Raw genomic sequence first — 72,089 nt, 5'->3', positions numbered from 1 at the left:
AGTATACCCCACAAAATTAAAAGGTGGAGGGCAAGGGGAGTTAGAAGTAGGGGCATTTACTACTGTTATTGAAGAGTCAATAGATACTAGCTAAATAAATAGAAGATTAAGTACAGCCTATAAAATTAGTTTTACAAAGGCAAACATTAAAAACAAAATGACACTATACACCTTCAAAATAATCAGAGACCCCAAATAAAACAAAGCAGAGAAATCAAAGTGTTTTAAAAAATTGTAACACTCATACTACACATATCTACCCTATCAATACACAGGAAAAGAGACACTCATATTCAGTGACAAAGAAAAACCCAATTAAGTACTGACTGTAATATACTTATCTAGAATGAAATGACTCAGAAAAAATTGAAAGCAAATGAGTAGGCAAAAGCATATTAGAAAAATGGAAATAAGAAGAAAGCAGACAGATGAAAATTAATATCAGACAAGGCTGAATTCAAGGAAAAGTGAAACAAAGAAGGGCAGGGTACAACACATAATGAAGGTCTAACAGCAGTGAGTATCTATGAGCCAAGTAAAATATCAAAATTTATAAAGCAAATCCAGGCATGGTGCCTTTCATCTATAATCCCAGCTACTCAGGAGGCTGAGGTGGGAGGATTGCTTGAGGCCAGGAGCTGAAGACCACTCTGAGCATCATAGCATGACTCCATCACTAAAAATAAAAGTAAGAAAAAAATTAGCAGAGTATGGTGGTGGACACTTGTAGTCCCATCTACTTGAGAAGCTGAGGCAGAAGGATTGCTTGAGTCCAGGAGTTCAAGGCTACAGTGAGCTATGATCATGCCACTGCACTCTGGCCTGGGCAACACAGCAAGATCCTGTATCTAAGAAAGAAAACAATTATAAAGCAAAATGTAGAGAATACAGAGAGAACTAGAAATACATATACAGTAGTTCTTTATTTAGCTACATCTTTCCACGACAAATAGTCAAAAAGTAAGTAGTTGTGGAGGACTTAACCAAATTAATAAGGTAATTTAAACATCTATTTTATTAATATCTAATCAATAAGTTAAATCAATTACATATTCTTAAATCAGCGAATACATGTTCTTTTTAAGCACCCATGGAATAATCATAAGAAATATTTAGAGCACCAAGAAATTACTTAAGCCTTAAAAAGGGTGCTAAATTTTCTGTTGTCAACTTGGTATTATCCCCACCCCTTCGGAGAAAATACGGACTACATTTCCCAGAATTACCTGCCATGTAAGTCTTCTGGGTTAGACTTAAACAAATAAGAGGAAATCTTAAGAGATTTAGGAGACAGAAGAAAAGCAGAGGCCATTTGTCTTTGGGCATAGTGCAATGAGACATATGAGCCATCTTGGTGATGGCTTGAGTACCACCACTTTATTGCCACAGAATGGGAGATTTCTCAGAGGTTCTTGAGAATTCTAGATGTTTCCCAGTAAGTATTGAAGGATCCTGACTTCTATGCTTCATGCTTAAGTCTTTAGTGTCTGCTTCACTAACCTTCCAGATGTAACTTTCCTGGTCTCCTGCAGTGACTCTGCTGGCCTGTTTCATCAGCTTTCCCAAAATTCAAATAAGCCCTCATTTCTATATTAAACCTTCCACTCCTGGTATACTTAAGTGGCTTCGTTTTCCTGAGTGAACACAGGTTGATAAACACAAAAGAAAATTAAAGACAACTTCTCATGTGAGTATAGATATAAAAATGCTAAAGGAAATATTAGCAAATAGATTTATTAATATTTACAGATGTTATACCTGGAAAAACTAAAAGAAATACTGTAAACTATTAAGTAACAAAAACAGTAAGGTAGCTGGGTAAAAAATTAATGTACAAGCATCAATAGCTTTCTTTATCTTTGAATAACAACTAGATCAAAAATATGAAGCAGAGGTTGGCAAACTTTTTTTGTAAATGGCCAGATAGTAAATATATTTGGCTTTCCAGGCCATATGGTCTCTGTTATGACCACTTCATTCTGCCATTTCAGTCTGAAAGCAGCCATACTCAACATGTAAACAAATGGGTGTGACTCATTTAAACTTTATTACAAAACTTTATTTACAAAAACAGGCCATAGTTTGCTAATCTTTGATAAAGAGCAAAGGGAGAAAAGATATATTTAAGACATCCAAAATGGAGATTAGAAAAATAAACTTAATAAGAAATATGCAATATTTATATGAAGGAAACTGTTGAGGGAGATAAAAGAAGATTTGAATATATGGAAAGACATAGCCTAATTTGGGATAAAATGACTTAAATTACAATGATGTCAATTTGCCCCACAATAGCATAGAAATTCAATGCAACTCTTGATGCACAAAATAAACTTAAATATACAATAAATTTAATATGTAATATTGTTTTGGGAAAAAGTAGACACAAGCAAAAAGTAATCTGAAAAACACAGGCTTCTGCCAAAAAACAAAACCAAAAATATAAAAGCAGAAAAAAAAATACAAGTTGGCTAAACACCAGCTGCCACGAGCAAGATAAAATGGAGCGGCAGCATCTAGCTCTTCATAAGGTCATAGAAATACCATCAAAGAAAGACTGCTCAGGCATGTAAAGGATCATCTAATATGTTAAGCCATACCCCAAATTAAAATGACATAATAGAAGGAGCTGGAGCCATTTGCTTACTATGGTCCCAGAAGAGGTGACACTGTGAATCCAGTCCAAGGGAGATAATAATACTCATAACTCAATAGCACTTATTCAGATCTTGTGGCCAGCCCTCAGCAGTTTACATAATTTCCTCATTTAACTCCTCATAAGAACTCTATGAAGTGACTAATATTATTACACATTGGGTGGAAAGTGGTGGGAGTAAGAAAAAGGGTTAAAGGAAAGAGGTAAATATATTTTGTATATATAGGTAAAGTTCACCTTGAGGACTTGAGAACTTCTTGGGTACTGTTGATTTGTTGCTTCTCCCTCTGACTTGAGTCTAGGTGATGTAAATAATAAATTGTGAAGTTGCCCATTTGTATTTCCATATGAAGGAAGTATGGGGTGGAGAAAGGCAGAGACTTAGTCCTCTGAACACTCCTGTGACAGGTAGGCATAGGGTAATTTTGGAAGCCTTCAATATAGCTGCATGTCCTGTTTAGAAGAGAAGATGTTATTGATAGCCAACAGCTGGGCTCTTGGAGTGGCTGAGGTCTCATTCCTGCCCAAATCCGTCACTATGGTGGGGAGAGCAGGTGCTACGTGTTGTAATGTTTGGCTGGAGTTATAAAAAGTGATTAGAAGAAAACTGTAGATATGGAAGACAGGCAATGTTTGGCTGGAGTTATTTCCAGCAAGCTTTAGTCTCCCAGGCCCTGCACAGTGTGAGGGGAGAGGGCTGGATCCCAAATGAAAATTCAGGCCTATTACTAGATAAAGCAAAAATTAATTATAGGTAGGCCAACAATAGCTAGCTATTAATTATGCAAAGAATTTATCAATTTAACCAAGTACATATTAAGGTTTACATAGAAAAATATTATAAGCAAAGTGTAGAAATAGAAATGACAAATGGGGAACAACAAATTCCAAAATATATGACTGATGAAGAAGTAATTTCCTAAATATAGAAAGAGCTCCTACAAATAAGCCAAATTGTTCCTTATCTGCTGAAGCTCCTTCAAATCCCTCCTTATCTCACTGAGAGTCAAAGCCAAAGTCTTTCCAGTAGCCCACAAGGCCCTACTGAGCTGTAGTCTCCCTCACTCATTCCCTACCACTCCCTTCCACTTGCTCACTCTGTTCCAGCCACACTGGCCTCCTTGAAATTCCTCCAACAGCTCTTGCTTTGGGGGCCTTGCTTTTCCTCACTCTCTAATGCTTGTCTCCCAGATGTCTGTGTGACTCACATTTTCACCTCCTTTAAGTCTTTACTCAAATGTCACCTTCTTGGTAAAACTGTCCATGTCCACCCTATTAAAATTGTAACCCTTCAATCCCACACTCCACATCTTTCTTACCCTGTTTTATTTCTCCCCATGGCACTTATCACGATCAAATTTTGTGTGTAGCTACTTGTGTTCATCAGAGGTCTCCAGAGAGACAGAACCAATAAGAGATATATAGCTATATAGAAAGAGATTTAGTATGAGGGATTATCTCACACTATCATGTAGTCTGAGAAGCATCATGATCTGCCGTCTACAAGCTGGAGACCCAGGAGAGCCAGTGGTGTGGTTCCAGTCCAAACCAGAAGCCCTGAGAACCAGGTGAGCCAATGGTGTAAGTCCTAATCTGAGTTCAAAGGCCTGAGAACCAGGAACACCGAAGTCCCAGGACAGGAGAAGACAGATCTCCCAGATCAAGAAAAAAGAGAGAATTTTGCCTTCTTTGACCTTTTTGTTCCATTTGAGCCCTCAATGGATTAGATGATGGCCACTCACATTGGTCAGGTTGGATATTCTTTACTCAGTCTACTGACTCAAATGCTAATTTCTTCTGGAAACGCCCTCACAGACACATCTGGAAATAGTATTTTAGCAGCTATCTGAGCATCCCTTAGCTCAGCCAAGTTGACACATACAATTAACCATCACACTAATTATTTGTTTATTGTCTGCTTTCTCCCACTAGATATCACTGCTGTATCCTCAGTGCCTAGAAGAGTGCCTGCACACAAGCACATCTAAATGAATATTTATTGGATGAAAAGATGTGAACATTTGGTTAACAGGAAAATATATAAAAATTAATTTTATTTCAATTTAAAATGTTATGTCTACTTAACAGGGCATAAAGATTGTTCAAAATAAGTATGTATAGAGCTATTACATTCTTTTTAATGGTGCCGTGGATTTCCACTGGATAAATATGCTGGAATTTATTTAACTGGTCCCCATTGATGAACATTTACATTGTTTACAATAGTGTGCTATTGCAAATACCACTGCATTTGTGGAGAAAGAATCAACTCAAATGCCCATCAGTGACAGATTTGATGAAGAAAATGTGGCACATGCACACCATGGAATACTATGCAGCTGTAACAAGGAATGAGAACATTTCCTTTGCAGGGACATGGATGGAGCTGGAAGAATAATCTTTTCAATAAACGATGCTGGAACAATTGAGTATTCAAATGCAAAAAAAAGAACCTTGACCACTACCTCACCATAATCAGAAATTAATTTGAAATAGATCACAGACCTAAATGTAAAACCTAAAACTGTAAAACTTTCAGAAGAAAATCTGTGACTTTGGGTTAGGCAAAGATTTCTTAGCTATGACTCCAAAAGCACAATCCATAAAAGAGCCAAATGATAAACTGGACAAAATAAAAAAATTCATCTCCTTTACAGGACACTGATAAAATAATAAAAAGACAAGGCACAGAAAATATTTGCAAAGCAAATACCTGACAAAGACTTATATTTAGATTTATACAGAGGACTTTCAAAAGTGAATCATAAGGAAAAAAACAGCCCTCTCTAGGCAGCCCAGTACCTTAAGGGGCTGCAGCTTGTGCTCTCCCAAAGATGTGTTGCAGTTATGTCATTCATTCATGCAACAAATATTTGTTGAGTATCTACTCTGAGCCAGACATTATTTAGGCACTAATGCTGCAACTGTGCATAAAATTATCATGAAGCATCCATTCTTTTTCTTTCTTTCTTTCTTTCTTTCTTTCTTTCTTTCTTTCTTTTTTTTTTTTTTTTGAGAAGCCAGGATCCCAAGGCACCAAGTGAAAGACTGGTTGGCAAAAATCCATTTGAACTGTGATGTGAGTGAAAAACATATGCTTGTTGAATTAAGTAATAATCTGTCCTATGCTCTGTTTTTACTCATAGCAGCTTCTGTTGTGCCTTTTATTAATACTTCTGGGTTGTTTCTTTTTGATCTCAGGGCTAAAATATCCCATTTGAAAAGCTACCCATTTTTTTTTCCAGACTTCTGCTTTGTCAAGTTATAGCATAGCAAGTTTTATTCTTTTTTTTTATTATTATGCTTTAAGTTCTGGGGTACATGTGCAGAACGTGCAGTTTTCTTATGTAGGAATACATGTGCCATGGTGGTTTGCTGCACCCATCAACCCAGGAGGAGATGGACCAAAACAAATGCACAGATTGATATATAATAGTAATCTACATAGGCTAAGTCTTCTAGATAATTCCATCTTAAATTACCATTTTCTCTGGTCACTAAGAAGGGACAGGAACCTCAATAGCATGATATATCCTTTCAAGTTGGTAGACATCCACGGGCATATGAAGGCAATCTTTCCTCTGTCCTCCTTTATGGGAACTATTTGATAATGCCCACATCTTGAGTCTAGTCCTTAGAACCAGTGGCTGCCAAGCAAAGCAAAGTTCAAGCTTCTTGAACTTGGTGTATAACACATTAGTGTACTTTAGTGTATTTAAAAATTTGTGTAAAATGGCCCATGCACATCCATATTCTTCTACATACTACAATCAAGGATGCATAGGGGACCAGAGGACTTGGGGTTTAAATTCTTAATTTGGAATTCTTCAATGTAACCTCAGTTATCCCTGATGTTAGACAATGCCATCTTCTGGACCACTCTCAAACCATTCAGTTCTAGCCTCTTATTCACCTTGAGCCCAACCCATGTCTCATTCATGGAAGCAGAAACATAACTTTTGACTTGCATTTCCTTTTTACGTGTCCTGCCACTCATCAGAAGTCAGGGAATCCCCAAATTAAAGCTCTTGAGCTTTCCTTTGGGGAGTCAAGTTGGTGCTAGCCCAAGGGAAAAAGTAGGTGGTAATGGCCTCTGTCTTTTTTGTAGGCATGAGCACATGGTACTTGACTAGGAAAGCTATTTGGATGTATAAAATATGTAGTTCCAGTAGCACCAAGGTAGCACTTTAAAAATGCAACATTTATTTCAACTGCTACTAACACTGCATGCATGCCTCATGAGTCTGGGTATCCAAGAGTAGGAATATTCTCCTTCCTGCTGACTTCTACTATGTCTATGCTGCACATGGAACTACCTGAAGTTAAAATACCATTTCCTCTCAACACTTCTGTTCCTGTATTCTCATTTATGTTTTATAATACTTCTCACCAGCTGACATATTGTTTGGTTTGTTCATTTGTTTACTTATGGTTCTCTCCCCTCACTAGAATCCTAGCTGCTTAGGAGAAGGAACTTTTATTTGTTCACTATTGTTCCTCCACTACTTAGCATAGTATCTGGCACATAGTAGATGCTCAAAAAATATTCTGGAAGAGAGAAAGGATGGGATAAAAGGAATGAGAAAGGGAAGGAGGAAGGGAGAGAGAGGAATATAAAGGAAGGAAGAAAGAAGACATTCTGTTAACTGAGAGGGCTCTCTTACCTTTTCACTTGTGACTGATCAGATTTGGTAGACCAAAGGCCAGAATTTGGTCCACAGAGTTGCCAAATTCCTGCTTGAACCAACTGCATTCCATTTGTCTTTCCCCAGGGGCACTGAAGCCTACTCTCTCTGAAGCTCCTCCTCTTGATGCCAGACTGTTGCAAGGTATTTCTGCTCCATTGTGCAGATGAGAAAAACAGATGTTATATCATAAAAGAAGACCTCACTCCTTCTTGAAGTTTCTGTGAGTGACTCCCCAGTGACTGTGAAGGCAAGAATGCCCATCTTTCTGGAAAACTCTTTCTATTCCTGCATTTTCTTTTCCCTTATTAACTCTCCAATGCTCTGAGTTAGGGCTACCCCCACTGAGAGCTCTCAGAAGATGTTGACTGACTAACTAAATTATGCTATTGATGAGGCTTAATTAATACTAATGACTTATCATGAGAATTACAGATATGTACCCATGTCTAGGAAATGTCAGTGACAAGAGAATTAAGGTGTCAGTTCTCATAAAACATGAGCAAAAATCTCCTCAGGGTAGTTGGAGACAGTTACCTCCTCTCCCGGTAAAAATGCCCTTGAATTATATCAGAACCTGCTTGTGAATAATGTATCTGTAGTCTTCTTAGGTTTGGAATGAGTGTGGTAATATTTAAATTACACATTCCACATCAACCATGCAGTTCTCAGTAAGATGATAACAAGAAGAATGGGGATGCAGGTGGTAAGAGTACATTGAACAGTGTTGTGCAACGGCTGGCAGCACAACCGGGCATCCATGGGTAACATATCCAGGCAGATGAATATATAGATTAGTATCCTGGGGATAATTTCACTTTGCAGATAATTAACATGTCCTTATTTTGGAAATAAATGCCTCTGCAGTTAAAATAAATGTATTTAATTAGTAGAGGCATTTAGTTCTGAGGTGGAAAGTAAATGTGCTAATGGAATAAATGGTTGTACACACCTTTTATATTTCAAACCTAAGTTAAATGCATCTTCTTCAAGCCATACATATAGGAGGTGGATTTTAGATTGTGAGAACCTGTTGCTGGGAGGCAGCATGGCATGTGCCTTGTGCCAAGTTGCAGGCCAAGATTGTCGAATTTGTCTGAGCCTGTGTTCTGGATCAGTGACATAGTACTGGCCTGGCTTGTGGGTTGAGTCATCTCATGCTGTCAAATTCAGGTTGCTTTTTCCAGTGCTGACCTCTCTTCCCAACTGCCTGCTGGGCATTTACACTAGGCTCACTGCTGAGACCTCCAGTTTAACTGGTCAAGACAGGCCTCTGCACTCCTGTTGTCCCCAAAGCCCTCCAACCACAGCAACACTCTGCTGAGGACCTTTTTTTATCTTTTCTGTTCCTGGCTCTTTGTAAAGCTTGAGTCACCTCTGACTCAACTCTTGCCTCCTTCCTTTAAACTTTCCTTCAACTCCAGTCCATCTTCCACGATTTCCCATCATCTCTTTGAAATCTAGTCCTGCTCTACATTCCCTTGCCACTGTCCTGGTTCTGTTAAGTCTATCCTTTAAGCAACTCTTGATGATCCACTTTTCCCATGTCCCCTCCATATATATGGTGCCAGTGAAACCTCCACAGTCTCTTCTTTGTTCCTCTGTACCTAAATCTTGCTTCCATCCAGTCTGTTCTCCACATTGCCACCAAAGTGACTGCAGATCGAAAGCTGATTATGTCACTTCCCTGCCTAAACTCTTTCATGGATTACACCCCCTACTCCTCAAACTGCCTTCAGGATAAAGCCCAAACCTTTTAAAAAGACATTCAAGGAACACCACGGTCTGGGACCTACCATCCAGTTCAGCCTGTTCTTTTTTTTTATTTTTATTTTTTATTATACTTTAAGTTCTAGGGTACATGTGCACAACATGCAGGTTTGTTACATATGCATACATGTGCCATGTTGGTGTGCTGCACCCATTAACTCGTCAATTACATTAGGTATATCTCCTAATGCTATCCCTCCCCCCTTCCCCCACCCCACAACAGGCCGCACTATCGCAAGAACAGAAAACCAAACACCGCATGTTCTCACTCACAGGTGGGAATTGAACAATGAGAACACTTGGACACAGGAAGGGGAACAGCCTGTTCTTTATGTACCCTCGAGACACATATCAGAGCTCCTCACTAGCCTGTGGAAATTTCTGTACTTGTCATCATCAGTGCGTTTGCTTAGGCTATTGCTTTGTTGTAGTGTGATGAATTCCTTGGGCCTCTAACTTTGATTTATGGCAGAAACTACAGGGGAGTGTGGCCATTGTCCCAAGAAGGAATCACTCTTCGCTACTCTATTCCTTGCTACCCCCAAGGGGACCCCTCTTGTAGATGGGGCTAGAAGCATGGGGGGAGATCCTCTTTTGATAAAGCCTTCTTAGGGATTTGGCTTGAGGATTGGGCTTCTCTTCCTCTATATACCTGTACCTGGACTCCAGGGTTCCTAAAGGCAACTCAGGGTAAATATCTCACAGTTAGATCTACCTCCTGAGTTTTCTTGGAGCTAAAGGTTCCTCTCCATACCCTGGATTCTGACCTGATGCCAATAGGAGAGTGAGGCAACTCTGCCAACCCTCACCTCAGTACAAGAATATCAGTTTTCTCTGTTGCTGCTAAGAATAACCCCTGAGCTCTGCTCCCTCTTTCTGTGATAGAAATATTCTTGAGCCTCCCCACTGGGAATCTTACTTCACACTCACTCATGCCATTTGCACACACACAGCTGCACATAGACACGTGGGCACATGCACACACACACAAACGCATAGTCATTTATCACCACAGGTTTGGGCTGGAAATAAGTGACACTAGCTGAGGTGAGGACTTCAGAAAGATTCCAAGGGAGAAGGATCTTGCATCATGATTTGGATAGTACAGGAGAACAAGCAGAAAGCAGAAGTCTTTGAGAGCCAGCAAGGTGAGAGGTTTGGGTTGCTTAAGGGTCTAGTCCTCTGGGTCAGGGACAAGGCCTAGGCTGGAGATCCCTGAATCCAGTGCAATTAATTTATTTTATAAATATTTATTCAGCACCAACTATGCACTAGGCACTATTCAATCTAGGCAATTGGGAGAAAACCACGAACAAGACAAACATGACCTTTCACAGTGCTTATTATGTTCTTGTGGAAATAAGAAACACTCCCTCAAGTTAATTGCCACATCTTGGCAGTTCTACCTCATAAATAGCTCTGAAGTTTACCAATGTCACTCCTCTTCCACTGCTGATCCTCCTGTCCAGGCTTTCATTATCTTCATTCATTTATTCATCCATCCATCCATCATGTCTAATTTTTTTTTGAGACAGAGTCTCATTCTGTTGCCCAGACTGGAGTGCAGTAGTACAATCTTGGCTCACTGTAGCCTTGACCTCCCTGGCTCAAAGGATCCTCCTGCCTCAGTTCCCCAGGTAGCTGGGCTATAGGTGCACACCACCACACCTGGCTATTTATTTATTTTTTTTGTATTGTCTTTTTTTTTTTTTTAAATGGAGTCTCGCTGTGTTGCCCAGGTTGGAGTGCAGTGGCGCCATCTTGGCTCACTGCAACCTCCGTCTCCTGGATTCAAGTGATTCTCCTGCCTCAGCCTCCTGAGTAGTTGAGACTAGAGGCACGTGCCACCACACCCAGCTAGTTTTTGAATTTTTAGTAGAGATCAGGTGGCACTATGTTGTGCAGGCTTTTCTCAAACTCCTGACCTCAGGTGATCTGTGGCCTCAGCCTCCCAAAGTGCTGGGATTATAGGCGTGAGCCACCGCACCTGGCCATTTTTTTTTTTTTTTGTATTTTCTATAGAGATGGAGTTTCGCCATGTTGCCCAGGCTGGCCTCAAACTGCTGATCTCAAGGGATCCTCCCACCTCTGCCTCCCAAAGTGCTAAGATTGCAGGCATGAACCACCACACCTGGTATCAGAATATTTATTGGGTTCCTGCAGTATTCCAGCAGTGAGCAAAACAGACAAGTCTTATTTTCCTGAACTTAGAGTCTTGTTTGGGGAGACAGATATCAATATATCACTTAACATTTTAGACACTCTCAGATAGAAGTCTGTTCAGGGCACCTTGAGGACACAAAGGAGAGCAGGGTCACTTCTGCCATGTCATTTGTTGGCAGGAAAGATTTGCTATGAGCTGAGTCTTTACAGATGAGGAAGTATCCTTCAGGTCAATAGGGAAATGTACTTGCCAGGTCCAGGGAGCAGGATGGGCAAAGGCACAGAGACAGGATACAGTCTGGGGTATTCAGGGAACTGCCAACCCTTACATATGGCTGAAAGTTAAGTTGGATGATGAATTTGACTGCATCCACGAAAAAAAAAAAAAAAAAAAAAGCTAGAGCTTTACCAGTTTACCTAGAAAGATTTCTGGGAGAGATTTCTGAGTGAGGAAAGTAATGTGCAAAAATTGTACACATTGTGATCTCAGATTTCTAAAGTGACCATCTGCCCCAAATGTATTTGAGCATATAGAAAAATATTGAAAGATATCATCGAGGTTGTTGACATATGCTATGGAGAATGAGACAGAAGTGAAAGGAGATGAAATAATGGGGGAGGGTAGTGATGCAAAAAGGAAAAGAAGTGTCAAGTGAATAAATAATGCATTTATTTATGAATGAATGCATGCATAAATGAGTGGAGATTGTAATGTCAGGAATTAATATGTGTCTGGCTTCCTGAGTCCAGAAGGTAAGGTTGAGTCCAGCCTGCAGTGGGAGTGTCATGGTAACAATAGTCTAGTCATAAACCTGAAGCCCTTGCCAGAGCCTAGGGTCCTGGGGTTAGAGATGAGCTCAGGCTCCTCCCACAAGATTGAGGAAAGCCCAGGTTTATGAGCACTTCTGATATGGTTTGGCCATGTCCCCACCAAAATCTCATCTTTAATTGTAGCTCCAACATGTGTTGTGGGAGGGAGCCAGAGGGAGATAATTGAATAATGGGGGGCAGTTTCTCCTATACTTTTCTCATGGTAGTCAATAAGTCTCACAAGTAAATATATTAACATCATTAAAGACAGTGCCTGGCATATAGTAAGCACTCCATAAATGTTAGCTAACAACAGCAATAGCAATAATAACTATTTCAGAGTTGAGATTCTGCCAACTCTGAGGAATAATTAGAACTTTACTTTGGATTTAGATTTAGAAGAAAGGAAAGGACAACAGCATTTAACCAATGCCTACCATGTGCCAGGTTGTAGTAATACTTTTCCTCAGTTGATACGTCTACTACATATCAACTCAGTGAAGCTCAGTGAGGCTCAGGGAGGCTCAGTGAAGTAACTCGGCCAGGATTATACACCCGGCAAATGGCAGAGCTGCAATTGAATTCCAGTTTATCTGATTCCAAGAACTCTCTTGATTGACTTAGTCTACATACAAATGGTGCCTCAAATTTTTAAGTACAGCTTTTAAAAATCATGTTAGCCTTTTACAGTGATTTATTGAGCTTGGAATAAATGCCCAATGGATGTTGGGTGCCCTCTTGAAGGATTTACCTTTAATAGTCTCTTTTGGGTGTTGGCCCTGAGTTGAAGCTATGACCACCTTCTCCAGAAAAATCCACCCAGGCACATACACACGATGTTGTTTGAGAGGAGTCTGCAGCTCTCTTGAACCCTCTCCACTGCCCCCAGTCTAAGAACTGCTGCTTGAAGAGGAAAGGAAAGCCTCATGGCTGTAGAGGTGGCTTTCACCCTGTCTCCTTGTTGCTTTCTTTTTTTCACAGTATTCAGAGAAACATACTGTGGAAAGTCAATCCCCTTAGTTGATGGATGCAGAAACCGAGGCCCAGAGATGGGAAATTCCTTATGCTGGTGCTACAACTGAACTGCCGCCTGAGAGGAGGGTGAGAAGAGCTCCTGTTTAGCATCGTTTGGAGGTCTGTGGTTTTACCTGCACCAGCTCATTTAATCCTCATGATAATCTGAGTTACAATCCAGCTCTGCCGATTTACTAGCTATATTGGAAAATTGCCAAATATTTCTAGGCCTCAGTTTCTTCAACTGGAATTGGAGGATAAATCACAGGGTCTTTGCGAGGATTGGGATCTTATACCTGGGCCTGGAACATGTGGGGGTCTAGAGGGGTGATTTCCTGCTCTCTTTACCGCATTTCCCATGTCACAGGGCAGTATGTGGCCACCAACAGAGGTAACACATCCTAGCCTATAGTGGAGGGAGGCTCTGAGCATCCAATATTTTCCCAGCAACAGAGATACACACATTTCCAAACATCCATAATTTGAAGGGTCTTGGGCAAGGTGCATGCATGACACAGAAGCCCTGCCTTCTAGAGCTATATCCTGAGAAGTGTACAGCATTAGTGATATAGAGGCAAAGAGGTGTAGGTCTTTGAAAAGCTCAGGGAAAAGACTGTGAGACTCCACAGGAAGGACCTAAGCAGTGAAACCTGACAGCCCAGGAAATCAGGTTTCAGCTAATCCCTACATGAAACACAGTGAATAATGGGAAAATCCCAGGCAGAATCAACAGCTCTATGCTTCAGATGGCAAGCTTGGGCTTCCCTGAAGATGCTTTCCACCACTGGCTCAACCTTTATTGAGCCACAGAGGAGACTTCAAGAACCACAAAGGAGACTTTAAGTGTCCTAATCATCTCTGTTTGACTCAGCCCTGTATTGTTTGGCTGTTTATTAGCCTCCTGCCTCATGACCAGGATGGAAAGAGCACAGAACAATGGATTGGGAGATTGTGGCCTAGCCAATCTCTTTGTTGAGTTATTGTCTGTGGTGGCTGCTGGCATGTCAGTGGCCCCCGTGTGTCTACAGCACAATGGTAAATGAAGTGGTTGGGATAGGGGTGAAGTGGCTCCATCCTTCCCTTGGCTAAGCTGTTGCAGAGATGAAGACACCTGGAGTTAAGGAGTTGACATCAGCTCATGAAAAAGGCAGAGCCTCCCCTCACATCTACCACTAACTCTTTGGGCCCCACACACAGTTCTCTGCCAGTGCTCACTGTTGCCTCAGCAGGGCTGCCGAATCAACCTTCCTGGTCCTCCCCCTCTCATATCCAGCACTGAAGTGAAAGCTCTCTGGGAAACTAAGCTCCAAGCTAGAGGAGGTCATTTTAAAATAACCTACGGAAGTTCTTTGAAGACACTGCTGTCATGGCAGATAAAGGAAACTCAGGGGCTACAGTGTGCTTAGATTTTTAAAAAGCATCTGACAATGTTCAGCATCTGAGATGAATGGGTGAGGTAGAGGGTAATGAGAAAGGTTGTTAGATGGCATGGTGGTTGAATTAAAAATAGCACTTGGCTCTTTTGTAAGTATGTCTTTGAAGGGTCTCTCCTATGAAATGCCATTGGCTACGCCCAGTTTCTCTGAAACCAGAATCATCCATGAGCCCAATTATTGCCAAGAGGGTATCTGCCCCCTCATCCCAGCTGCTCACTGGGTAGAATATTTTGGACTTCCAGCTAGGATGTCCCCCTACACAGGGCTCACTTTACAGGGGTGTCCTTTGCCTTTGCTGTTTAATACAGTAGTCCTAGCAGGGTTGTGATATGGCATCAAGTCCTGGTTTCTTCCCCAACACCCTCCTGGCACATAATTAACACAAACAAATGTTCACTATGACAAGGATTCTCAAGGGCCACTATATGGGATGGGGGGCATTGAATAAAGCCCTCAGGTGACTCTCTCCCCAAGTCTCTTCCCATTGGAGAAATATTGATGTAGTTGAATGAATACTGAGCTGGTAGACAGGAAGCCAGGGTTTGAGTCGTGGCTTTCATTTGTTAGTTGTGTGGCCTGCAACAAGCCACTTTCCTCCTCCAGACCCAGTTTACTCATCTGTGGAATGATTACTTTTATAGTTCCTTTTCACTCTGGGTCTCTGGGTTTAGTGTTTCTCTCTGGACATACCTGCCTGAGAACCGTCAGGATAAAAACCTACAGATTTCTGGGCCCCTACCCAGATTACTGAATTAGAATCTCAGGAGGTAGGGATTGAGGACCTACCTTCCTAACAAGATGCCCAGGGGATTCTTAAGCATTACAGAATCAGAGAACCACTTTTCTCTCATGTCAGTAATGCACATTCATACATATCCACCACTCACCCATACTTTCACACCCACACATACATAGATAAACCCTAGCTCATACATAGGTAACTCTAGTATTTATATACTTACACAAATACCCTCACACAGAGACACATAGGCTCATAGACGCTTCCTCACTCATGCTGTCTCTCGTACATGTGGGTACCTAAACACACACATGTTTATATATATATGCTTCTCACCTATTTTATCTCACACACATGGATCCCTATACACAACATACCTACACAGAGGTGCATATACACTCCCTCACCCACTCTCTGTCTCAGCCACACAGATACCTAAACACCTCCCTCACCCACACACACACACACACACACACACACTGTTTTACACATTTGAGTTCTTACTATGTGTCAGCAATTTCCAGACCCTTTAAAACTCAATCATGTCCTACTAAGTATTTGTGAGACCCAAGTTAAGATGCTCTGTGTTAAGCAGGCATTGAGAAATAGGAATGCCCTCCCTCTCTTCCTCCTCCTCGGAAAGCATGGGGAAATATTTCTTCTGGCATTCTGAGCTGCTGGGGGATGACTGCACACTCTTTACCAGTTTGGGCAGGCTTGTGCTCTCACCCTGCTCCCCCATGCCCATCCTTTTACCTCCACTTAGAGATTGCAGAGAATCACAGTTTCCCCTTCCATTGCCCAGCATGCCAGAAGGGAGTCAGTGACTTTTCCTGTTCTTCCATTTCTATTTTTAATTACAACTAACTGGGGACCAGAGTGAAACATTTTCGCAATTTAATCTTAGTGTAAAATGGTGTATTTTCACTTCATTAGCTAAAAGGGAAATCAAATGGCTTATCAAAGGTTGAGCTTCACATTTGCATGTGGGTCTGGGATTCATGAAGCAGAATTTGTAGCAGCTATAAAAGCCCTACAAGTGTCTCTGGAGACCACTGGCTTTATCATTTCGACTGCAGCATTATAAAATGACATTTGAACATGAAATAGGATGGGTGTGCTTGAGTCACAGTGAGGCATGTGGAAATTTCAGCTGTGTATTAGCTATCTATTGCTGCATAACAAACAAAATCACCCCAAAACTTAGTGGCTTAAAACAACCAACAATTATTATCTCAGAGTTTGTATGGGTCAGAAATCTGGGTGCAGCTTAGCTAGAGGCCAATAGCTCAAAGTATGTCATGCAGTCATGATGACAGTTGGAGCTGCAGTCACCTCAAGGGTCAACTGTGGGGGAATGGGTCCAAGCTCATGCACATGGATCCCTCCAAATGATGGCATAGCAGCTGGATTCACCTAGGAGGAGCAATCTAAGAGAGAGCAAGAGAGTACAAGCAAGAGAAAGACACTAAGATGGAAACTGGAGTTTTTTTAATAACCTAATTTCAGATGTCATATCCCATCATTTCTGCCATATTTGGTTTTAAGTAAGTCATTAGGTCCAGCCCAAACCTAAGAGGAGAGAGTGACACAGGGCATTGATACCGAGAGATGGGGCCATTGGGTGTCATCTTAGAGGCCACTTGAGAGACAGCATACTACAAGTTGCAAGGAGGACTTGGAAGAGAAAATGTCATCAAAGATGAAGGAGCAGTACGGGCTTCCGGCCCCCTCGTCAGGTCTTCCTTCCCATTCTTAGGTTTTCTTCTTTCTGGGCCTTTTTTTCTTTCTATACCTTTAGAAGGCCCTCACAGAGTGTCTCGTCAATTTATGGTGGGAAAAAAATTATTATTTTTTTCCTTGGCCTCTCTAGGTACTCTGTTGTGCAGATAGTGCCTGGGAATGTAGCCATGGAAACCAAGAGAAGGGTTCAATGGCTCAATATGAGAAAGTGTGCAGCAATACTTCAAATCCAAACAAAATCCCAGGAGAGGGCCAGATTGAGGATGGAGCACCATCAAGGCCAAATGAGAGCTGCTTTTTGACATTAGGGGAGAAGGGAGAGAAAGAGATGGAATAAGTAGGTGCCACAAAGAGTGGGTTTGGGATAGAGAATTGGAAGAGAACGTAGAGAATATTTTGCTCCATGTTGTAGGATGTACTTTTGTCCTCACCTCTCCATACACTCTCCAACCTTCTCAAGGGTTATTGAGTGAAGTCCTCCCTTATTCTTCAAATCATTCTGGAGTTGGGTGTGTGGTTCTCTTGCAGAAACACTGATCTTAGATTGGTTTCAGGGCGGTCTAGTTTCATTCCACTTAAGATTGCTTTGCTTTTATGGTATGCCTTTAAGAAAAGACCCAGATCCTAGTGATCACTCTAATTCCATGGTTTGGCCCAGTGTTGGCATACAGTAAGTGTCGTTGAATGGAGAATGATTCTGGGATCAGGCCATTCACTTATATCCAAACATTTCTTGTTTTTTTTTTTTTTTGAGACGGAGTCTCGCTGTGTCTCCCAGACTGGAGTGCAGTGGCACGATCTCGGCTCACTGCAAGCTCCACCTCCCAGGTTCACGCCATCCTCCTGCCTCAGCCTCCTGAGTAGCTGGGACTACAGGCGCCCGCCACCACGCCCGGCTAATTTTTTGTATTTTTAGTAGAGACAGAGTTTCACCGTGTTAGCCAGGATGGTCTCGATCTCCTGACCTCGTGATCCACCCGCCTCGGCCTCCCAAAGTGCTGGGATTACAGTCGTGAGCCACCACGCCCAGCCATATCCAAACATTTCTATGAAACATTTGTCATGTGACAGAAACTGTGCTAAGCCCTTTAGAGAAGAAACAAAACACAAAAATAGCTCTTGTCCTCTAGGAATGCAAGACAGTGGAGAGAAGAGCTAAGACATAGGCCAAAACAAGAAAAGAACGGTATTATGGCATGTACCAAAAAGGGTTAGGAGGCACGGTGAGAGTTGAGCCAGAGGCAAAATCACTTAGGGCTATGTGAGTGGAAAGCAAAAAATATTTCCTGGAGGCAGTGGTTGTCAAACTGGACTTAAGGATGCCAAGAGAGGTGAGATTCAAGGTCAATGGAGTGGCAGAAGCAAATGAAAGTGGGAAACTGGGGTCCTCAGTGTGACTGAGGCTTATAATCCACACTCAACTGTGGTAGGAGTGGGGAGAGGAGGTGGCATTGTCAAGTTGGACCCCAATCAAAAAGCTCTGAAGGCCACACTAAGAAACTTAGGGAGCCTTTAGCAAGTTTTGAATAGATGAATGTCCTGTGCTTTGGTCAGAAAAGGTCTGCCAATCATCTGTTGAATGCAGCAACTAGAAGAACTTTGGTCATGATCTGGATGACAGGTAATAGGCTTCTGGATCAGAGTAGTGCTTAGGGAAGTGGGAAGGAAGGGCCAGATGAGAGAACCAAAGCTAATGCTGACTGTCTGGGGCTTGGGGACAGATTAAGCAGGTGAAGTAAGGAGGATGGAGAAGGCATGGCTGGTAAGCTTCAAGCCAGGGTCAGTAAAAGAAAGTGGCATTAGACAGGCATGGCTATGAGTGGAGTAGAGATGGTCAGGCCAGGTGGTTGGCCAGCCTTGTTAAGATAGTGCTTAGTATGGCATTGGCTTATTTAGCAAATACAAAACAGAATATCCAATTAAATTTACATTTCAGATAAACATCAAATAAATGTTTAGTACATATAAGTATTTTCCATGCAATATTTGAGATAAGCATAACTATGGGACATACTTATACAAAAAACTTATTGTTTATCTGAAATTCAAATTTGACTGAACCTCCATATTTTTTTCTGCATCCCTAAATAACTCTGTCATGAAACAGCCATGCATCTTTCTGGAGAGGCAGTGTAGAACAGCAGTGGTTAACTGCATGGAACCTGGTAACAGATCAGCTGAGTTCAAATCCAGTTTCTACTGCTTATTAGTTATGTGACCTTGAAAAGGTGACTCAACATCCCTGAAAGCTCATCTAGGAATGGAAAGAATGACTTCTGTCTTGACCACCTACCAAGGTGATTGTGGATCCCAGATGAAGCAGTGGTGTGCAGTAGTGCTTTGAAACCCACAGGACATCGTGAGACACTGTAATGATCCCTGAAGAAGATGAATACATTGGCCTCATTAAGAAGCCTGCTGGCAGGTGTGGGATTTGGGGCTCTAATTAATTCAAAATATCAAATACTAAGCTGCAGTTTTCTCTTTCTTCTTTCTAGAAGCTTGGGGGAGGAGGGGGAAGTAACAGGCAGGCGCTGTCCACGCATCCCCACCTCTGGGATTTCATGATGTCCTAAGGAGAACTATTCACCAAACAGCTTGCACTTAATTTCCCTGAAGCCATCATGCAGCCGAGACCAGAGCTTTTGGTTCTCCTAGGTACCTGTGTAATTGTCACACTGGCATTCCCAAAACTCATTTCTGCTCAGCAGCTGCTGAGTGCTGGCTGGGGGAGGAGTGGGGAGACTGAGTTCTGAGCACATTTCTCTGAAGGGGCAGGGCTTTTTATGCAGGAAGGGCAGTCATATAACACAGGGACAAGACAGGCACCGGAATCAATCACAGACTGGCATTTGAGTAGAATTCCAGGGAAAGGGCATATTTATCAGGAAACAAATAGAGGGGTGGCAGGTATCAGCACAGAAAGTGTGTGTATAACTGTGATTTTTCTCAAAAGCTTGACAACCAAGTCAGGGCACTGTGAGTGACAGAGAGAAGGCGAATTATTGCAATTCAAATCCCTTTTATTGCTTTAGATGTGCAGCAGCCATGGAAAAACCACAAAACAGTGCCACAAAGCACAAAACTCCTCTACAGCCACTAGACAGATGCAAAAAATTCCCTAAATCAAAGTGCTCTGAATCTAAAGCTGCCAAAACATGGGTAGACATGTATGTATGTTGAGGGAAGGGACATTTATTTCTTGCAATGAATTCATAGGGGAATTTTTCTTTTCTTGCAGTACTCTTTAGATTACCTTGGGAGTTTGTAAGGGGCTGAATCGTGTGCCCCTCAAATTCATATATTGAAGTCCTAACCTCCTATGCTTCAGATTGTAACTGTATTTAGAGATAGGCCTTTAAAGAGATAAAATAAGGTCATATGGGTAAGCCCTAATCCAATCCAAGTGATGTCCTGAAAATAAGAACAGATTAGGACACAGACACACACACAGGAAAGGCTATGTGAGGACATAGGGAGAAGTTGGCCATCTGCAAGCCAAGGAGAGAAGCCTTAAGAGGAACCAACCTTGCTGACATCTTGATCTTAGATTTCCAGTCTCCAGGACTATGAGGAAATAAATGTCTATTGATTAAGCCACCCAGCCTGTGGTACTTTGTCAGGGCAGCCCAAGCAAACTAAGACAGGGTCCAAGGCAGTTAGGAGCATCTCTGCTGGGCTCTTTCTAGTAGAGTCAGTTTAACACTACTTTTCTAAGGGCTTCAAGGTCTGTGCTGCTTAAACCTTTGTTCTCATGCCAGACAGCATTCTAAAACCTGAATAATGGCAGGGCATCTTCCTTGAACAATCACTGTGTTTAGAAATTTCTAGGGAGACAGTTTAAATTTAAATACCCATAAGTGTATTTTGGAGCAGAATGAAAAATTTCATGTGAATATTTGTTTGTTTGTTTATTTATTTATGAGACAGTTTCACTCTGTTGTCCAGGCTGGAGTGCAATAGAGCAATCTTGGCTCACTGCAACTTCTGCCTCCTGATTTCAAGGGAGTCTCCTGCCTCAGCCTCCCAAGTAGCTGGGATTACTGTCATGTGCCAACACGCTCGGCTATGGGTTTTTTTTTTTTAATTTATTTTTATTTATTTTTATTTTTTTATTTAGTAGAGATGGGGTTTCACCATGCTGGTCAAGTTCATCTTGAACTCCTGATGTCAGGTGATCCACTTGCCTCGGCCTCCCAAAATGCTGGGATTACAGGTGTGAGCCACCACACCCAGTCACATTAATATTTAAGATAAAACAAGTTACCTTAAACAAATCTTCTGCTTGCTTCTGGAAAGGTATTAAGAACCAAAGCATGGAAAACCTTGTATGTCTGTGACACGTGATGAGAAGCTATTAGAGGGTTTTGATGAGGGAGCTGACCTGTGTTGGTTATGTTTTTCAGATTTTTAGGTATCTACTTGCTTCTTAAACAATATTTAACCAACACACCATTGATTTAAAGCCCTCAACTCTAATTGGGATTGAGGATGGCTAAGGTAAGGTATAAGAGTAGGGAGAGAAAGTGAGCACAATATTTTGGGGTTTGTTGATTTCTTATTGGTATTCATTATTGTAAAAAGTGGAAAGCTGTGGAAGAGCATGTGGCAAAGATGGACTGGATATTCACCAATCCTGTTTTCTCTTCCTGGGTACACAGAAAGACTACGTTTTTTAGCCCTGCTTATGGTCGGGTTGGATGGAGTGTGAGCACAAGTGAGAGTGTGCCATTTCTAAGCCTGGCTATAGAATCCCTTACACCACTGTCCATGCTCTGTTGTTCCCTTCTTTAGAGATTGTGCACACTATATAGCTATCCCTCAGTATTCATAGGGATGGATTCCAGGACCTCTGCAGATACCAAAATTCATAGATGCTCAAGTCTGTGACATAGAATGGTATAGTATTTGCATATAACCTACACACATCCTCCCCAATACTTCAAATCATATTGAGATTGCTTTTAATACTTAATACAATGTGAATGCTATGTAAATAGTTGTTATACTGTGTTGTTTTCTTCTATTTGTATTTTTACTGTTGTATTGTTATTTCTCATTTGTTTTTCTTCTGAATATTTTCTGTCTGTGGTTGGTTGAATCTGTGAATGCAGAACCTACCTTTACAGAGGGCTCACTCTATGTTGAAGACTGTAGCATCACTAGATGGAAGAAATCTGGATCCCTAGATAATCGCATGGAAATTAGCCTCCACTGAGAGCTGTCCAATCTATGTTATATTTTGATGTGAATGAGAAATAAATCTTTACTGTGTTAATCCACTGAGATTCTGGGACTGTATGCCACAGCAGCTAGAGCTACCTGTTCAGATACAAGAATAGAGCTAGCTTGATGACTCATCAAATACTTATTGAATGATTACTATATTCCAAGTATTGTGCCAGGTGCTAGGGATATAATGATGAGTGAATTAGACATGGTCCCACTACTCAGATCTTCTAGTTTGGTGGGAGATGTATACATTTCAGTGAATGATCTCACAAATTTAAACAAAATTGCAACTGTGGTAAGTGCGCCAGCAGAAAGGTAGATGGCATGGCAAGAATTTAGAGTAAGGGGATTTGACTTATTCTGCTGGGAGAGGGGATTTAAAATGACAGTGACAATTGAGCTGAGATCTAAAGAATGTGTAGGCATTAGCTAATGGAAGGGGTGGGGAAGAGGCTTCCAGGCAGAAGCAGCAAACAGCATGTGCACCAAACTGAAAGGAGGCCAGGGAGTTAATTCTTCAGTAATTCTTAGCTATAGTAACCTGCTCATTAGTCAAAAACTTGCTCATTTGCTTCTTTTAATAACATCCCTTCCTCATCATTAGGACCAAGCTGCAAAAGTGACTTCACCCAGATTTCTTATTTAATGGAGATCCTAAGACAGGAAGAAACACAAATGTGGTGGAAAGGAACTTTCTGAAAGGTATTCCTTGGCATAATCAGAGTTCCATTTTAATAATAAACAGGAATTGATCATTTAGAGTTACTGTGGTTAATCATATCAGAGCCTACTCAAGGATTATTGACACTAAAAGCCTCAACAATGTGCCACAGTCTGTTTGGGGACTCTTTTATCTATGTTCGATTGACGCCATCAACCATAACGACTTCTTCTGAGGGGAAATAAAATAACTGCATGATATTGCTGCAGCACAATAAAAATGGAAGTTGTAAACTTGACAATGTGAATTAGTTTATTTTCTTCTTTTTAGACAACAGATTTTGTTTGACCTAGAAGAAGAAATAATACTATAGAAATTGTGATCAGTCTGAAGGAAAAATTAAAGATGTCTAAAGATAAAATACAAACAGCAGCTACTTGAATTGTCTTTCTAATATATCGGAACTGACAGATTTTTCTTTTTCAATTGAGTTGGGATTTTCAAGGAGGCATTTGGATAGGAAGGTAGTTTCAGGAGGGTACTCATGTTGTGTGGTACATGACTTTTTCCAGCGCCAGGAGGCCTCACTGTCTCACAACATCTCTGTGAGTCTGACACTAAATCCTGGGACCAAAAGCAATGGCAGATCTGCGGATCAGGGGCTCTCAGCAGCCCAAATCTTTTGCCATGGCATGACCTGCATGCTTTTGCTTCTCTTCCCTCCTGTCCACTGATTCTGAGGACATGCTGACACACAGATTTTAATTTTTGCACATGGACTCCATTCTCTACAACAACCTTATTTCTTCTTCTCAGCAAAAAAATAAAAATAAATAAAAAATTAAAAAACAACTGTAGATGCAGAAGATGTAATTATCAAACTGCCCGAGGGATTGAGAGCAGAATATGGCACTGGATTGGATCATATTAACTAGTGAAGAGCCACAATAGCTTGAGCACTATGCAAAGACCTTCCAGTTCATGATTTTCTTCACCTGAACCTTGCCATTAGCTACAAAAAAAAATGCTATTCCTGTATCGTGTGCTTACTACGTATCAGACGCTATGCTAAGCACCTTACCTACCTTATGTCTTTTCAGGTCTCATGGTGAATAAAAGACAGGTGCAAAGTTGTTGGCATTCCTTCCATCAAGAGGAATCTATGTCTACACGATCTTTGACTGCTTTGACCATTAGAATACAATGGCAGTGATGCGTACCAATTTTCTGAATCTTGGGACACCTCTCTGGAAGCTCTGGGATGATGTGGATGAACTCTAACTACCCTGAAGCCATGTGTGAGCATTCTGGTCAATAATCCCCCGAGTGGAAAACTTCCAACCATCCCCAGAAGTTGGGGCACCAGACATGTGGCTGAAGCCATCCTAAATCTTGCAAATTAGCCCACCTGTCAGCTGACACCACCAAGTGACCCCAGCTGATGCCATGTGGAGCAGGATCTGCCAACTGAGCCCATCCAGAATCCCTACCCCATACAATGATGACTGAAGCTACTGATGCATATAAACTTTGGGCCCTGGCTTGCTTCTGTTTTTGAGATTTTCTTGAATGGAATAGACAGCATGAGAGCAGCATGGTGAGATTTTATGTTAGATCCTATTTCTTAGCTATCAGGAGCTAATTATTCCTTGAGGACCCAGTTCTTGACCCTCTCAATCTCCCATCAGTTAGATCCTGCTCCTCAATGGTTACCCAGACAATAGCTTCCCTGGCAGAAAGATGGCCTGTTCTTTGGGGTCCTACTCCTGGCTTTTGCCTCCTTGGACCTCTTGGTAGCAGCAATTCTTTGACTCATATCTAAACTTGCTTTCCCTTCTAGACACTGTCTCCAGTCTCTCACTTAAGCCTTGGGGAATGGAAACACCAGCCCTGTTTCTTTTCCTACATGTGCCATTGAATATAACTCTGAAAATACCTCTTGAATCTGTGTACTCTTCATCATCCCTACTGTCTCCACCTAAGTTCAGGCAACCATTGTCTTCTGGACTATTTAAACCATCTTTCATATGGATAGTCTATCCTCCTTCAACTTTTCACTCTACAGCCAGAGAGGGATTTCCAGAATTGAAAACTAACCAACTACTTTATCAATTGCAACCTTTCAATAGCTCCATTACTGCAACAGTAATGCAAACGTCTTAATATGGTTTCATTACCAGGCTCCTGCCTATTTCTCCAGTCTCATATCTTGCTTCTTTGCCATTAGCCAGACAGACAAAACTGGGTTCTTTAACCAGCTTAAGTTTCTTTAGGTCCCCATAATGTATCCTGTTTTATTATTATTATTATTATTATTATTATACTTTAAGTTCTAGGGTACATGTGCGTAACGTGCAGGTTTGTTACATATGTATACTTGTGCCATGTTGGGGTGCTGCACCCATCAACTTGTCAGCACCCATCAACTCGTCATTTACATCAGGTATAACTCCCAATGCAATCCCTCCGCCCTCCCCGCTCCCCGTGGTAGGCCCCGGTGTGTGATGTTCCCCTTCCTGAGTCCAAGTGATCTCATTGTTCAGTTCCCACCTATGAGTGAGAACATGCAGTGTTTGGTTTTCTGTTCTTGTGATAGTTTGCTGAGAATGATGGTTTCCAGCTGCATCCATGTCCCTACAAAGGACACAAACTCGTCCTTTTTTATGGCTGCATAGTATTCCATGGTGTATATGTGCCACATTTTCTTAATCCAGTCTGTCACTGATGGACATTTGGGTTGATTCCAAGTCTTTGCTATTGTGAATAGTGCCGCAATAAACATACGAGTGCATGTGTCTTTGTAGCAGCGTGATTTATAATCCTTTGGGTATAGACCCAGTAATGGGATGGCTGGGTCATATGGTACTTCTAGTTCTAGATCCTTGAGGAATCACCATACTGTTTTCCATAATGTTTGAACTAGTTTACAATCCCACCAACAGTGTAAAAGTGTTCCTATTTCTCCACATCCTCTCCAGCACCTGTTGTTTCCTGACTTTTTAATGATTGCCATTCTAACTGGTGTGAGATGGTATCTCATTGTGGTTTTGATTTGCATTTCTCTCATGGCCAGTGATGATGAGCATTTTTTCATGTGTCTGTTGGCTGTATGAATGTCTTCTTTTGAGAACTGTCTGTTCATATCTTTTGCCCACTTTTTGATGGGTTTGTTTGTTTTTTTTCTTGTGAATTTGTTTGAGTTCTTTGTAGGTTCTGGATATTAGCCCTTTGTCAGATGAGTAGATTGCAAAAATTTTCTCCCATTCTGTAGGTTGCCTGTTCACTCTGGTGGTAGTTTCTTTTGCTGTGCAGAAGCTCTTTAGTTTAATTAGATCTCATTTGTCAATTTTGGCTTTTGTTGCCATTGCTTTTGGTGTTTTAGACATGAAGTCTTTGCCCATGCCTATGTCCTGAATGGTATTACCTAGGTTTTCTTCTAGGGTTTTTATGGTATTAGGTCTAACATTTAAGTCTCTAATCCATCTTGAATTAATTTTCGTATAAGGAGTAAGGAAGGGATCCAGTTTCAGCTTTCTACTTATGGCTAGCCAATTTTCCCAGCACCATTTATTAAATAGGGAATCCTTTCCCCATTTCTTGTTTCTCTCAGGTTTGTCCAAGATCAGATGGCTGTAGATGTGTGGTATTATTTCTGAGGGCTCTGTTCTGTTCCATTGGTCTCTATCTCTGTTTTGGTACCAGTACCATGCTGTTTTGATTACTGTAGCCTTGTAGTATAGTTTGAAGTCAGGTAGCGGGATGCCTTCTGCTTTGTTCTTTTGACTTAGGATGGTCTTGGCAATGCGGGCTCTTTTTTGGTTGCATATGAACTTTAAAGCAGGTTTTTCCAATTCTGTGAAGAAAGTCATCGGTAGCTTGATGGGGATGGCATTGAATCTATAAATTACCTTGGGCAGTATGGCCATTTTCACGATATTGATTCTTCCTATCCATGAGCATGGTATGTTCTTCCATTTGTTTGTGTCCTCTTTTATTTCACTGAGCAGTGGTTTGTAGTTCTCCTTGAAGAGGTCCTTTACATCCCTTGTAAGTTGGATTCCTAGGTATTTCATTCTCTTTGAAGCAATTGTGAATGGAAGTTCAGTCATGATTTGGCTCTCTGTTTGTCTGTTACTGGTGTATAAGAATGCTTGTGATTTTTGCACATTAATTTTGTATCCTGAGACTTTGCTGAAGTTGCTTATCAGCTTAAGGAGATTTTGGGCTGAGACAATGGGGTTTTCTAAATATACAATCATGTCATCTGCAAAGAGGGACAATTTGATTTCTTCTTTTCCTAAGTGAATACCCTTGATTTCTTTCTCTTGCCTGATTGCCCTAGCCAGAACTTCCCAACACTGTGTCGAAGAGGAGTGGTGAGAGAGGGCATCCCTGTCTTATGCCAGTTTTCAAAGGGAATTTTTCCAGTTTTTGCCCATTCAGTATGATATTGGCTGTGGGTTTGTCATAAATAGCTCTTATTATTTTGAGATACGTTCCATCAATACCGAATTTATTGAGCGTTTTTAGCATGAAGGGCTGTTGAATTTTGTCAAAGGCCTTTTCTGCATCTATTGAGATAATCATGTGGTTTTTGTCTTTGGTTCTGTTTATATGCTGGATTACATTTATTGATTTGCGTATGTTGAACCAGCCTTGCATCCCAGGGATGAAACCCACTTGGTCATGGTGGATAAGCTTTTTGATGTGCTGCTGGATCCGGTTGGCCAGTATTTTATTGAGGATTTTTGCATCAATGTTCATCAGGGATATTGGTCTAAAATTCTCTTTTTTGTGTGTGTCTCTGCCAGGCTTTGGTATCAGGATGATGTTGGCCTCATAAAATGAGTTAGGGAGGATTCCCTCTTTTTCTATTGATTGGAATAGTTTCAGAAGGAATGGTACCAGCTCCTCCTTGTACCTCTGGTAGAATTTGGCTGTGAATCCATCTGGTCCTGTACTTTTTTTGGTTGGTAGGCTATTAATTATTGCCTCAATTTCAGAGCCTGCTATTGGTCTATTCAGGGATTCAACTTCTTCCTGGTTTAGTCTTGGGAGAGTGTAAGTGTCCAGGAAATTATCCATTTCTTCTAGATTTTCTAGTTTATTTGCGTAGAGGTGTTTATAGTATTCTCTGATGGTAGTTTGTATTTCTGTGGGGTCAGTGGTGATATCCCCTTTATCATTTTTTATTGCGTCTATTTGATTCTTCTCTCTTTTCTTCTTTATTAGTCTTGCTAGCGGTCTGTCAATTTTGTTGATCTTTTCAAAAAACCAACTCCTGGATTCATTGATTTTTTTGGAGGGTTTTTTGTGTCTCTATCTCCTTCAGTTCTGCTCTGATCTTAGTTATTTCTTGCCTTCTGCTAGCTTTTGAATGTGTTTGCTCTTGCTTCTCTAGTTCTTTTAATTGTGATGTTAGAGTGTCAATTTTAGATCATTCCAGCTTTCTCTTGTGGGCATTTAGCACTATAAATTTCCCTCTACACACTGCTTTAAATGTGTCCCAGAGATTCTGGTATGTTGTATCTTTGTTCTCATTGGTTTCAAAGAACATCTTTATTTCTGCCTTCATTTCATTATGTACCCAGTAGTCATTCAGGAGCAGGTTGTTCAGTTTCCATGTAGTTGAGCGGTTTTGATTGAGTTTCTTAGTCCTGAGTTCTAGTTTGATTGCACTGTGGTCTGAGAGACAGTTTGTTATAATTTCTGTTCTTGTACATTTGCTGAGGAGTGGTTTACTTCCAATTATGTGGTCAATATTGGAATAAGTGTGATGTGGTGCTGAGAAGAATGTATATTCTGTTGATTTGGGGTGGAGAGTTCTGTAGATGTCTATTAGGTCTGCTTGCTGCAGAGAGGAGTTCAATTCCTGGATGTCCTTGTTAACTTTCTGTCTCGGTAATCTGTCTAATGTTGACAGTGGGGTGTTGAAGTCTCCCATTATTATTGTATGGGAGTCTAAGTCTCTTTGTAAGTCTTTAAGCACTTGCTTTATGAATCAGGGTGCTCCTGTATTGGGTGCATATATATTTAGGATAGTTAGCTCTTCCTGTTGGATTGATCCCTTTACCATTATGTAATGGCCTTCTTTGTCTCTTTTGATCTTTGATGGTTTAAAGTCTGTTTTATCAGAGACTAGTATTGCAACCCCTGCTTTTTTTTGTTCTCCATTTGCTTGGTAGATCTTCCTCCATCCCTTTATTTTGAGCCTATGTATGTCTCTGCATGTGAGATGGGTCTCCTGAATACAGCAGACTGATGGGTCTTGACTCTTTATCCAGTTTGCCAGTCTGTGTCTTTTAATTGGAGCATTTAGCCCATTTACATTTAAGGTTAATATTGTTATGTGTGAACTTGATCCTGCCATTATGATATTAACTGTTTATTTTGCTCGTTAGTTGATGCAGTTTCTTCCTAGCCTCGATGGTCTTTACATTTTGGCATGTTTTTGCAATGGCTGGTACCGGTTTTTCCTTGCCATGTTGAGTGCTTCCTTCAGGGTCTCTTGTAAGGCAGGCCTGGTGGTGACCAAATCTCTAAGCATTTGCTTATCTGTAAAGGATTTTATTTCTCCTTCACTTATGAAACTTAGTTTGGCTGGATATGAAATTCTGGGTTTAAAATTACTTTCTTTAAGAATGTTGAATATTGGCCCCCACTCTCTTCTGGCTTGTAGAGTTTCTGCCGAGAGATCTGCTGTTAGTCTGATGGGCTTCCCTTTGTGGGTAACCCGACCTTTCTCTCTGGTTGCCCTTAGGATTTTTTCCTTCATTTCAGCTTTGGTGAATCTGGCAATTATGTGTCTTGGAGTTGCTCTTCTCGAGGAGTATCTTTGTGGCATTCTCTGTATTTCCTGAATTTGAATGTTGGCCTGCCCTACTAGGTTGGGGAAGTTCTCCTGGATGATATCCTGCAGAGTGTTTTCCAACTTGGTTCCATTTTCCCCCTCACTTTCAGGCACCCCAATCAGACGTAGATTTGGTCTTTTTACATAATCCCATACTTCTTGCAGGCTTTGTTCATTTCGTTTTCTTCTCTTTTCTTTAGATTTATCTTCTCGCTTCATTTCATTCATTTGATCCTCAATCGCTGATACTCTTTCTTCCAGTTGATCGAGTTGGTTACTGAAGCTTGTGCATTTGTCACGTATTTCTTGTGTCATGGTTCTCATCTCTGTCAGTTCATTTATGGCCTTCTCTGCAGTAATTATTCTAGTTATCAATTCTTCCACTCTTTTTTCAAGATTTTTGGTTTCTTTGCGCTGGGTACGTAATTCCTCCTTTAGCTCTGAGAAGTTTGATGGACTGAAGCCTTCTTCTCTCATCTCGTCAAAGTCATTCTCCATCCAGCTTTGATCCGTTGCTGGAGATGAGCTGCGTTCCTTTGCAGGGGGAGATGCGCTCTTATTTTTTGAATTTCCAGCTTTTCTGCACTGCTTTTTCCCCATCTTTGTGGTTTTATCTGCCTCTGGTCTTTGATGATGGTGACGTGCTGATGGGGTTTTGGTGTGGGTGTCCTTCCTGTTTGTTAGTTTTCCTTCTAACAGTCAGGACCCTCCGCTGTAGGTCTGTTGGAGATTGCTTGAGGTCCACTTCAGACCCTCTTTGCCTGGGTTTCAGCAGCAGAGGCTGCAGAAGATAGAATATTGCTGAACAGCGAGTGTACCTGTCTGATTTTTGCTTTGGAAGCTTTCTCTCAGGGGTGTACTCCACCGTGTGAGGTGTGGGGTGTTGGTCTGCCCCTAGTGGGGGATGTCTCCCAGTTAGGCTACTCAGGGGTCAGGGACCCACTTGAGCAGGCAGTCTGTCCGTTTTCAGTTCTCAACCTCCGTGTTGGGAGATCCACTGCTCTCTTCAAAGCTGTCAGACAGAGTCGTTTGCATCTGCAGAAGTTTCTGCTGCTTTTTATTTTGTGTGTGTGTTGTTGTTTAGCTGTGCCCTGTCCCCAGAGGTGGAGTCTACAGAGACAGTCAGGCCTCCTTGAGCTGCTGTGAGCTCCTCCCAGTTTGAGCTTCCCAGCGGCTTTGTTTACCTACTTAAGCCTCAGCAATGGCGGGTGCCACTCCCCTAGCCTCACTGCTGCCTTGCCATTAGATCATAGACTGCTGTGCTAGCAATGAGGGAGGCTCTGTGGGCGTGGGACCCTCCCGGCCAGGTGTGGGATATAATCTCCTGGTGTGCCCATTTGCTAAGACCGTTGGTAAAGCGCAGTATTGGGGTGGGATTTACCCGATTTTCCAGGTGTTGTGTGTCTCAGTTCCCCTGGCTAGGAAAAGGGATTCCCGTCCCCCTTGTGCTTCCCAGGTGAGGCGATGCCTCGCCCTGCTTCAGCTCTCGCTGGTCAGGCTGCAGCAGCTGACCAGCACCGATTGTTCGGCACTCCCTAGTGAGATGAGCCCAGTACCTCAGTTGAAAATGCAGAAATCACCTGTCTTCTGTGTCGCTCACGCTGGGAGCTGGAGACTGGAGCTGTTCCTATTTGGCCATCTTGCTCCGTCCCTCTATCCTGTTCTTATTTATCTCCAAGCCTTTGGCCTTGTACTTCCCTTTGTCTGTGTAGGGTACTGTAGTACTCCCTGCTGTGTTCCTGATCAAGGAACACAGATTGTCTTGACCTCTCTGCTACCTGGCCGGCTACATGATTTTTCCTGCAGGCTTGAACACAAGCCAGGGTCTTGAATATTCCCAAACACTGATAAACTTGTTTAGGCTATTGTCCAAAACACTAAAAAATCAAACATATTACTACAAACAAAAAATAGCCCCTCCCCCTGAGCTAGATACTTAAAGTCTCACATAAACTCCATAGCCCAACCCCCTTGTTGCTGACTACCTAGGTGGAAATTCTCCTTCTGCTCACTGTCCATTCTGAGGACTGCTACAGAACTCTGTATGTAAATTCTCTTAATAAATGCTTTGGATGGATCACCGTGGCATTTAGTCCTTCTTTCTTTGGAATCCCAACTGGCCCTGTCTGGGGCAATCTCTTGCAGAAACACCGCTGCTACCACTTTTGGGGCCACTCTAACCACAGGTTAAGCCTGATGGAATAGCCTGCAACACCCTTCTGCCTTTATCAGGCTTAGTGCTATGATATCTTAGATGTCACTTCATTCAGGAAACCTTGCACCATTTCTGGAGACTAGGGGTTTTCTCTATGTAATAGCATAGCACCTGTGCCTAACTTTATCACCATACTGGTCATAATTCATTTTAATTGGGTTAGTTATCTGTCTCCTTGCTATCTTGTTATCTCCTTGAGGGCCAGGGCCACATCTCTTTCCATCCTGAATTCATGATCATTTACAGCAACAAAAACCCAAGACATGGTCTCTTACTGAGAGATCACAGGGTCACCTGTCACTGTGGGTATAGGAAATATTTGTTACATAAATGGAGAAATGACAAATGGGGAGCAAGTTCAAGGCTTGGCAATTGGATGCTCCACTCCTGCTAGTGGCCATTGCCCTTGTTCTTCTCTTCCCTTTCTGAGCATGATAAAGCTGGTCTACAGGTGGGCCCTGAATTGCAGAAGTTAGGAGATCTGGTTGCTTTGCCGTTAGTGAAAGGTGCAGGAATTCTTTTGAAAGTGTATCCTCTTAGGCTTATATTCCCACTAAAAAGTCCTGACAAGCAGCCCAAGCTCTAAGGTATTTGACAGTGAAGAAGATGGAAGGCATTTTTAGATATCAGAGAGGCTGAAATTCAGATTGTTGCAGAACAGAACCCATCCATTTTTATTTTATACAAATGTGCTGAACTCCATTCCTTTCTCCAAGCTGCCCTGTCACGGAGGGATTCATGATGTGCACTAGCCATTTATTTGTCCCTGGCCTCACTGTTTGCAGAGGGAGGCATGTCCATTGGATTGATGGCATGATCTCTGCAAAAGGACACTATTTTGAAGTAATATCAGAAGGCCTGTGTATTCTGTGGCTCAGTTAATCCAGAGAGAAGGAGCTTTGGTCTAAGAAGGAAGGAAGCATTGGTGATTGTCAAGCAGACACTGAGTAACTCTGCAACTTCCTACTAGGCTGGAGAGCTGAGATTGAAACAAGGCTGGAAGGTGACTCTTTGTCAGACTGTCCACTTTGATGCCACGTATATTAGCTGAGTACATACTCTGTGCCAGCATAGTCAGAGGTGATGTCTCTGGTGCACTCCCTGTTCTCAAGGAGCCTGCTAGTCTTTACAATATTCCTTTTCTCCTCATCTCTCTCTCTCTCCAAAAGGAAGGCCTATATCCTCTTCTCTGTGCCTCTAGGGAGCAGGAAACCAGCAGACTCTCCTAAGCAATCTACAACATGGGTTAATCATAGTAGGCTACCTAGGGTACTTGGAACCCAGAGATATTGATGAGAAGGTGGCACTGCCAGCTGCCTGGAAACTTGTTAGGGGGACAGCAGCACACCCTTTCTATGGCTGCTGGAAATCAAATGCTCCCTCTATGCTAGGCAAGTCCACAGCCAGGGGTCTTGACTCCAGGTGGGGCTCATCTGAGGACTCTGCATGAGCTTCCTGACAGAATGTTACAGCTGCTTTGGCCCAGATAATAAGAGACCTTAATAATTTGTGCCTGTGTCTGTGACTTGGTGGGGTTCTAGCAATTATGTATTTTGGCAGAAATTCTTTTTCTTAATGGGGGGTTCCTCAAATTCTATGAGGTTTAGACACAAGACCTGGATCTCCTCCTAGAAGAATGGTTTGATTATTTATTCTGTGTCTCTTTTTACTATATTTTATCTTATTTATTTTTACCAATGCTCTATATTTTTAATCTTTTACCCCTTAAAAGAGATTAATTTCAAGGTCAGACTATATAAAGGAAGGAAGCTAAGTTTCCTGTTAATTCATTCACAAATATTTGCTGAGCACCTTCTATGTGCCAGACACTGGCACAGAGGTGAAAAGAGGGTCAGGGTCCCTACTCTCAAGGAGCTTGAAGTCTTATGGGGGAAACAATCAGTTCAGTTGTCATACTAATACATGTAAAATTATAATAACAAGTGCTCCAAAGGGAAGGTTAAGGGACCCTCATCAGCCTATAAAGAAAGGGTTTGTCCTGGCCTGAAAGTCAGGAAGGGCTTTCTGAGAAAGTACGTTCTTCTCTAAATCTTCTAGGCTTTCAAGATCTTTCTCTGTGAAGTCAGGGATCTTAAACTTGGCCTTAAAGAAAATTCCATAGAAACAGAGATCAATTTTATAAAAAGTACACTTGTCCCTGGAAAGCCAGGGGAATAGCTACATGGAAAGAATACAGAGCAACTTAGTGAAGTTGCACCTTACTTATGCATTCCCTATTGTACATTTCATCTGATAATAACTTGAACAAAACCTATGGAAGTGCTTATTCCCTGTGGGAATGTGGGCCCATCTGTGGTGATCACTTCCAGCCTCAACTGGTAGCAACTTTCCTATATCTTCTTTATTCTGATTTAGCAAGCTTTCAGCTTGACCCCACCATAGGAGGCCACCTGATGTAGAAAAACTTTTTTTAAACTTAGACAGACCTGGATTTAGATTATGGTTCATGACATGGTTTGGCTATGTCCTCACCCAAATCTCATCTTGAATTATAGCTCCCATAATTCCCACATGTTGTGGGAGGAAACCAGTGGACGATAACTGAATCATGGGGGTGGTTTCCCCCATACTGTTCTCATGGTAGTGAGTAAGTCTCATGAGATCTGATGGTTTTATAAGGGGTTTCCCCTTTTGCTTGGCTCTCATTCTCTCTTGCCTATTGCCATGTAAGATGTGCCTTTCACCTTCTGCCATGGTTGTGAGGCCTCCCCAGCCATGTGGAACTGTAAGTTCATTAAACCTCTTTTTCTTTATAAATTGCCCAGTCTCAGGAATATCTTTGCTGGCAGTGTGAAAATGGATTAATACAGTTCTGCTACTTCCAAGTGTAATCTCATGCCTCTGATCCTCAGTTTTCTTGTGTATTTTTAAGTGTACAATTCAATGATTTCTCTTAAGTTTACTGAGTTTTACAACTATCAGTATAATTCAATTTTAAAGCATTTTTATCATAAATTTCTATCTATTAAAGCAGAATGATACCCACATTAAAGGGCTATTGTAAGGATGAAATGAGGTCATTATAAAGACAGATATTTCTGTGTCTGTAACACAGAAAATGCTCAAAAATGATATAAAATGTGAACTCAGTGAAACGCTAGAATAAGGAACTCCAAAAATCTGCCCCACAAAAAAATCAATTTAAAAGACTTGCAAAAATTATCAGAGTCAACTTTTTTGTAACTCTGAAAGTTAACCAAGGCTTGCAGCAACCCACGGGGGCACTTATTCAAAAAATGCACCGCTGAATCTCAATAAGAACAGCAAGCTTTACAGTGTTTTCATTTACTGTAGTATTATTCCTCACTAACCAGCTCAGAGTTAGCCTTAAATATAACAGCCCATATTACTGCTTCTGGAGGGAGTAGAGAAGATTTCATTTGCAAAGAATTGTCATTATTTTATCTAGTGGTTTCCTGGAAGATCCAACCAGAAGCCCTCTCTTTATTTCATATGACTCAGAACTCTCCTACTGCTCATGTTGTTACCCTGGGGGCATTTGTCAAAAACACTTATAGACAAAAGTTTTAGTCTTTGCTGCTTGAGGCAATGCATAATAATCAGGGCAAACAATAGATTAACCAAAAAGCCTTGGAAGAAAATCTGGGGAATGCATGTCCACAAGTGCTTTGTAAAGTTTCAACAAGTGAAATTACCCTGTTTTAGAAATAGAAAAATGAGTGAAGGAAAAAGAGCAGGCCATCTGAGACCTGTGAGACACCATCAAGTGTACTAACATAAGTATAATGGAAGTTCCAGAATGAGAGAGACAAAAGTGGCAAAAGAAATATTGGAGAAAATAATGGCTGAAAATTACCAAATTTTATTTAAAAAAATGATTAATCTGTAATCCAATAAGTTTAATGAACTATAAGAAGGATAAACTCAAAGAGATCCACACCTAGACACATCATAACATACAAGTGGGAAAAAAGAACACCAGTAGAGGTAACTACATAAGTAAATATAAAAGACAGCATAAATTTTTAATTTGTAACTCCTCTTTTTCTAGTTATTTGAAAAGACAACCGCACACAGCAATAATTGTAAATTTATGTTTATGAGAACTCAATGTATACAGAGTAACTTGTGACAATAACAGCAGGAAGTAGGAGTTTGAAACTGCAGGTACAAAGCTTTTACATACTATGGAAGTTAAATTAGTATTAATCTGAATAAGATTATTCTAAATTAAGGTGTTATTTTTAACCCCCAGGGCAAACACCAAGAAAATAACTGAAAAACATATAGTAAACAAAGTGTCAAGGGAATTAAAATGGTACACTAAAAAATATCTATTTACCACAAATTTCCTCTAGTAATAGAGGAAACTAAGAACAAATGGTATGACATATATAAAAGATGTAGCAAAATGGCACAAATGTGTTCTTCTCTATCTGTAGTTACATTAAATGTAAATAAAGCTCTACAATTAAGAGACTGACATAATGGATAAAAATGTGATCCAACTATATCATGTCTACAGAAGACTCATGTTAAATTCAAAAATACAAATAGGATGAAAAATAAAAGGATGAAAAGAGATATACCATGGAAATGATAAAAAGAGAGAGTTGGAATGGCTATAATAATATCAGAGACAACAGACTTTAACAAAAATAAATTCTTACTAAAGATAAAGAGAACATTTTACAATGATAAAGGTAAATCCATGAAGAAGATATTGGCAATGTATGTTCACAATTAGATAGCCTAGTGAAATTGACAATAAAAATAAGACCTAAAGAAATAGAAAGACAGCCTGTGTTCATGGATTGGAATGCTTAATATGGTTTAGATGACAATACTCTCCATATCAGTATACTAGTTTGATGCAATTCCTATCAAGCTGCCGTCTTTTGCAGAAATGGACAAGCTCATTCCAAAATTTTTATAGAAATGTAAGGGAACCTTAATAGCCAAAACAATCTTGAGAAAGAAAAACAAAATTGAAGGACTCACACATTCTGATTTCAAAACTTACTACAACTTTCCAGAAACCAAGACAATGTGATACTGTGTTTTGAGAGCCTCCAGCTAAATTACGGTTCCAGTACCAGAGCAAATAGTAATGCTGCCCTAATGAAAAATGAAGAGAAGCCAGGCATTAGAGTTTAGATTGTGCCTTTTATGAGATAATATTTTTTTACCTAGTGAATGACCTAATACATACTTGTTCAACATGCAAGCAATGGGTTCCTCAAATGAGAAACTTGTTTATACTGGCAGATGCCCTTGCAGCTCTTGTCTGACTCGTGTCCAGTTTATGCCTGTATGACCATCACTCTGGAGCTGGGAGCCTGACCTTTTGTTCTCTCTGGCATTCTGGGGAAAATTTGACCTGGGGCAGCCGCTGATTCATCAGAGATGGAAGGCACAAATTCAATATACCACCACAAAAGGAAGTAAGTTCAAAGATTTTTTTTTTTCTTACAGCTTCTGGACAGGGAGAGTACAATGAGTCAGGAGGGCAATGCTTCATTCCCACATCACAGGAGACAGGATGAAGAATCAGGCAGAGAGAGAGAGAGCGAGCATGGCAACTAGAAGCATATAAATGTGACTCTTGAACAACATGGATTCGAACTTCAAGATTCCACTTATACACAGATTTTCTTCCACTTATGCCACCCCTGAGACAGCAAGATCAAGTCCCTCTTCCTCCTCCTCAGCCTACTCAACATGAAGCTAGGATGAAGACCTTTATGATAATCCACTTCCACTTAAAGACTAGTAAATGTTTTTCTCCTTATAATTTTCTTAATAATGCTTTCTTTAGCTTACTTTCAAAGAATAAAGTATATGATATATATAATATACAAAATATGTGTTAATTTACTGTTAATATTTGTTATCTGTAAGGCTTCTGGTCAACAGTAGGCTATTAGTTTTAAGTTTTGGGGGATTCTAACTTCAACAAATGGTTCTAGGACAACTAAATATCTCAGGCAAACAAATGAATGTGTACCTTTACTTCATACCATATGCAAATATTAACTCAAAATTGACCAAACATCTAAATGCAAGAGCTAAAGCTATAGAATTTTTAGAAGAAAATACAAGGAGAAGTGTTTGTGACCTTGCACTAGGCAATGATTTCTTAGCTATGACACCAAAAGCACAAGCATCCAAATAAAAAATGGATAAATTGGGCTTCATCAAAAGCAAAACTTTCACAATTCAAAGTATACTGTCAAGAAAGTGAAGAGCAAAGCTCAGAGGAGATCAAGCAAGATGGGCAAATAGAAGCCTCCAGTGACTGTCCCTTCACATAGGAACACCAAGTTGAATGACTATCTACACAGAAAAAGCACCTTCATAAGGACTAAAAGTCAAGTGAGTGATCACAATACCTGGTTTTAGCTGCATGTCACTGAAAGAGGCACGGAAGAAGATAGGAAGGATAGTCTTGAATTGCCTATACCACTCCTCCTGCATCCCCTGGCAGGGTCCACATGGTGCAGAGAATCTGTGTGCCTGGGGGAGGGAAAGTGTGGCACCTGTGGGACATTGCATTGGAACTCGGTGCTGCTCTGTCACAGTGGAAAACAATAAAGGCAGAACTTGGCCAGCACCCATGGAGAGAGCTTTTAGACCAGCCCTACCCAGAGGCAAATCATCCATCCCAGTGATTGGGACCTGGATTCCAGCAAGCTCCTCCAACATAGGCTAAAGTTCTCCGGAGTCTTAAATAAACTTGAAAGGCAGTCTAGGCCACAAGGACTGCAATTTCTGGGCAAGTCTTGGTGCTATGCTGGGCTTAGAGCGAGTGGACTTGGGGTGCACATGACTTCATGGGACACCAGCTAGCGAGGCCAAGGGAGTACTTGTGTCACTCCTCTCCTAACCCCAGGCAGTGCAGTTCACAGGTCTAGGAGAGACTACTTCCCTCTGCTTGAGGAGAGGAGAGGTGAGAATAAAGAGGGCTTTGACTTGCAACTTGGATACCGGCTCAGCCAGAATAGAATATGATGCCAGGGTGAGTACTGAGGCTGCCATTCCAGGGCCTAGCTCTGGGATTACATTTCTAAACAAATTCTGGGCCAGAAGGGAACCTGCTGCCTTGAAGGGAAGGACCCAGTCCTAGCAGAATCCATCATCTGCTAACTAAAGAGCCCCTGGGCCCTGAATAATCAACAGTGATACCAGGCAGTATTCACCATGGACGTCGGATGAGACTCAGAGCTGTGCTGGATTCAGGTGTGACCCAGCACATTTCCAGCTGTGGTGGGGGTGATATACCTTCTGCCTGAGAAAAAGAGGAGGGAAGAGTAAAGGAGACTGTGTTTTGCAGCTTGGGTACCAGCTCGGCCACAGTGGGGTAGAGTGCCAAGTGGACTCCTGGGGTCACCAATTCCAGGACTTGGCTCCTTGATGGCATTTCTGGACCTTCCCTGGGCCAGAGGGGAGCCCACTGCCCTGAATGGGGACAGTCAGGTCTGGCAGCATTCACTGCAAGCTAGCTAAAGTGCTCTTGGGCTTTAAGTGAACATCAGTGGTAACCAGGCAGTACTCACATTGGGCCTGAGGCAGTGGTGGCCCGGGAACAGACTCCTCTGCTTGAAGAAAAGGGAGGGGAGAGTGCAAAAGACTTTGTCTTCTGGCTTGGGTGCCAGCTTAGCTGCAGTAGAATACAGCATCAGGTAGATTCCAAAGGCGCCCGACTCCAAGTTCTGGCTCCAGGACAGCATATCTGGACCCAACCGGGGCTGGGGGAACTCGCTGCCCTGAAGGGAAGGACACAAGCCTGGATGGATTTGCCACCTTCTGATTGTAGAGTCCTTAGGCCTTGAGTGAACATAGCCAGTAGCCAGGCAGTGGTCACGGCAGGCTTTAGGTGAGATCCTGGGCTATTCTGGTTCAGGTTTGACCCAGCATACTACCAGAGGTGGTAGCCATGGGGATGATTGTGTCATTCCTCTCCCAGCTCCAGGAAGCTCAGCAGAAACAGACTCCATTTGTTTGGGGAAAAGTAAGGGAAGAGAACAAGTGTCTTTTCATGGTAATCCAAGAAATGATCCCAGATCTTATCCAAGACCACCAAGGCAGTACCTCTATAAGTCTGCAAGAGCCACAGGATTACTGGGCTTGCGGTGTTCCCTAAAGCAGACATGACTGCAATTAACATAGACTTAGATCACCACACCCAAGTCACTACAAATACCTGGAAAGCTTTCTCAAAAAATACTGGTACAAACGAGCCCAGACTGAGAAAGGTACAATAAATACCTAACTCTTCAACGCCCAGACACTGACAAATATCTACAAGCATCAAGACCATCCAGAAAGACATGACCTCACCAAAAAAACTAAATAAGGCACCAGTGATCAGTCTCAGAGAGACAGAGATATGTGACCTTTTGGATATATAATTCAAAATAGTTATTTGAGGAAGCTCAACAAAACCCAAGATAACACAGAGAAGAAACTCAGAATCCTATAATAAATTTACCAAATAGATTAAATAATTAAAAAGAATTGAGCAGAAATTCTGGAGCTGAGAAATGGGATTGACGTACTGAAGAATGTACCAGAATCTCTTAACAGCAGAATTGAAAAAGAAGAAAGAATTAGTGAACTTGGAGACAGAGTATTTGAAAATACAAAGTCAGAGGAAACAAAAGAAAGAAGAATATGAACCTATGAAGTATGCCTACAAGATCTGCAAAATAGCCTCAAAAGGGCAAGTCTAAGAGTTATTGGTTTTAAAGAGGAAGTGGAGCGAGAAAGATTAGGGTATGAAGTTTATCCAAAGGAATAATAACAGCTTTGCAAACCTATAGTAGATATCAATATTCAGGTAGAAGAAGGTTATGGAACATCAAGCAGATTTAACCCAAAGAATACTACCTGAGAGTGATTAAATAATCGAACTCCCAAAGATCAAGAATAGTAATAAAAAAAGCCTTTCCTCGTAGATCTGGAACATGACAAGGAGGTCCATTTTCACCACTGTTATTCAACATATTGCTGGAAGTTCTAGTTAAAGTAATCAGGCAAGAGAAAGCAATAAAGCACATACAAATTGAAAAGGAAGAAGTCAAATTACCCTTCTTTGCAGATGTTATTATCTTTATTTGGAAAACCTAAAGACTCCACCAAAAAACTATTAGGATTGATAAACAAATTCAGTAACGTTGCAGCATACAAAAAAAACTTACAAAATTGGTAGCATAGCTATATGCCAACAGCAAACAATCTGAAAAAGAAATCAGGAAAGTAATGGTATTTATAATAGCCACATATAAAATAAAATACCTAGGAATAAACTTAACCACAAGATGCAAAAACTTCTCTACAATGGGCCAGGCATGGTGGCTCGCGCCTGTAGTCCCAGCACTTTGGGAGGCTGAAGTGAGTGGATCACAAGGTCAGGAGATTGAGAATATCTTGGCCAAAATGGTGAAACCCCGTCTCTACTAAAAATACAGTAATTAACCAGGCATGGTGGAGGGCACCTGTAGTCCCAGCTACTCTGGAGGATGAGGCAGGAGAATTGCTTGAACCCGGGAGGTGGAGGTTGCAGTGAGCCGAGATCACACCACTGCAGTCCAGCCTGGGTGACAAGAGTGAAATTCCATCTAAAAAAAAAATCTCTACAGAGAAAACTATAAAACATGGATGCAAGAAATTGAAGAGGACACCAAAAAATGGAATGATATTTCATGTTCATAGATTGGAAGAGTTAATATTGTCAAAATGTTCATACATCCAAAACAGTCTACAGATTCAATGCAATCTCTATCAGAATACCAATGACATTCTTCCAAGAAAGAGAAAAATAATCCTAAAATTTATATCAAACCACAAAATCCCCGAACAGCCAAAGTCATACTGAGCAAAAATAACAAAACTAAAAGCATCACATTACCTGAATTCAGATAATGCTACAGAAGTATAGTAACCAAAACAGCATGGTACTGTCATAAAAACAGACGCATAGACCAACGAAATGTAATAGAGAACCCAGAAATAAATATGTACGTCTATAGTGACCTCTTTTTGACAAAGGTGCAAACACAAATTGGGGAAAAGACAGTCTCTTCATTAAATGATGCTGAGGAAACTGGATAGCCATATGCAAAGGAATGGGATTAAACTCCCATCTCTCACCATATTCCACAATGAAATCAAGATGGACTACATGCTTAAATCTAAAACTCTAAACTATGAAACTGCTACAAGAAAACATAGAGGACACTCTCCAGGACATGTGGAATGATCAAAGACTTCTTGACTAATACCCCAAAAGCACAGGGAACCAAAGCAAAAAATGGACAAATGGGATGATATCAAGCTAAAAACTTTCTGCACAGCAAAAGAAATAATTAGCGAAGTGAAAAGACAGCACACAGAATGGGAGAAAATATTTACAAGCTACCCCCACCTGACATGGGATTAATAACTAGAATATATTAACTAAATCAGAAAAAAAAACCTAATAATCTGGTTTAAAAATGAACAAAAGATCTAAATAGACATTACTCAAAAGAAGACATACAAATGTCCTATGCCTGTTTCCTATGCAAAGAGGCACAGGAAAAGGTACTCAACATCATTGATCATCAGAGAAATGCAAATCAAAACTACATCGAGCTATCATCTTGCCCCAGTTAGAAGAGTTTTATCCAAAATACACGCAATAACGAACGCTGGCAAGAATATGGAGGAAAGTGAGCCCTCGTACACTGTTGGTGGGTATGTAAATTAATGCAACTGCTATGGAGAACAGTTTGGAGGTTCCTCAAAAAACTATAAAACTACCATATGATCTGGCAATTCCACTGCTAGGTATATACCCAAAAGAAAGGAAATCAGTATATTGAAGAGATATCTGCACTCCCATGTTTATTGCTGCACTATTCACAATAACCAAGATTTAGAAGCAACCTAAGTGTCCATCAACAGGCAAATGGACGAAGAAAATGTGGTATATATACACAATGGAGTACTATTCAGCCATGGAAAAGAATGAGATCTTGTAATTTGCAGCAACATGGACACAGCTGAAGGTGATTATGTTAAATGAAATAAGCCAGGCACAGAAATACAAACTTTGCATGTTCTCACTTATTCATCATTGTTAAAAATATTAAGACAATGTAACTCATGGAGACAGAGAGTAAATGATGGTTACCAGAGGATGGGAAGGGTAGTATCAGGGGGAGGGGGAATGGGGATGATTAATAGGTACAAAATTATTGTTAGATAGAATGAATAAGATCTATTACTTAGTAGCACAACATGGTGACTACAGCCAACAGTAATTTATTGTACCTTTTAAAATAACTAAAATTGGATTGTTTGTAACACAAAGAAAGGGTAAATTTTTGATGTGATACTTATACCATTTACCCTGATGTAATTATTACACACTGTATTCCTGTATTAAAATATCTCATGTACCCCATTAATATATACCTACTATGTACCACCAAAAATTAAAAATAAAAAGTGAATCTCCAGTCTTTAAAAATAAAAGGCAACTTTCCAATCTTAAAAAAATAAGAAAGTGAAAAGACAACCCACAAAATGGAGGAAATAAGGTGTTATAAATGTTAAATAAATTAATAGAAGTATTTAATACCTGGTAATATATGTTAGCTATTATTATAAATTTATTACCAGGCTTACTCATGTTGTCCCAAATGACAGGATTTTTCTTCTTTTAAAAGGCATAATAGTATTCTATTTTATATTTGTGCTGTGTATTACATTTTCTGTATTCATTCATTCATTCATTCATTCATTCATTGATGGATAGTTAGGTTGACTCCATATCTTGACTATTGTGAATCATGCTACAATGAACATGAGAATACAAGCTATCTCTTCAACATACTGATTTAATTTCCTTTGGGTATATACTCAGAAGAAGGATTGCTGGATCATGGTAGTTCTAGTTTTGGTTTTCTGATGAAGCTCTGTACTATATTACATAATGTCTTTACATTCCCACCAACGGTGTACCAGGATTCCATTTCCTCCACATCCTCACCAACAATTCTTATCTTTTGTATTTCAATAGTAGTCATTTTAACAGGTATGTGGTGATATCTCCTTGTTGCTAAATTAGTATTTCCCTCATGATTAATGATGTTGAGCATTTTTGCATATATCTGTTGGTCATTTGTATGTATTCTTTTGAGAAATGTCTATTTGGGTCCTTTGCTCATTTTTTAATCTGGTTATTTACTTTCTTACTATTGAGTTGTTTGAGTTCCTTATATATTTTGGATGTTAATTCTGTATCAGATGCATGGTTTGCTAATATTTTCTCCCATTCTGTAGGTTGTCTCTTCAGTCTGTTGATTATTTCCTTTGTTGTGTAGAAACTTTTTATTTTAACTTGATGTAAATTCATTAGCCAGTTTTTGTTTTGATTGTCTGTGCTTTTCAAGTCTTAGCCATAAAATCATTGCCCAGAACAATGTCATGAAGCTTTTCCCTATGTTTTCTTCTAGTAGTTTTACAGTTTCATATCTTATGTTTAAGTCTTTAATACATTTTGAGTTTAATTTTGTATATGGTATAGGATGAGAATCTAATTTTGTTCTTCAGCATGTGAATATCCAGTTTTTCCAGCACTATTTATTGAAGAGCCTGTCCTTTCTCTATTGTGTGTTCTTGGCATCCTCATGAAAATCAATTGACCATAAATGGGTTGATTTATTTCTGGGTTCTCTAGTCTGTTCCCTTGGTCTATGTTTCTATTCTTATACCAGTAGCATGCTGTTTTGGTTCTTATAGCTTGGTAGCAGATTTTGAAATCAGGCAGTCTGATGGCTTTGTTCTTTCTTCTCAAGAATGCTTTGGTTATTTGGGATCTTTTGTGCTACCATATAAATTTTAGGACGTTTTTTATTTCTGTGAAAAATGTAACTAGAATTTTGATAGGGATTGCACTGAATCTGTAGATTATTTTTGACAGTATGGACATTTGAACAATAGTAATTATTCCCATTTGTGAACATGGGATATATCTTTATATTTTATTATAGCGTATTTTACATGCTTCTAAGGTACGTTCATGTTAGTAAATTAAGGTCATTTAAAGAGATTGGGACAAAATATCAGTTGACTTTTCAGCCTTGGTGTGGTACAGTACTTGTTCTGTAAGGCTCCTTAAGGACACCATTTTGAGAATACAGCTTAGAGGAAGACTTTCATCCCCTTGCCACTCTTATCAGTAGGCATAGTGAACTTATGTCATAGCTCAGAGCTACCCAAACATCTGTAGTGAAGGAAGTAAAACTATCCCTAAGAAGATGTACAACTTGGGGGACTGACTGTAAAGAGAGCCTGGGAGCTGACATTTGACTGCAAATTTTTCTTCCTCAATAGTTCTACCAATAGAGATTCCTTTGGAAGGACAAAATACTCCCAGGTGAAAATTCATTTTTTACCAAATCGTTTTGGTATATGAATATTACAAATGAAATTAGAGTTGTGGCAAGGTCCACGATGACTGTATGGGAGTGTGTCTGTAACTTTGGTTGATCCAAAGAAGCACTTCTCAACTATGGCAGCACATTGGAAACACCTGGAAAGTTTTTACTACATCAATGCCCAGTCTCACCTCCAGAGATTCAAAGCTAACTGTTCTGGTGTAAATTCTGGCCATGGATGTGTTTAAAAAGCTCCTCAAGTAATTCTAATGTGCAGCTCCCACTGAGAACTACCAAACTAAGGATACCTGCAAAGCAACAGCAGTTGACCTACACGAAGCTGACAAACAACCTGAGAGTTTCTGTAGTTTCTGTTTATTTAAATTCACTAATTTTATCATTTGGCATGCAGAATATTGTCCCTGAGCGGTGACCCAGCCAGCTTGGATGCATGTACAGACAGACACTACGAAGCTTCAGACACACATGAGCCTCTGACCATAGACTGGATGTGAAAGTGTGGGATTTCCATGTGAAATATATGCAGCAGAGAGTATCAGCTTTGATAGGTGCTTCCATGGAGACAGTGGTTTGCAGGATTAGCTATCTGCATGGGTAAATAATAAATGTGTATTGTTAATTTGCAAAAGGATTTGTTTTTGCTGAATTAATTTATTTCGTGTGATTTGCCTTAAGAATATTTGAATGTGTTTATAACAGACAAGACTAGAATCAGGGCCTATTTTAATTTATTAGGCATATAATTTGTTTGGATGGTTGAATGAAATTTGATTGGCCAATATGGAATAATATGACTATATCTGATTACCACAGTCTCCACAAATGTTGATGGGATATATGGGTGTAACCATCAGCTACCAACCTTATAAACATGAGCAAATGGACAACTGCTGTATTCTGGCCTTGAAACTACAAAAGCATAAAACATACCAACTTCTAAGCCAATTAAAAAAAAAACATGACTTGCCAAGACTCACAAAATTGACACTCTGTGACTTCTATAAAATTATGCTAAGGATTTGGCCTGAAATTGTCAGAATCTGAGATGATGAAAGACCCATCTGAAAATTTTCATTGGCAGCTCTTAAAAAAAAAATACCTGCAGTATAATTGAAGGTACCTTGCCAATTTACCATAAATTTCCCAGCTAAGGAGACTGATGAACAAGTGAAAGTCCCCCTCACCATCTGAGCAAGAACTTAGCTCATCAAGATTTGGAATTACTTAGACCAAGGCTAATTATGTGATGGCCTATCCTTTAGCTTGGCTGTTGGGCCCAGCAGTTATAATGAGGGAAAACTGAGAGTGATTATTCTTATGGAAGATATGTTGGAATAGTTACTATTTCTGAGTATTGGTAGATGGAGGAGTACAGATATGAAAGGCCATGACTTGGATTCTATTTCTGAATTTGCCCACCTGTATCTCCATATGTGAAATTTCAAAGTCAGCATTCTTCCATCCAGCAACCTTTAGTGACAGTCTACTATGTGCAAGGTATTGGGGGTTCAAAGGTGAATGTGATATGGCTGTTTCCTTTGAGACACTCATAGTTCAACACTAAGTACAGACACGTAGATCAATGTAACAGAATAGGAGTCTAGAATTTTGCACACATATATCGTTCTTCACCATTACAGTTTTACCTTTTGGAGATTGTTATATAAACGGATAATATAGAATACCACTTGAGACTAGCCTATGGACTCAGCATAATGCCTGTTAGATTCATCCAAGTTGATACCTATGACAATTTTTTTTTTATTGCAGAGTAGTATTCCACTGTATACATGAATCATAGTTTGTTGATCTATTCTATTGAGGGACATTTGAGTTGTTTCCAATACGGGGCTATTGTAAATAAAGCTGCTCTGAACAGAGATACATATGTTTTTGTGTGGACATAAGTTTTAATATCTCTGGGGAAAATGCCCAAGAGTGCTATAGGTGGAATATATGGTTAGTGCATGTTTAACTTTATAACAAAATAACCTGTTTTCCGGAGTGGCCGTACCGTTTTGAATTCCTACCAACAATGTATATGATTTCCACTTGCTCACTGATGCTTCGTCAGTATTTTTTATTTTAGCCATTCTCATAGGTGTGTAGTGATATATCCTTGTGGTTTTAATTTGCATTTCCCTGATAGCTAGCGATGCTGAACATGTTTTCATATGCAATTTCATCTTTCATATACCCTCTTTAGTAAAGTGTCTCTTCAGGTCTGTAACCCATTTTCTAATTGCATTGTTTTCTTATTGTTGAACTATTGTTGAGTCTCTTTATGTTCAGTACAAGTCCTTTATCAGATATATAACTTGAAACATATTTTCACAAGTCTTTAGATTGTACTGGTTCCTTTTCATTTTCTTATAGTGTATTGCACAGCAAAATTTTTCATTTTGCTGAAGTCCAATTTATCAATTTTTCTTATATGCATCAGTCCATTGGTCATGTCTAAGAACTCATTGCATAACTTAAGCTTACAGAATTTTTCTCCTGTGCTTTCTTGTGAATCTTTCACAATATCATGTTTTACATTTAGATTGATGATCCATTTAATTTTTATAAGGTGTGAAGTTAGGTAAAATAAGATGTTTGTTTGTTTTTCCCATACATGTTCAAATTTTGTAAAACCACTTTTTGAAGACTATCTTTCCTCTGTCAAAAATCAGTTGAACTTATTTGTGTGTATCATTTTCTGGACATAATTCGGCTCCATTAATCTATATGTCTACCAATATCACACTGTATTTATTACTGTAACTATATACAGATAATAGGTTGTAAAACTGCACTGTGTGCGTCTTTCAACATTATTCTTTCAAATTGTTTTCACTATTCTGGTTCCTTTGCTTTTCCACATAAATTTTAGTGCTACCTTGTCTATATCTATTAATCCTGCTGGGATTTTAGTTAGAATTTTATTAAATATATAAAACAATTTTGGGAAATATTGTTAATATGTTGAGTCTTTCAATCTGTAAACATAGTTTATCTCTCCATTTCTTTCGGTTGTCTTGTTTTCCATCAATGTTTCGTAATTTTAAGCATACACATTCTATACATGTTTTGCTACATTTATACCTACATATTTTTTACCTATTGTAAATGGCATTTAAAAAAATTGTGGTCTCCAAGTCTTCATTGCTAGTATTTAGAAATATGTTGGATTTTTGTGTATTGATATTCTATCTTATGACTTTGATTAACTCACTTATTAGTTCTAGGAGATTTTTGTAGATACCTTAGGATGTTCTACATAAGCAATCATGCCAAATAAAATAGGAACGATATTATTTCTTCTTTCCCAATCTGTATGGCTCTTAGTTTTTTTTTCCTTCTTTATTGCACTAAGACTTTCAGTAAGATATTGAATAGGAGTGGTGAAAGTAGACATTCTAGCCTTGTTTTAAATCTTAAGGGGAAATCATATAGTCTTTCACCATTAAACATTATGCTAGCTGTAGGCTTTTTGATAGATGCCCTTATCAATTGAGGAAGTGTTTCTTGTAAATGTATATTACATTATGTCAAATGTTTCTTTTGCTTCTGTTGTTAAGATTACGTTTTCTTCTTTATACTGCTAATATGACGGATTACATTCATTGATTGAATATGGAACCAATGTTATAATTTATTATTATTCCTTTCACATATAATTCTTTTTGCATATTGCTGAATTTTATTTGCTAATATTTTGTTGAAGAACTTTGCATTCACGAGGAGTATTGATCTGCACTTTTCTTATAATTATTTTGTCTGACTTTGGTATCGCAGTCCTAACGGCCTCATAAAGTAAATCAGGAAGTGTTTCCTCCTCTTCTAATTCTGGAAAGAGATTACGTAAAATGGGTGTTATATCTTCTAGGAGTGCTTAATAGAATTTGCTAATGAATTGTTCATTTGTTTTTTGAAAGTTTTAAAACTCAAATTCAATTTCTTTATTAACTATAGTACTATATAGATTTATGCATTTCTCATTTAATAAGTTTTGTTAGCTTGTGGTTTTCAAGGAACTGGTCCATTTAATCTAAATTGCCAAATGTATATAAATAGAGTTGTTCATAGGATTTCCTTACTTCCCTTTTATAGTTTGTAGGGTTTCTAGGGATATTCCCTCTTTTATTTCTGATATTAATTTGTATCTTCTCTCTTTTTTTATAAGTCTTGCTGTGGGTGATATCAATTTTATTGATCTTTGTTAAATTTTTTATTTCGTTGTTTTTTTCTATTGTTAGTTTTAAATTTCATTGATTTCTGCTGTTATTTTTACTATCCTCTTTCTTCTGCTTGCTTTTTCTTTTTTCATATCTTTTTAAAATTTTATTTTATTTTAATTTCTAGGATACATGTGCAGGGCATGCAGGATTGTTACATAGATAAACGTATGCCATGGTGGTTTGCTGCACCTATCAACCCATCACCTAAGTATTAAGCCCTGCATGCATTAGGTATTTATCCTGGTGCTCAGTCCTCCCACTGCACTCCCACCCCAACAGGTCCCAGTGTGTGTTGTTCCTTTCTCTGTATCCAGGTGTTCTTATTGCTAGGCTCCCACTTGTAAATGAGAACATGCAGTGTTTGGTTTTCTGTTCCTGCGTTAGTTTGTTGAGGATAATGGCTTCTAGCACCATCTATGTCCTTGCAAAGGGCATGATCTCCTTCTTCTTTATGGCTGCATAGTATTCCATGGTATATATGTATGATATTTTCTTCCTCCAGTCTATCGTTGATGGACATTTGGGTTGATTCCATGTCTTAGTTATTGCGAATAGTGCTGTGAGGTACGTATCTTTAGAGTAGAATACTTTATATTCCTTTGGGTGTATACCCAGTAATGGGATTGCATGGTCAAATGGTATTTCTGGTTCTAGATCTTTGAGGAATCACCACACTGTCTTCCACAATGGTTGAACTAATTTACATTCCCACCAACAGTGTAAAAGTGTTCCTATTTCTCCAGAGCCTCGCCAGCATCTGTTGTTTCTTGACTTTTTAATAATACTGTCTGGCGTGAGATGGTATCTCATTGTGGTTTTGATTTGCATTTCTCTGATAATCAGTGATGTTGAGCTTTTTTTCATATGTTTGTTGGCCACATTTGTATCTTGAAGTGCAACTTATTTAAGATCTTTCTTGTTTTCTAAAATAAACAGCGCTGTATACTTTATGTGCACCTTTGGCTGCATCTCACAGATTTTTATATGTTGTATTTGCATTTTTATTCAGTTAAATATATTTTTAACACTTTACTGCGACTTCTTTGGCTTATGGAATATTTTAAATTGTATTTTTTTCTAAATTTGTATATTTTCCTGATGTCTTTGTATTATTGATTTCTTGTTTAATTCCCCACCCTCTTGGGACCAAAGCTGTTCCAAATGGGGAAGATTTACCTCCCTCAGAGTTCTAGGTGCTTTTGGGTCCCTGCTGCAGTGACTATAATTTGCCACTTGGATTCAAGCACAGCAGCTGGATTTGGAACCAGTTATTTCCAATTCCAACATTTCAAAGCATCCTTGACTTCTGTTTTTTTTTTGTGTGTGTGTGTGTTTATATATTTTTATTTTTTTATTATTATTTTTTTCTTAAGTTTTTTTTATTATACTTTAAGTTCTAGGGTACATGTGGATAATGTGCAGGTTTGTTACATATGTATACTTGTGCCATGTTGGCGTGCTGCACCCATCAACTCCTCAGCACCCATCAACTTGTCATTTACATCAGGTATAACTCCCAATGCAATCCCTCCCCCCTCCCCCTTCCCTGTGATAGGCCCTGGTGTGTGATGTTCCCCTTCCTGAGTCCAAGTGATCTTATTGTTCAGTTCCCATCTATGAGTGAGAACATGCAGTGTTTGGTTTTCTGTTCTTGCGATAGTTTGCTGAGAATGATGGTTTCCAGCTGCATCCGTGTCCCTACAAAGGACACAAACTCATGCATTTTTATGGCTGCATAGTATTCCATGGTGTATATGTGCCACATTTTCTTAATCCAGTCTGTCACTGATGGACATTTGGATTGATTCCCTATTTAATAAATGGTGCTGGGAAAATTGGCTAGCCATAAGTAGAAAGCTGAAACTGAATCCTTTCCTTACTCCTTGTACGAAAATTAATTCAAGATGGATTAGAGACTTAAATGTTAGACCTAATACCATAAAAACCCTAGAAGAAAACCTAGGTAATACCATTCAGGACATAGGCATGGGCAAGGACTTCATGTCTAAAACACCAAAAGCAACGGCAACAAAAGCCAAAATTGACAAATGGGATCTAATTAAACTAAAGAGCTTCTGCACAGCAAAATAAACTACCATCAGAGTGAACAGGCAACCTACAGAATGGGAGAAAATTTTTGCAGTCTACTCATCTGACAAATGGCTAATATCCAGAACCTACAAAGAACTCAAACAAATTTACAAGAAAAAACAAATAACCCCATCAAAAAGTGGGCAAAGGATATGAACAGACAGTTCTCAAAAGAAGACATTCATACAGCCAACAGACACATGAAAAAATGCTCATCATCACTGGCCATCAGAGAAATGCAAATCAAAACCACAATGAGATACCATCTCACACCAGTTAGAATGGCAATCATTAAAAAGTCAGGAAACAACAGGTGCTGGAGAGGATGTGGAGAAATAGGAACACTTTTACACTGTTGTTGGGATTGTAAACTAGTTCAACCATTATGGAAAACAGTATGGCGATTCCTCAAGGATCTAGAACTAGAAATACCATATGACCCAGCCATCCCATTACTGGGTCTATACCCAAAGGATTATAAATCATGCTGCTATAAAGACACATGCACTCGTATGTTTATTGTGGCACTGTTCACAATAGCAAAGACTTTTTTTTTTTTTTTAAAGTTGTTTTACTATAAATTCTGGGATACATGTGCAGAATGTGCAGGTTAGGTTTGTTACATAGGTATACGTGAGCCATGGTAGTTTGCTGCACCTATCAATCTGTCACCTAGGTTTTAAGCCCTGAATACATTAGCTCTTTGTCCTGCTTTCCCTCCCCTAACCACCCCCTACAGGTCCTGGTATGTGTTGTTCCCCTCCCTGTCCTTCTGTTTTCATTGTTCAACTCCCACTTATGAGTGAGCACATGCAGTGTTTAGTTTTCTGTTCCTGTGTTAGTTTGCTGAGGATCATGGATTCCAGTTTCATCCATGTCCCTGCAAAAGATACGATCTCGTTCCTTTTTGTGGCTGCATAGTAGTCCATGGTCTATATGTACCACATTTTCTTTATTCAGTCAATTATTGATGGGCATTTTGGTTGGTTCCATGTCTTTGCTATTATGAATAGTGCTGCAATAAACATACATGTGCAGGTATCTTTATAATAGAATGATTTATATTTCTCTGGATATACATCCAGCAATGAGATTGCTGGGTCAAATGATATTTCTGGTTCTAGATCCTTGAAGAATCACTACACTGTCTTCCAAAATAGTTGAATTAATTTACATTCCCACCAAAAATGTAAAAGTGTTCCCTAATTCTCCACAGTCTTGCTAGCATCTGTTGTTCTTTGACTTTTTAATAATAGCCATTCTGACTGGCACGAGATGGTATCTCACTGTGGTTTTGATTTGCATTCCTCTAATGATCAGTGATGTTGAGCTTTTTTCCATGTTTATTGGCTGCATAAATGCCTTCTTTTGAGAAGTGTCTGTCCATATCCTTTGCCCACTTTGTGATTTTTTTTTCTTGTAAATTTGTTTAAGTTCCTTGTAAATTCTAGTTATTAGACCTTTGTGAGATGGATAGATTGCAGAAGTCTTCTCCCATCTGTAGGTTGCCTGTTCATTCTGATGATAGTTTCTTTTGCTGTGCAGAAGCTCTTTAATAAGATCCCGTTAATTTTAGCTTTTGTTGCAACTGCTTTTGGTGATTTCATCATAAAATTTTTGCCCATGCCTATGTATTGAATGGTATTGCCTAGGTTTTCTTCTAGGGTTTTTATGGTTTTGGGTTTTACATTTAAGCCTTTAATCCATCTTGAGTTAATTTTTGTATAAGGTGTAAGCAAGGGGTCCAGTTTCAGTTTTCTGCACATGGCTAGCCAGTTTTCCAGCACCAGTTATTAAATAGGGAATCCTTTCCCCATTGCTTGTTTTTGTCAGGTTTGTCAAAGATCAGATGGTTGTAGATGTGTGGTCTTATTTCTGAGTTATCTGTTATGTTCCATTTGTCTATATGTCTGTTTTGGTACCAGTGCCATGCTGTTTTCATTACTGTAGCCTTGTAGTATCGTTTAAAGTCAGGTAGCGTGATGCCTCCAGCTTTGTCTTTTTTGCTTAGGATTGTCTTGGCTGTGTGGGATTTTTTTTGGATTCCATATGAAGTTTAAAGCAGTTTTTTCTAATTATGTGAAGAACGTCAATGGTAGTTTGATGGGAATAGCATAGCTCATAGACTACAATCCTGTATAGTATGTTACTGTACTCAATACTGTAGGCAACTATAACACTATGGTAAGTATTTGTATGTCTAAATGTATCCAAATATAGAAAAGGTACAGTAAAAATATGCTATTATATTTTTTGTATTTTTTAGTAGAGACGGGGTTTCACGGTGTTCGCCAGGATGGTCTCGATCTCCTGACCTCGTGATCCGCCCGTCTCGGCCTCCCAAAGTGCTGGGATTACAGGCTTGAGCCACCGCGAGGTGGCGGGTGCCTGTAGTCCCAGCTACTCGGGAGGCTGAGGCAGGAGAATGGCGTAAACCTGGGAGGCGGAGCTTGCAGTGAGCTGAGATCCGGCCACTGCACTCCAGCCCGGGCTACAGAGCGAGACTCCGTCTCAAAAAAAAAAAAAAAAAAAAAAAAAATATGCTATTATAACCTTATAAAACCACTGTATTATATGTGGTCCAATGTTAACCAAAATATTATGTGACACATGACTGTTTTTTTTAAACACAAAGTTAGCTGAACACAATTCATCAGTAGGCATCGTTTGCACACCAGATTATGACTCCTGGTGCAGAAGAAGAGAAACTGTTAAAGATAAGCAACGATTTAACCCTGAGGTTCCTAAAAGACAAGGCAAAGATGGACAAATCATGGCCTAGAGGATCTTCAGCAGCTTACAAAAGCAAGTAGACTAGCCTAAAAAGAGAGACAACTTGTTTTTTAAATTTCAGAACTCTAAGAAAAATTTGCTGCCTAAGTCTTTGCTTAAGGGAACTTGTATGACACAATGGACAGTATACCTAATGAGAGTTTTACCTAAGAAATGTACTTATGTTTCACATATGGTATCTATTATGTGGGCCCTCAGGAAAATCCAAATGCATAATGTTAAGCTACAGTTTTGTAAAGGCAATTCCACTGGGAGCAGAGTGATAGAGACCAGTTCTGTAACTTCCTGGTGCGCTGGTATGAAAGGAAGATAAAGCTTTGAAAATTTGGAGGAATTCCATAAAACTGGCACTCTCAAATATCAACAGCTTCCTCTGGGTTTTTTGACAGAACTGTAATGCAGATAATTAAAACTCGTGGTCCCAAGAGAGGGCTAGAAAGAATGAGAGGTGCTCTTCAATGTTGACAGAAAGAGGATCTATATCCAACTCAGCATGGAGTAACCAGAATGTCACCTGTAGGCTGGGACTATGCTCATCTCAAAGGAAAGCTTCATTTATACATTTGGGATGTATTATTTCTTTCCCCAGTCAACCTTTGCTGCAATACATTTGTGCATACCACAGACACACGAGGAGCCATGATTACATCCATTCTCATGGCTTTAAATACCAACTTTATGCTCATGACTTCCAAACTGGTATTTCTAGTCTACACTTTTCTCCCTGAGCTGCAGACTGGCACAGTCAGTTGTTTTCTTTACATTTCCCCTTTTATGTCTCATAAGCATCCTAAATCCTGCATGGCCAAAATGTAACTCTTCATTAAATTTTTTTTTTTATTTTCAACTTTTATTTTAAGTTCAGGGGTACATGTGTAGGTTTGTTACATACGTAAATGTGGGCCTGAGCCTTGAAGTCCGGTGCTTGGGTGTGACTCCCAGGGCAATTTTTAACCAGTTGTGTGACATTGACCAAGTCATTCAAAACCTCTATGACTCAGTTTTCTCATTTGCAAAATTGGAATAATAATAACACTTTAGGAGTATTAAATGAGAGACAGCATAATAAACTCTTAGAATGGCAGCCAGCACTTAGTAGTGCATGTTCAATAAATGTTCGCTGTTATTATCCTCCCTCCTACCTTGTATTCTGTCTATTAGCAGTTTTATTCCTCTGTGAAATATACATAATACAGTTTATATTGCAGGAATATTTGGATGATTAAATGAGATAAAGTACATATAGCACCTGAGTGTCAGACCCTCAATAAATAGCAACATTTACTGATAATTATTATTTTTGCTGAGGCATCAAGGAACAGTAAAAAGAATTTATTCATCCATTATGATTCAACAAATATTTTTTAAGCATCTACTAAATGTCAGGCATTATGATAGACACTAGGAATGAAGTGATGATATAAGCAAAGATTCCTATATCTTTGCCCTTGTGAGAGTTTATTTTCCAATGCCCAATGTAGGATTGGATTGTCCTCCATGTAGGCAGATAATCAATCAATAATTGAAGTAAATAAGCCACTTATATAGTATGTTAGCTGGTAAAATGTGCTACTGGGAATAATAATGCCAGGAAGGAAAATTAGGAGTTTAAGAGAGGGGAGGATGATAGTTTTAAACAGGATGGCCAGGGAAGGACTCCCTGAGAAAATAATATTTGAGTAAAAACATAACAGAAGGGAGGAGAAAACCCCATGAATATCGGAGGAAAGATAATTGTAGGCAGAGTGAAAATCACTTGCTGAGGTCCTAAGTAAGTCACATGGCCAGCTTGTTTGAGGAACAGCAGAGGGGAGTGAGGAGAGTGGTAGCAAATGAAGTCAGATAGGCAACAAGGGACGAGAGCATGGAGGGCATTCTAGACCCTTGTAAAGACTGACTTTTAGTCTGAATGAGATGAAAAGCCTGTGGAAAGTGTCAATGATGGAAAAAACATGATACATTTTGAAAGATGCATTCTGCCTGCTATACTGAGACTATACTGAAGTGGGTCGGGGGAAGAATGGAAATAGTCTAGTTAGGAGGCTATTGCAAAAAGTGAACCAGAGAAGATGGCAGCTTGGGCCTGAGTGGTTTCAACAGAGGGAAAGGGAATGGTTCAGTTTCTGAATATATTTTGAAGGTAGAGCTCACATGGTTTTGCTGACTGGCTATAAGTATTAAGAAAAACAGGAGTTGGGGGAGTGGGGCCAAGATAGCCAACCAGAAGCAACAGTGATCGGAGGCTCCAATCGAACAAATCCAAAACAGGATCTGAATCCTGCACTGGCAACCAAGGTATCCAGGTTCTGTCATTAGGACTGACTAGGCAGCTGATGTGACCCACAGAGTGGAAGAAAGAGCAGTGTCCTGCAGCCGCCCACTTGAGAACCACAGGGGGCAGCAGAGGCCCCACCCCCAACCAAGGGAGGTGGTGAGTGAGCATGCTACCCATACTGGAAAATCGTGCTTTTTCCGTGGAACTGTGCAACCCACAGATCGGAAGATTCCACTCAGGATCCCAGGCTACTGGGGCCTTGTATCTTAACCATGGAGCTGCACAGATTCTCAACAGCCACTGGCCTAGAATTGGCCTGAGCCTTCCAAGTTCCCCAAGGAAGGGGTGACCATCAGCACTGCTGTGGCTGCCTGCGATCTAAGCTGTCCGAGCTCCTTGGGGGAGGGGCAGCAGCCAACACCAGGGCTGCAGGGCCTCCTTGCAGGAACTGCAACTCCAGCCAGGGGCTCAGGGACAAATTCTGATCTCCCTGGGCCTGGTTCCCTAGAGGGAGGGGTGGCCGTAGTCTCCAAGGATCAGCAGACTTGGTCTTTCCTTCTGCTAGCTCTGAGGAATCCAGGCACACAGATGCGTGGGTTTCCCCCCAGTGCACCATACCCCCTCCACCAAAGGAGAGCCAAATTGCCACATTAAATGGGTCCTGCTTCCTGAGCCACCCAACTGTGTGAGAAACCCCAACAGAGGCTGTCAGACATCTTATACAGGAGCGTTCCTACTGGCATCAATTTGGTGCCCGGCGAGGTCAGAGATTCCAGAGGAAGGAACAGACACCCATCTTTGCTGTTTGTTCTCCAGCCTCCTCAAGTGACATCTCCAGGCATGGGAGCAAACCAGATGAATAGGGCCTGAAGTGGACCCCAACAAACTACAGCAGCCCTACAGAAAAGGGACCTGAATTGGAAGAAAAACAAATAAACAAAGCAACAACAACAGCATCAACAAAAAGTAGTCCCCACAAAAACCTCATCCAAGGGTCAGCAACCTCAAAGATCGAAAGTAGACAACCTCATGAAGATGAGAATCAACAACAACAACAACAACAAACACTGAAAACACAAAAGGCCAGAGTGCCTCTTCTCCTCCAAATGATTGCAACACCTCTCCAGCAAGGGTGCAGAGCTGGATGGAGGATGAGATGGATAAATTGATAGAAGTAGGCTTCAGAAGGTGGGTAATAACAAACTTCACTGAGGTAAAGGAGCATTTTCTAACCCAATGCAAAGAAGCCAAGAACCTTGATAAAAGGTTAGAGGAACTACTAACTAGAATAACCAGTATAGAGAGAAACAAATAACTTGATGGAGCTGAAAAACATAGCACAAGAACTTGGTGAAGCATACACAAGTATCAATAGACAAATTGATCAAGCAGAAGAAACAATATCAGAGATGGAAGACTATCTTGCTGAAATAAGGCAGGCAGGCAAGATTAGAGAAAAAAAGAAATAAAAGGCATAAACAAAACCTCCAAGAAATATGGGACTATGTAAAAAGACTCAACATATGACTGATTGGAATACTTAAAAGAGATGGGCAGAATGGAACCAAGTTGAAAAGCACACTTCAGGATATTATCCAGGATAACTTCCCCAACCTAGCAAGACAGGGCAACATTCAAATTCAGGAAACACAGAGAACCCCACTAATATACTCCACAAGAAGATCAATCCCAACACACACAATCATTAGGTTCTCCAAGAATGAAATGAAGGAAAAAATGTTAAGGGCAGCCAGAGAGAAAGGCCAAGCCACCTACAAAGGGAAGCCCATTAGACTAACAGCAGATCTCTCAGCAGAAACCCTACAAACCAGAAGAGAGTGCCGGCCAATATTCAACATTCTTTTTTTTTTTTTTTTTAATTTATTTATTATTATTATACTTTAAGTTGTAGGGTACATGTGCATAACGTGCAGGTTTGTTACATATGTATACTTGTGCCATGTTGGTGTGCTGCACCCATCAACTCGTCATTTACATCAGGTATAACTCCCAATCCAATCCCTCCCCCCTCCCCCCTTCCCCCTCCCCATGATAGGCCCCGGTGTGTGATGTTCCCCTTCCTGAGTTCAAGTGATCTCATTGTTCAGTTCCCACCTATGAGTGAGAACATGCGGTGTTTGGTTTTCTGTTCTTGTGATAGTTTGCTAAGAATGATGGTTTCCAGCTGCATCCATGTCCCTACAAAGGACACAAACTCATCCTTTTTTATGGCTGCATAGTATTCCATGGTGTATATGTGCCACATTTTCTTGATCCAATCTGTCACTGATGGACATTTGGGTTGATTCCAAGTCTTTGCTATTGTGAATAGTGCTGCAATAAACATATGTGTGCATGTGTCTTTATAGCAGCATAATTTATAATCCTTTGGGTATATACCCAGTAATGGGATGGCTGGGTCATATGGTACATCTAGTTCTAGATCCTTGAGGAATCACCATACTGTTTTCCATAATGGTTGAACTAGTTTACAATCCCACCAACAGTGTAAAAGTGTTCCTATTTCTCCACATCCTCTCCAGCACCTGTTGTTTCCTGACTTTTTAATAATCGCCATTCTAACTGGTGTGAGATGGTATCTCATTGTGGTTTTGATTTGCATTTCTCTGATGGCCAGTGATGATGAGCATTTTTTCATGTGTCTGTTGGCTGTATGAATGTCTTCTTTTGAGAAATGTCTGTTCATATCCTTTGCCCACTTTTTGATGGGGTTGTTTGTTTTTTTCTTGTAAATTTCTTTGAGTTATTTGTAGGTTCTGGATATTAGCCCTTTGTCAGATGAATAGATTGCAAAAATTTTCTCCCATTCTGTAGGTTGCCTGTTCACTCTGATGGTAGTTTCTTTTGCTGTGCAGAAGCTCTTTAGTTTAATTAGATCCCATTTGTCAATTTTGGCTTTTGCTGCTGTTGCTTTTGGTGTTTTAGACATGAAGTATTTGCCCATGCCTATGTCCTGAATGGTACAACCTAGGTTTTCCTCTAGGATTTTTATGGTATTAGGTCTAACATTTAAGTCTCTAATCCATCTTGAATTAATTTTCGTATAAGGAGTAAGGAAAGGATCCAGTTTCAGCTTTCTACTTATGGCTAGCCAATTTTCCCAGCACCATTTATTAAATAGGGAATCCTTTCCCCATTTCTTGTTTCTCTCAGGTTTGTCCAAGATCAGATGGCTTTAGATGTGTGGTATTATTTCTGAGGACTCTGTTCTGTTCCATTGGTCTATATCTCTGTTTTGGTACCAGTACCATGCTGTTTTGGTTACTGTAGCCTTGTAGTATAGTTTGAAGTCAGGTAGCGTGATGCCTCCAGCTTTGTTCTTTTGACTTAGGATTGTCTTGGAGATGCGGGCTCTTTTTTGGTTCCATATGAACTTTAAAGCAGTTTTTTCCAATTCTGTGAAGAAACTCATTGGTAGCTTGATGGGGATGGCATTGAATGTATAAATTACCTTGGGCAGTATGGCCATTTTCACGATATTGATTCTTCCTATCCATGAGCATGGTATGTTCTTCCATTTGTTTGTGTCCTCTTTTATTTCACTGAGCAGTGGTTTGTAGTTCTCCTTGAAGAGGTCCTTTACATCCCTTGTAAGTTGGATTCCTAGGTATTTTATTCTCTTTGTAGCAATTGTGAATGGAAGTTCATTCCTGATTTGGCTCTCTGCTTGTCTGTTACTGGTGTATAAGAATGCTTGTGATTTTTGCACATTAATTTTGTATCCTGAGACTTTGCTGAAGTTGCTTATCAGCTTAAGGAGATTTTGGGCTGAGACAGTGGGGTTTTCTAAATATACAATCATGTAATCTGCAAAGAGGGACAATTTGATTTCTTCTTTTCCTAACTGAATACCCTTGATTTCTTTCTCTTGCCTAATTGCCCTAGCCAGAACTTCCAACACTATGTTGAATAGGAGTGGTGAGAGAGGGCATCCCTGTCTTGTGCCAGTTTTCAAAGGGAATTTTTCCAGTTTTTGCCCATTCAGTATGATATTGGCTGTGGGTTTGTCATAAATAGCTCTTATTATTTTGAGGTACGTTCCATCAATACCAAATTTATTGAGCGTTTTTAGCATGAAGGGCTGTTGAATTTTGTCAAAAGCCTTTTCTGCATCTATTGAGATAATCATGTGGTTCTTGTCTTTGGTTCTGTTTATATGCTGGATTATGTTTATTGATTTGCGAATGTTGAACCAGCCTTGCATCCCAGGGATGAAGCCCACTTGATCATGGTGGATAAGCTTTTTGATGTGTTGCTGAATCCGGTTTGCCAGTATTTTATTGAGGATTTTTGCATCGATGTTCATCAGGGATATTGGTCTAAAATTCTCTTTTTTTGTTGTGTCTCTGCCAGGCTTTGGTATCAGGATGATGTTGGCCTCATAAAATGAGTTAGGGAGGATTCCCTCTTTTTCTATTGATTGGAATAGTTTCAGAAGGAATGGTACCAACTCCTCCTTGTACCTCTGGTAGAATTCAGCTGTGAATCCATCTGGTCCTGGACTTTTTTTGGTTGGTAGGCTATTAATTATTGCCTCAATTTCAGAGCCTACTATTGATCTATTCAGGGATTCAACTTCTTCCTGGTTTAGTCTTGGAAGAGTGTAAGTGTCCAGGAAATTATCCATTTCTTCTAGATTTTCCAGTTTATTTGCGTAGAGGTGTTTATAGTATTCTCTGATGGTAGTTTGTATTTCTGTGGGGTCGGTGGTGATATCCCCTTTATCATTTTTAATTGCGTCGATTTGATTCTTCTCTTTTTTCTTCTTTATTAGTCTTGCTAGTGGTCTGTCAATTTTGTTGATCTTTTCAAATAACCAACTCCTGGATTCATTGATTTTTTGGAGGGTTTTTTGTGTCTCTATCTCCTTCAGTTCTGCTCTGATCTTAGTTATTTCTTGCCTTCTGCTAGCTTTCGAATGTGTTTGCTCTTGCTTCTCTAGTTCTTTTAATTGCAATGTTAGAGTGTCAATTTTAGATCTTTCCTGCTTTCTCTTGTGGGCATTTAGTGCTATAAATTTCCCTCTACACACTGCTTTAAATGTGTCCCAGAGATTCTGGTATGTTGTATCTTTGTTCTCATTGGTTTCAAAGAACATCTTTATTTCTGCCTTCATTTCATTATGTACCCAGTAGTCATTCAGGAGCAGGTTGTTCAGTTTCCATGTAGTTGAGCGGTTTTGATTGAGTTTCTTAGTCCTGAGTTCTAGTTTGATTGCACTGTGGTCTGAGAGACAGTTTGTTATAATTTCTGTTCTTGTACATTTGCTGAGGAGTGCTTTACTTCCAATTACGTGGTTAATTTTGGAGTAAGTACGATGTGGTGCTGAGAAGAATGTATATTCTGCTGATTTGGGGTGGAGAGTTCTATAGATGTCTATTAGGTCTGCTTGCTGCAGAGATGAGTTCAATTCCTGGATATCCTTGTTAACTTTCTGTCTCGTTGATCTGTCTAATGTTGACAGTGGAGTGTTGAAGTCTCCCATTATTATTGTATGGGAGTCTAAGTCTCTCTGTAAGTCTCTAAGGACTTGCTTTATGAATCTGGGTGCTCCTGTATTGGGTGCATATATATTTAGGATAGTTAGCTCTTCCTGTTGAATTGATCCCTTTACCATTATGTAATGGCCTTCTTTGTCTCTTTTGATCTTTGATGGTTTAAAGTCTGTTTTATCAGAGACTAGTATTGCAACCCCTGCTTTTTTTTGTTCTCCATTTGCTTGGTAAATCTTCCTCCATCCCTTTATTTTGAGCCTATGTATGTCTCTGCGTGTGAGATGGGTCTCCTGAATACAGCAGACTGATGGGTCTTGACTCTTTATCCAGTTTGCCAGTCTGTGTCTTTTAATTGGACCATTTATTCCATTTACATTTAAGGTTAATATTGTTATGTGTGAACTTGATCCTGCCATTATGATATCAACTGGTTATTTTGCTCGTCAGTTGATGCAGTTTCTTCCTAGCCTCGATGGTCTTTACATTTTGGCATGTTTTTGCAATGGCTGGTACCGGTTGTTCCTTTCCATGTTGAGTGCTTCCTTCAGGGTCTCTTGTAAGGCAGGCCTGGTGGTGACCAAATCTCTAAGCATTTGCTTATCTGTAAAGGATTTTATTTCTCCTTCACTTATGAAACTTAGTTTGGCTGGATATGAAATTCTGGGTTTAAAATTCTTTTCTTTAAGAATGTTGAATATTGGCCCCCACTCTCTTCTGGCTTGGAGAGTTTCTGCCGAGAGATCTGCTGTTAGTCTGATGGGCTTCCCTTTGTGGGTAACCCGACCTTTCTCTCTGGCTGCCCTTAAGATTTTTTCCTTCATTTCAACTTTGGTGAATCTGGCAATTATGTGTCTTGGAGTTGCTCTTCTCGAGGAGTATCTTTGTGGCGTTCTCTGTATTTCCTGGATTTGAATGTTGGCCTGCCCTACTAGGTTGGGGAAGTTCTCCTGGATGATATCCTGCAGAGTGTTTTCCAACTTGGTTCCATTTTCCCCCTCACTTTCAGGCACCCCAATCAGACGTAGATTTGGTCTTTTTACATAATCCCATACTTCTTGCAGGCTTTGTTCCTTTCTTTTTCTTCTTTTTTCTTTTGGTTTCTCTTCTCGCTTCATTTCATTCATTTGATCCTCAATCGCTGATATCATAATGGCAGAGGTTTCTGCTGCTTTGTTGTTGTTGTTGTTGTTGTTGTTGTGTAGCTGTGCCCTGTCCCCAGAGGTGGAGTCTACAGAGACAGGCAGGTTTCCTTGAGCTGCTGTGAGCTCCACCCAGTTCAAGCTTCCCAGCAGCTTTGTTTACCTACTTAAGCCTCAGCAATGGCGGGCGCCCCTCCCCCAGCCTGGCTGCTGCCTTGCAGGTAGATCACAGACTGCTGTGCTAGCAATGAGGGAGGCTCCGTGGGCGTGGGACCCTCCCGGCCAGGTGTGGGATATGATCTCCTGGTGTGCCTGTTTGCTTAAAGTGCAGTATTGGGGTGGGAGTTACCCGATTTTCCAGGTGTTGTGTGTCTCAGTTCCCCTGGCTAGGAAAAGGGATTCTCTTCCCCCTTGCGCTTCCCTGGTGAGGCGATGCCTTGCCCTGCTTCAGCTCTCGCTGGTCGGGCTGCAGCAGCTGACCAGCACTGATCGTCCGGCACTCCCCAGTGAGATGAACCGAGTACCTCAGTTGAAAATGCAGAAATCACCAGTCTTCTGTGTCGCTCGCGCTGGGAGTTGGAGACTGGAGCTGTTCCTATTCGGCCATCTTGCTCTGCCCTCTCAACATTCTTAAAGAAAAGAATTTTCAAACCCAAATTTCATATCTGGCCAAACTAAGCTTCATAAGGGAAGGAGAAATGAAATCCTTTTTAGACAAGCAAATGCTGAGGGAATTCGTCACCACCAGCCCTGCCTTGCAAGAGTTCCAGAAGTAAGTACTAAATATAAAAAGGAAACACGGGTATCAGCCACTGAAAAACAGAAGAAAATATAAAGACTAATGACACTGTGAAGAGATAGCATCAACTAGTGTGCCAGATTACCAGCTAACATCATGATGACAGGATCAAATTCACACATAACAATATTAGCCTTAATGTAAATAGGATAAATGACCCAATTAATAGACACAGGCTTGCAAATTGGAAGAAGAGTCAAGACCCATTAGTGTGCTTTATTCAAGAGACCTATCTCACATGCAAAGATACACATAGCTTCAAAATAAAGGGATGGAGGAAAATTAACCAAGCAAATATAAAGCAGAAAAAAGCAGGGGTTGCAATCTTAGTCTGTGACAAAACAGATTTTAAACCAAAAAATAACAAAAAAGACAAAGACACAATGGTAAAGGGATCAATTCAACAAGAACAGCTAACTACCCTAAATATATATGCATGCAATACAGGAGCACCCAGATTCATAAAACAAGTTCTTAGAGATCTTCAAAGAGACTTAGACTCCCACACAATAACAGTGGGAGACTTTAATACCCCATTGTCAATATTAGACAGATGAACGAGACAGAACATTAACAAGGATATTTAGGACTTGAACTCAGCTCTGGATCAAGTGGATCTGATAGATGTCTACAGAACTCACCACCCCAGATCAACAGAATATACATTCTTCTCAGTGCCACATGGCACTTACTCTAAAATTGACCACATAATTGGAAGTAAAACACTCCTCTGCAAATGCAAAAGAACTGAAATCATAACAAACAGTCTGTCGGACCGCAGTGCAATCAAATTAGAACTCAGGATTAAGAAACTCACTCAAAATCACACTATATAGAAATTGAACAACCTGCTCCTGAATGACTCCTGGATAAATAATGAAATTAATGCATAAATCAAGAAGTTCTTTGAAACAAACCAATGGGAACAAAGAGACAATGTACCAGAATCTCTGGGATGCAGCTAAAGCAGTGTTAAGAGGGAAATTTATAGCACTAAATACCCACATCAGAAAGCTAGAAAGATCTCAAATTGACACCCTAACATCACAATTAAAAGAACTGGAGAAGCAAGAGCAAACATATCCAAAAGCTAGCAGAAGACAAGAGATAACTAAGATCAGAGCAGAACTGAAGGAGATAGAGACACAAAAAACCATTCGAAACATCAATGAATCCAGGAGGCATTTTTTTTTAAATTAATAAAATAGATAGACCTCTAGCTAGACTACTAAAGAAGAAGGGAGAGAAAAATCAAATAGACACAAGTAAAAATGATAAACGGGATATCACCACTGACCCCACAGAAATAAAAACTATGATCAGAGAATACTATAAACACCGCTATGTAAATAAACTAGAAAATCTAGAAGAAATGGATAAATTCCTGGACCCATACACCCTCCCAAGACTAAACCAGGGAGAAGTCGAATCCCTGAATAGATCAATAGCAAGTTCTGAAATCGAGGCAGTAATAAATAGCCTACCAACCAACAAAAGCCCAGGACCAGATGGATTCACAGACAAATTCCACCAGAGGTACAAAGAGGAGATGGTATCATTTCCTCAGAAACTATTCTAAAAAATTGAAAAGGAGGGGCTCCTCCCTAACTCATTTTATGAGACCAACATCTTCCTGATACCAAAACTTGGGATAGACACAACAAATAAAGAAAACTTCAGGGCAATATCCCTGATGAACATTGATGCAAAAATCCTCAATAAAATACTGGCAAACCAAATCCAGCAGCACATCAAAAAGCTTATCCATCACAATAAAGTCAGCTTCATTCTCGGGATGCAAGACTGGTTCAACATATGCAAATCAATAAACATAATCCATCACATAAACAGAACCGATGACAAAAAACACATGATTATCTCAATAGATGCAGAAAAGGCCTTTGATAAAATTCAACATCGCCTCATGTTAAAAACGATCAATAAACTTGTTATTGATGGAACATATCTCAAAATAATAAGAGCTATTTATAACAAGCCTGTAGCCAATATCATACTATGTTGGCAAAAGCTGGAAGCATTCCCTTTGAAAACTGGCACAAGACAAGGATGTCCTCTCTCACCAATCCTATTCAACATAGTATTGGAAGTTCTGGTCAAGTCAATCAGGCAAGAAAAAGAAATAAAGCGTATTCAGATAGAAAGAGAGGAAGTCAAATGGTCTCTGTTTGCAGACGACATGATCCTATACTTAGAAAACCCCATCATCTCAGCCCCCAAACTCCTTAAGCTGATAAGGAACTTCAGCAAAGCCTCAGGATACAAAATCAATGTGCAAAAATCATGAGCAGTCCTATTACACTAACAATAGACAAGCAGAGAGCCAAATCATGAATGAACTCCCACTCACAATTGCTACAAAGAGAATAAAATACCTAGGAATACAGCTAACCAGGAACAGGAAAAACCTCTTCAAGGAGACCTACAAACTACTGCTCAGGGAAATAAGAGAGGACACAAATGAATGGAAACACATTCCATCCTCATGAATAGGAAAAATAAATATCATGAAAATGGCCTTACTGCCCAAAGTAATTTATAGATTCAATGCTATTCCCTAGTCTAGGAGCAATAGGCTATATAATATAGCCTAGACATGTAGTAGGCTATACCATCTACTTACACCTAAGTTTGTGTAAGTAGACTCTATGATGTTTGCACAATGATAAAAATTTCCTGATGAAACGTTTCTCAGAACATATCTCCATCGTTAAGTGATTCCAGTACATATCCTTGTTGTTAAGTGACTCATGAACACACATAGCTTTCGAGCATATGTATATTCATCAATTCCACAGGTCCTACTTCTCCCAATTGTCTCAAACCTGGCCCCATGCATTTATTTTACTTGCCTGGCCCCTTTAGGCATCTGCATTTGGAGTCTCTGACCCAGATCTTCCCATATAATCCTTTTTTTCTCCCCTTAACTCCTTAATACTTGGCCCTTCTATTTTTTTATTCTTGTTTAATAATTTTGTTTTATTGTATTGGTGCTAAGATATCATACTTAGGCTGCCTAAAATCCTTCTGGAGAAATAGATGGGGTATAAAGATATTACACACTGATTGTCTCTCCACATATACTTGTATTCCCAAAGTTAATTATTTAAGAGTGTCTGCTTTGATCATATTACCAAATGACATTGTGTTAAAATGCACATCAAGGCTCAGCCAGTAAGCATGTTCAGAGTTCACAGAGTCAAGGTTTGCCAGAGATTGGATGGAAATGTTGAAGCCTAATTCCTTGGGAGGATGACCAGATGGTGGGGTGGGTGTAGTTTAGAGTTAAAGGTACTCTTCTTAAGGATCGTATTATGTAGCTTGAGAACAAAGATTAAAATTTATGAGCTTGAGTAAGATACCGTGCCTTCTGGAAAATGGTCAATTGATGAATATATTGACAGCTACTGTGTCATGGTGGGCCACCTTATTTTTTCCCCTGGACCTTTCTGCAAACTGTTCTCCATGTTAAGCTGCACATGCCATCTGTTCCCCTTTTCTTCTATGGATATTTTTCTACATTATTTTAAAGCGTAAGAAAACAGGAGCCTGCTGTCAAATTAGGGAACTTTGTGAAGTGGATAGTGAATAGCCTCTGGATTAAGAGGCTAAAAGAAGGATTTAGAATGATTTGTGAGTCATCGATCTCCCTTTTTTCTAGTTACTGGGGATCAATGAGGGATTTATTTACAACATGTATCCCACCCACATCACACATGCTTTAGAGGTGGCTAAGTCCAACGGCTCAGTGTTGGTAGGCATGTTAGAGGTCATATGCTCCAACCTGTACATAATATCTGAATATCTGTCAATTGTTATCCAGCTTCTGTTTGAATGTCTCAAGTGATAGTGAATTCATTACCTCATGAAGCATGAGTCCTATTCTGGCATATCTCTAAATGTTCAGTGTTTCTTATGTCAAATTAAGATCTGTGTGAAGTAGTGGATATGGTGCAGGACAGAACTAATGCCATGATTCAGTCTTCCTTTATTTGACTCTGGGGAAGCCACTTTGTTTCTCTGAGTCTGTTTACCAACTGTAAAAGAAGAATAATGCCTTGTTTTGCAGATCAGACCCTACTTCATGGGCGGTCTGAGGATTACATGAGACCATGTATGAAAACCATAGGTCCCTTGTATGGCACCTGAAAGGAGCTCAGCAATGTTTGGTTAAAAATGCTTTAAATGTAGCTTTAGCTATTCCGTTGGTAGTCTAGAGACTATGCACAATCTCCTCTCCTCATGATGTCTTCACTAAAATAACTGAAAATACCAACTGTATTCATCTGGAGCCATTGCCTCACCAACAAAAAGCCTGGCCATCTCTAGAGGTTTTCCCATGCTGTGAGTTCAGACCCTTCCTTCTGATTGCCATTCTCTGTACATGCTTTACTTTGTTAGAGCAACTCTGAAAGTGTGGGGCCCAACCAGGGTCCTCATGCTTCATGCAGAAAAGCCTACTCATTAACCAGCATCCCTCTGCCCCAGCCTCAGCCCTAGCTTATGAGGCAGCCCCTCTACAGAGCCCCCATTGCTTTTTGAAAAGCTCTTCAGTCGTATTATGGCCTGTAGCAAGGAAGACGGCCTGTATTCTCAAAGGACAAACCACTTACCAGAATATCTTTAATTTTAATATTTCAATTATACTCTAGTGTCTCTTTATGGTCACCGTCACTTTGTGCTAATTTCTTGATTATTCTACCCAGGCAATAGTAGAAACTGATCTTCTCCTGTGTTCTCAGTTTTCATATTTCTTAAATGTAATTAGCCTTTATCAGACTCTGGATGATTCTCATCATAATCCAGTTTTTAAATTGCAGACCTATTGGAAAATGGAGGGGCCATGGTCCTAAGCAGCCCAGGATATGGAGGTCCTATGGAAATAAGCTATTTACCAGTAGAAAGCTGGCTAAATTTGCATGAGTCAGTTCATAAAAAGGGCATGAAACTGGTGAAAAACCTGAGATCAGAGGATAGGCCACTTTCCTCTGTGCTTGGCTGACTGGGTCACCTTAGGTGAGATTTTCTCTTTCTATGCAGGTGAAGATTAACAACCACCTTACTTGCCTAAAATGTTTTTGTGTGAAGGCAAACATGAATTTATTGATGAAGATATGCTTTGAAAAGCACAAGTTCTGTATTTATGCCAGGCTTGTATGACACTAATAATCACCATTCTAGCACCGGATGGGCTGGTTGTAAGTGGGACTACAATCTTTGTGCATAAAAATTGACCATTGGTCATGAGACTGGGGCTTCAAGTGATTTGGGTTAGCCCCAAAATGTTGTTATGGGTCTGGGGTCCCAGACGTGGACTCTTTGACAGCAGTTTGCTCTTTTTAGTCTTCTCTTTGCCAGGCCTGCCTCACTAGCATGTTTGCGGTAATAACCTGTGCTCTAATCCTTACTGTAACACAAAATCATTAACCTGCCGCTGGCCCCAGCCAAGGCAAAGCCACACTTACTGTATCTAGAACCTGAGCCCAGATGTTCCCCTCCCACTGCCAAGGCCCATTCCTCTGGCTGCTTCATCAGTGTGGAGCACCTTCTCTCTGCTTTCCTCTGTCCTGGTTCATGCTGCACCCAACACACCTCTCCAGTTTCATGATGTGGCCCAACTGGAATAAACTGTACAATTTCAGAACTTCCATGTGACATCTCTATACCATGTGGTACTTTATACTCTACCTAGTGTTTTTATTTATGATATTTCACGTGTGAAACAATATCTAGTAGTCTTCAGAACTAGACATACATAATGCTAACTTCTAGAAAAAGCTTTTAGTAATTCAAGTGTCAAATTCCCTTTGCCTTTTGATATGCTAAGCAGACCCCACTAGCAGGTTTCCATAAGACCAACAAATATTGTGCTGAAGATTTTGGTAGGCAGAAGCAGGATTGCTCCCAGAGATGTTTGTTACACTCACCTCAAATCAGACTGAAGACAAATTAACTGGAATTTTATGACCAACTCAGGGCCTCTGGGTTTCAGGAGAGCTTTTCTAGCTGTTCCCAATGGGCAGAGAGTATTACACTAGTAAACGGACTACAACACTCAGGTCTGTGTTGCACTTTTCCCTCTAAGTCTTTGTTTCAATACCATATGCAACTGGTTTTGCTGGAGCCATGTTTATTTTCTTTGTCCCAAATCTAGCTATTGTAAAATTCTCTGAGGTTAAGAAAATGCAACACAATAAAACCTTAGGGGGAAAATATGGGCCACTGGCTCAGAGAATGTATGTGTGGGAGGCATTCTAGGGCCTCAGCTACTCTGAGTCACACAACTTGACCTTTGGCACAGTGTCCCTGGGTGGAGAGGTATTATCTTCCACATAGGTCCCTACTGAGACTGTGGATTATTTCTTAATCCAGAGTCTGGGTTGGGGCAAGTTATGGGCCTATGATGCCCATACCTCAGTTGAGAAGGTTGAGGTGTGTGTCAAGTTTCCATGGCAGCACTTTGAGCTTGGAGAGCTTGTAAGCCATATTTATAGTGGCAAGGGCTTTGCCTAAACCCAGGAATTCATAAGCCCCAGAGGAGTTTTCAGACTTTCAGGTAATTTTGAGCATTCTTTGATGCTGAAAAGTAATGCATGTTACACATTCTACCCCAGGACCTATTATTTATGCAAAATGCAATTCTTGGTACAGCAGAGAGAGTGTTACCATACGATGAGATTTTTCTGTGGCCCTTTCATGTCTGGTAACATAAAATTTTTCCTTAAATTCAGATTCAAGCTCTAACTTCATTTACACATTATTGAAAGCATTACAAAGCATAAATCAGTTCAATTTTTAAAGTTCCTGTATGATATTTTGAGAGCAGTCAAATTCCCCTGCTTGTCTGGACTCTTTCCCACTGCCTGCCACAGCTCGTGGCAGGCGAAATAACTGTGGAGAAAAAGCAGGTTTTCAGCGGCAGCTCAGATTACTCTGTCACCCTTCCTATGTGGCAGACAGGCCCCTGCTGACATGGAGAATGAAGACAAGAAAATTACTTCATTACAGTGTGTCCTGATCAATTACAAACGTCTAGAAGTCAGGTCTGTCCATCTGCTGCTCTGGCCTGGCCCTGGACATAACTCTGGGTTATGAAAACAACGATTTTGTTGTCTTAGGCCCCAGGAATTAGCAAGTGAGAGGTTTTCAAATCCCCAACCAGAGTTGTTCTTCTGCTGTATGTTCCTATTGGAGTCAATGTGTTCCAGCTGGACGGCCTTTGGAAATTATCTAATTTACTCGTTCATGATCCAAAGGTCCAGAGAGGGTGAGTCACTTACTCAAGCTCACAATGTAAGTTGATAGCAGAGTCAAGCCTAGATTTGAAAGAACATGTCAGGTGTCAAACATTGGGACCCTAAGTGATGGCAGTGAGATTTAGCTTTATCAGTAAATGTTTCCCTTCACTCTCTTCCAGCAACCAGTGTCACCAGATTCTCTAGAGCTCACCTCTTTGATGATGGCTGATATATCCTAAGGTGTAGGAGCCAGGTTTATGTCAGTTGTCCCCAGATTATTATTCTTAACATCAAGCACTTTCTAAGTACTTTATGTTTATTCCCTCACTCAATTTTTATAGCCCTATGAACTAGGTTCCACTATTTTTATCAGGGCTTAGAGAGGTAAAGTAACTAACCAGAGGCCACACAGCTCTTAGATGGTGAAGCTGAGAAAAGAAGCAGGAGGTCTGGCTTCTGAGCCCACCTTTTAAATCACTATACTCTACATGTCCACTATCCCTTGCCTGAAACTCTTGGAGCCAGGTGTGGTTCAGAGTTTTACAAATTTCAAATTTTAAAAAGGCAATAAAGTGCATATATTGTGTACTACA

This window comes from Theropithecus gelada, chromosome X (genome assembly GCF_003255815.1).
Source record: "Theropithecus gelada isolate Dixy chromosome X, Tgel_1.0, whole genome shotgun sequence".
Taxonomy (NCBI): Eukaryota; Metazoa; Chordata; class Mammalia; order Primates; family Cercopithecidae; genus Theropithecus; species Theropithecus gelada.
Note: the sequence above shows the minus strand (reverse complement) of the source record.